The sequence below is a fragment of the Prunus persica genome, chromosome G5, assembly GCF_000346465.2.
Source record: "Prunus persica cultivar Lovell chromosome G5, Prunus_persica_NCBIv2, whole genome shotgun sequence".
In the NCBI taxonomy this organism is placed as follows: domain Eukaryota; kingdom Viridiplantae; phylum Streptophyta; class Magnoliopsida; order Rosales; family Rosaceae; genus Prunus; species Prunus persica.
In genome coordinates, this window is record NC_034013.1 from 8,912,526 (window position 1) to 8,973,271 (window position 60,746).

At 36.2% G+C, this 60,746-nt stretch overlaps 8 protein-coding genes across 8 annotated transcripts; 7 read left to right on the forward strand and 1 right to left on the reverse strand.

Annotated features, from left to right (window-relative positions):
* LOC18776565 (3-oxoacyl-[acyl-carrier-protein] synthase III, chloroplastic) lies at positions 1,191-8,025 on the forward strand. Its single transcript, XM_007209143.2, has 8 exons — positions 1,191-1,883; positions 4,063-4,211; positions 4,722-4,858; positions 6,092-6,197; positions 6,281-6,399; positions 6,657-6,721; positions 6,877-7,096; positions 7,491-8,025. The coding sequence occupies exons 1-8, from the start codon at positions 1,687-1,689 to the stop codon at positions 7,710-7,712; spliced, it is 1,215 nt and encodes a 404-aa protein (XP_007209205.1). The 5' UTR covers positions 1,191-1,686; the 3' UTR covers positions 7,713-8,025.
* Positions 8,024-9,822, reverse strand: LOC18776077 (probable xyloglucan galactosyltransferase GT19). Its single transcript, XM_007209218.2, has one exon. It carries the CDS (start codon positions 9,552-9,554, stop codon positions 8,166-8,168), a length of 1,389 nt encoding a protein of 462 aa, XP_007209280.2. The 5' UTR covers positions 9,555-9,822; the 3' UTR covers positions 8,024-8,165.
* On the forward strand, positions 10,235-12,107 carry LOC18776146 (protein INAPERTURATE POLLEN1). The gene is made up of 2 exons (XM_007210501.2): positions 10,235-10,957; positions 11,065-12,107. Exons 1-2 carry the CDS (start codon positions 10,942-10,944, stop codon positions 11,886-11,888), a joined length of 840 nt encoding a protein of 279 aa, XP_007210563.1. The 5' UTR covers positions 10,235-10,941; the 3' UTR covers positions 11,889-12,107.
* LOC109949335 (zinc finger MYM-type protein 1-like) lies at positions 21,884-22,828 on the forward strand. Its single transcript, XM_020564740.1, has one exon. It carries the CDS (start codon positions 21,884-21,886, stop codon positions 22,826-22,828), a length of 945 nt encoding a protein of 314 aa, XP_020420329.1.
* On the forward strand, positions 29,301-34,469 carry LOC18777374 (probable trehalose-phosphate phosphatase F). The gene is made up of 13 exons (XM_007210503.2): positions 29,301-29,409; positions 31,699-31,824; positions 31,924-32,024; positions 32,119-32,436; positions 32,534-32,674; positions 32,762-32,833; positions 32,963-33,088; positions 33,178-33,336; positions 33,439-33,516; positions 33,635-33,704; positions 33,837-33,907; positions 33,999-34,094; positions 34,205-34,469. Exons 4-13 carry the CDS (start codon positions 32,143-32,145, stop codon positions 34,262-34,264), a joined length of 1,167 nt encoding a protein of 388 aa, XP_007210565.1. The 5' UTR covers positions 29,301-29,409; positions 31,699-31,824; positions 31,924-32,024; positions 32,119-32,142; the 3' UTR covers positions 34,265-34,469.
* Positions 35,362-40,679, forward strand: LOC18777376 (transaldolase). Its single transcript, XM_007209169.2, has 13 exons — positions 35,362-35,526; positions 35,658-35,757; positions 35,846-35,924; positions 36,238-36,313; positions 36,438-36,521; positions 36,608-36,712; positions 37,225-37,305; positions 37,434-37,498; positions 38,118-38,187; positions 38,259-38,336; positions 38,709-38,806; positions 38,912-39,047; positions 40,352-40,679. Exons 1-13 carry the CDS (start codon positions 35,476-35,478, stop codon positions 40,496-40,498), a joined length of 1,170 nt encoding a protein of 389 aa, XP_007209231.1. The 5' UTR covers positions 35,362-35,475; the 3' UTR covers positions 40,499-40,679.
* On the forward strand, positions 42,832-46,809 carry LOC18776102 (acid beta-fructofuranosidase 2, vacuolar). The gene is made up of 6 exons (XM_007210252.2): positions 42,832-43,561; positions 44,282-44,290; positions 44,690-45,546; positions 45,717-45,878; positions 45,974-46,209; positions 46,289-46,809. The coding sequence occupies exons 1-6, from the start codon at positions 43,135-43,137 to the stop codon at positions 46,656-46,658; spliced, it is 2,061 nt and encodes a 686-aa protein (XP_007210314.1). The 5' UTR covers positions 42,832-43,134; the 3' UTR covers positions 46,659-46,809.
* On the forward strand, positions 51,556-55,972 carry LOC18777135 (monocopper oxidase-like protein SKU5). The gene is made up of 9 exons (XM_007211217.2): positions 51,556-52,049; positions 52,353-52,462; positions 52,552-52,822; positions 52,921-53,059; positions 53,752-54,118; positions 54,358-54,723; positions 54,817-54,895; positions 55,277-55,476; positions 55,573-55,972. Exons 1-9 carry the CDS (start codon positions 51,909-51,911, stop codon positions 55,673-55,675), a joined length of 1,776 nt encoding a protein of 591 aa, XP_007211279.1. The 5' UTR covers positions 51,556-51,908; the 3' UTR covers positions 55,676-55,972.

Consider the following 60,746-nt stretch of genomic DNA (forward strand, 5'->3'; position numbering starts at 1 on the left):
CTTCATCTAAATTTTTCAACAAATCTTTCCATGCTCTTTGAATAATAGTAGTTGTAGTGCTTCACTACAATCAATTAGCCTATTTAACAAGATATAATTTGACATAAATCTTGTTTTAGCTACTTTCAATAACTCTAAATGTGACACATTCTTTAAAATTGCCAAAGCATGTGTGTGGTTTAAAAAAAAATTTCACAATTGACTTTCCAATTTTATAAATATTTATAAATGAGATTTAAGGTATGAACAACAATCTACAACCGAGAGTAACATGGAAAGGAATAGGAGATGGGGCAAAAAGATGAAAACAATAGTGGGTAGGTACAAAAATCACCAACAGAGCAAACTCGCTTAATTTTTTTTTAAAAACATTGTGTGTTATATTTCAACAAAAGCAAACTCGCTTATTTTTTGACCCCCCAAAACTTAAATTTCTATGGGCGACTTGAAGTCATAACTAAAAAACCTATATTTACCAAATTGACAGTTGAAATTTGAAAACGATCAACCTACCAACACATAATCAACACATTTCGTGAAGTAATAAGTTAACCTGGTTGTCAATGGAAACAATGGTTCACCTTTCACACAGGTCTTGGTCCCCTTGGACTCTCTTGGTCTATTCAAATTAACATCCAACTAAAAGAAATCACATTTTTATATAAATCATACTGATATTTGAATGATATAATGTTATTTTTTTCACAACTGTGACATGTAAAATAACTGGTCACCAACTTTATTGCTCCTTAAACCTTATTTAGACGATTGTGTAATTCACTCGAATAATAATAATATTATTATCACTAACACCGACGGAGCTAGGATTTGAAAAACGGGGCGGGCTTGATCTCTAAACTAACTCTTTTGTTTCTTGAGTGAAAACTCTTGCAACTAATTTAATCCCCAAATTAAGCTACAAATTAAACTTGAGATTAACTCGTAATTGAACTCTCATAATATGTAATGTAGAAGTAGCTAAACAAAATGGTTTTTTGTTTTGTTTGAGAAACTAGTTTTAACTTATGTCGTGGGGGCAGAGAGAAGTTAGGTGTTGGGACTTTAGGAGTTAAATGCTTTGAAGAATCCAAAAGGTACACACACGATGATGATTTGGAGCTGTCACTCTATGCATTCCAACACGTTCAATTGTCAAAGATGGACCGATCATATTGAGCCACATAAACAATGAAAAGGGAAATAAATGCCACAGTTTCTTAGGTTGCGTCGAGGCTTTTTCCCTACTCCCCCTTCCTCCAAACAACCCACCCATTGAATTGAATTTGTTGTAGAACAACATCTCTTGGAAAGGAGCAAGCAAAGCATGGTGGCATGGCATGACTGTCTTTCTCTCTCCTCTGCACCAGCTTGTAACTTATTGAGAGAAATTGGAAGCATTGGAGTTTGCTCAAATTTGGTTTGACATAATCGCCATATTTATTATTATTTTTAATTCCTCTTTTCTATCTCACTTTGGACCCTCCGAAGAAAGAAGGGTCTTCAAAGCCCGTGTATCTCTGTCTCCGCCAAACGTATTTGATCTTTTCCTCTCATGGGTTTCGTTTACTCCATTAATTGCATGCTTCTGGTGTCATATATTAGCTGAAGCTCTTGGCTTTCAATCTCTCTGGGTTGGCATACTTTGTGGGTCTGAAGTTTTACTTGGGTTTAGAGTTGTGGGTGTAAATGGCCACCAATGCATCTGGGTTGTTTACTACTCCTACAGTTCCAAGCCTGAGGGGGAAGATTAAGCCTTCAATACGCATTTTTGGATCTGGGTTTCGCTCCCCTGATGGAATCTCCAAGAGGGTATTCTGCTCCAGTACCTTTGAAGGCGCAGAGAAGCACGTTGGAGCTTCCCCTTCTGAATCTAGAGCACCCAGGTGAGTTCAGTTCCATTTTTTCCAGTTGATTTAGCCCCTAATTGTTTCATATGTTGGATATGGTATAGCTGTATTTTCTGTAGAATATTATTGAACTGTGTTTGAAGAATACTTTATGGATTTTGATTCATGATCCTTTTTTTTGAAAGCCTTATGATGTGCATTCAATCAAAGAGTTATTTGTTTTATGGATTTACTTGTGCTGCTCGATTTGTTTTGATAATATGATTATTGTTTCATAGGCATGGATGACATAACATTGCATGTGCATATTCTGTTTGAAGGGATGGAGATTAAATTCATATATGTTAGCTTTTGGTGTACAAATCCTATAAATTTCATTTATTTCTTACTTTTAAGCTTCTCATGAGCTGGAATTTTGTGGTGCCTGCTTTCCCATATAGAGATATGCAAGTATTTTTGGGGTTGCGATTAACAAGAGGTTATGTGAACTTTGAGTTGTGAAGACATTGGATACGAGTCTCAAATTTGTTAGCAATTACAGTTCGTACTGGCTGCTGGACTTGAACTGGAAGGACGTTGTATTTAATTCAAACACAATTGTAATTGTTTGTAGAGCTAAATTTCACTAAGGAGTAGAACTGAGTTCAATGCAAAATCACTTTACCTTGTTTGCCAGTTCGTTAGACATATATAAACTGACTTTTGTATGCAAGAACAAATAGTCTAGCAGCAACCGCTTAGTATTGGTTATGGTTCTACTGAAGTAATTTTGGAGTCAGAAATGATCAAATGTGTATGATTTGTGAAATGTAAGGTGTATTAGTTCCCTGGTTAGTAAGTGAAGTTTATTTTGGATACTTCCGTTACTTAAAAGTCGAGAATTATATGATCTTATTCATCTCCATTGTAGGTATAAATAGAATTTACAAGACTTAATCAACTAAGCCAATTACAATCAATTTGAACAAACCAAGCCGACTTTCTAGTAATGACAAACAATTTAAGTGTAAGATTAGGTAAAGTATCTGTGTATATATTATGCGTGTGTGCAAGGCTTAGATTAAGGCACAACTAAGGGGATTGTCTAACAAAGCATGTTTATGACTAACTTGAGGGTAAAATTAACTTAAGAGTCTTTCTCTTATGTAAATCAGTTTGTGGGCATGAGCTTAGGTGCATCAGTATCTGGCAAAACTATTAGATCTCCCTTTGATGATACTTCTGGATGAGGTTACAAGGATCATATTGGTCATTTGAGGTTGCTTGTATCAGTGTTCTTCCAATGGCTACTTCATCTGTCCTCTCGCTCTCTCGCTCTCTCTCTTCAAGGAGGAGAATGTATGAAGGAAGGGAAACGAATGCAATAATCATGAAGAGACTAAAGGTTTAACTATCAGTTTATTCTCTTTTGTAGACTGGCTGAAGTTGAAAAAGACTTTTCTGGCCTATTGTCATCTGGTTATCTTATGAACCCCTTGTATCAGTGTTCTTCCAATGGCTACTTCATATGTCCTCTCTCTCTCTCTCTCTCTCTCTCTCTCTTCAAGTAGGAGAATGTTTTAGATGAAGGAAGGGAAACAAATGCAATAATCATGAAGAGACTATAGGTTTAACATATCAGTTTATTCTCTTTTTGTAGACTGGCTGAAGTTGAAAAAGACTTTTCTTGCCTATTGTTGTCTGGTTATCTTGTGAACCCCTTAAAACATGTTTTCTTGAAGGATTTCACATTGCCTTTAGGAATAAGTTGGTGATGCATCCATCAGTCTTCGCTTCTATCTAGTTATCAATATTGGCCTTTTATAATCGAATTAATGTTTTTTTCTTTCTTGCATTTGGATTCTCTTTGTGCTCAGTAGCCGTCTTCTTTAACGGCTTGGAAAAGGGTGCTAAATGTAGAATATAACCAAATTACTGTAACCCTTTATTAAATGCCTGGTCTGTTGGTTGAATTCTGTCCTGAATGAGTTGGTTATCTGTTTTCTTTAACTAAAGTTTGATTTTTGTAAATGGATTTTAATATTGTCTCCCACATCAAATTATAATTTTGCTAGGTAAAAATTAGACCGAGTTGGACCTTGGCTGATTCTATGTGTTTTAGTACTGAGGTTGCATTTTGGTTAAATGTAGTAAGAGTTCAAGTTGGTAAATGATTATCTGACTGATCTTAAATTTCATCTCTTGTTCCCATGCTTGAAAATATATATAATTACAGGCTTGTTAGTAAAGGCTGCAAGTTAATTGGATGTGGCTCGGCGGTACCCTCCCTTAAGATTTCAAATGATGATCTTGCAAAAGTAGTAGACACTAACGATGAATGGATATCTGTTCGCACTGGCATTCGTAATCGACGAATTCTTTCAGGTTTGTTCATACTTGCTGTGCATGATAATGTCGTAAAGTTAGTAACTGTAAACAGTTTGAGGTGGCTTAGCATGCGTTGAGCTTAACTTAAGGAATTCAGCTTCATAATTTCATATTTGCGGTGCATGTGCACTGCATGACAAGAGGAAGCTATCTGATGGGCCACTCAGCTTGATGAGTCTGAGCTTACCTGGGATTAGGTTGGTTAGCTAGCTGCTTTTATGACCCTTTTTCTCTGCCCGTACTGAACAAATCTGTTACAGAGTTTCCTTGGCTTCACCATTCTATTCGGACAGCTAAAATGATATGGATATTGGGAAATTTGACCTGGTTGATGTTGCTAAGAGGGGCTTTCTTGTGGTTGTGCTGGATATTTTTAATGTTTTTACCTTTTATCTCAGCTCATATTTTATACAACTATGTGTCTCTTTTCTGGTCCTCATATCTAGGTGTGATGGATATTTTTTTGTACCCTTTCTATATACTGACATCCTTATTGTAAAATATCAGGCAAAGAGAGCCTGACAGCGTTAGCAGTAGAGGCAGCACTTAAAGCTCTTGAGATGGCTGAAGTTGATGTTGATGATGTGGACCTAATCTTGATGTGCACATCTTCACCTGATGATCTGTTTGGCAGTGCTCCTCAGGTATATAGATCATTGGATGGTATATCCCATATCTGGATTCAGGTCAAAAAAATTAGAGGTTGAGCTTCTTAGTGGTGTATTATGTGATAGTTTTGTCAATATTGACCCCTTTTATATTTTATTATCTATGCTTTGATGGTGCATAAATCTCTAGGTAAAATGTTTTCATTTATCTAGGTTTGTATTTGGAAGTTATCTTAAGATGAACAATGAAAAGACCATTTCTTATAAGAGAGAAAAAAAAAGAGCAAACGTTCACTGCCTAGCTTTCCTTATTTTATATAGGGGTTCTATTTGGGACAAAGTAGATCCTTGCCTCCTTATGGGCATCTTTGACTAAGTGCCTGTTTGGCATTGTTTATTTAGGGTAATAAGTGATTTTTTAAAAATTTTGAGATACCCAACTCGTTTGGTAAACTGTGAGAAAATCACTTATTGTTAAAAATTGCTGTGAAAAAAAGCTATAAGGGAAAGCAGCTAATAAGGTGCTTTCATTTTCTGATTATGCTGGAATCAGTTTCGAAGAGGCGCTGGATTTAATGATTATGTGACAATCATTTTTTGATTATTCGTAAAATCAATACCTACAACACTTTTAACAAAAAATTTACCAAACGCCAAACTGCTTTGTCTCACAGCTGATTTCTCTCACAGCAAATCTGACAGCGATTATTTTCACAGCACAGCAATGCCAAACTGGGCATAAGCATTTTAGAAAAGTTCCCTTTAGTGATTCATGTTGACTGGACTGGAGTTTTGTACTAACTGTGGCATGTTTTTTTTAAATCCGATTTGTTTGGTTTCTTCCAAGTGTGGCTTAGCTTATTTTATTTCAGTTTTCTCTGTATAGATGGAATTCTTATCCATCTGCTCTTATAATTTGTTTTCTTTCTTTCTATAGAATTTTCTTTTAGTATAAAAAAATTTCCAGTAGGTTATTTTGTTGATTTAGCTTATTGTGCTTATTTAGTTTTATGCTTTTTCCGTGGAATGGGCCTTTGACCAAATACTGTACTACATTGATCACACATGATATAATGAATGAACAACTGAGTAATACCTTATTTTGCATGTTAGAAACCATTGTAGTGTAAGAACAGCTAAATATTGACTAATTGAGCTTGTCATTTTAATAAATTCACTAACAAAATTTTACTATCTGAGTGTTTATGTTGTTTTATTCAATATGGTAGCTTCTTAAGTTCTTAAATTTGTTTTATATTGTAATTTTAGGTTCAGAAAGCACTTGGCTGCAAAAGGAACCCTTTGGCTTATGATATTACAGCTGCCTGTAGCGGATTTGTTATGGGTCTAGTATCAGCTGCTTGCCACATTAGGGGTAACGACTTGGCTTACTTTGCTGTAAGGAGGCCACTGTTACTTTCATGTTTAATTGATTAAACTATAATGCGCAAACTACAGGAGGTGGATTCAAAAATGTTCTAGTTATTGGAGCTGATGCTCTTTCTCGGTTTGTTGACTGGACCGATAGAGGAACGTGTATTCTTTTTGGGGATGCTGCTGGTGCTGTATTAGTACAGGTGTGTTTATGTGTCTTATTGAAGTTTTGACATATCTAACGTGCCCTAGTTTTCTAGATAAGGGTGGTGGGTTCCCTGTCGCCTAGTGACTTTGAACTTTGCTTTATTTGGCAGCCAATTCTGTTTCCAATTTTTTAGAAACTCATATCATACTGTCTTAATTTCGCCATTTCCAAAATTGATGAGTTAAGTTGTTAGTGGAGATCTAGTTGCAAAACATTTGATCCCACTTATTTGAAATTGCCATAATTATGTAGGCCTGCGATAGTGAGGATGATTCTTTGCTTGCTTTTGATTTGCATAGTGATGGTGACGGAAACAGGTTTGTGTTTTCTCGATTTCTGTTTTTGTTTATCCTTTTGACCTTTTTAGCGAGTGCAATATCTTAAGGCGTTCATGTTGATTATGACCGGGGGCACTTATCATTTTTTCCTCTCTGATACATGACTGCTCGACTCTCTCTCCCTTTCTCTGCAGACATCTAAATGCTGCCTTCAAAGAAAGTGAAACAGATGAGTTGGGTTCTAATGGTTCAGTCTTAGGTTTCCCTCCAAGGCGCGCCTCATTTTCCTGCCTTCAAATGAATGGCAAAGAGGTCTTTCGCTTTGCTGTGCGCGTTGTGCCACAGTCAATTGAGGCTGCCCTTGCCAAGGCTGGTCTCCCGACATCTAGCATTGATTGGTTACTGCTCCATCAGGTATGAAGCATGATTTCTTTGGACAGTCCACCTGGGGCCTTGCATATAATTCATCATTTGACTATTATATTTTTCTTGCATCATGTCGAATTTGAAGAAAAAATATTTTAGGGTGGAAAATAGACATATCTAAGGCAAGTTGATCAGCCTAATAATTCTTGATTTCCAAAAATATACCAGCCTGTCATGTATGTTAAGTGAATTAAACTGGTACAATTCTGAGAATAATGCTTTGTTTTTTTCTTCATAAAAAATATAAGTTTGCAGGAAAATAGTTCTTAAAGTTAGCTTTTAATCACCTAAGGGTTTCAGAGTAAACAAGCGACATTGTATTTGTTCTGATAATGGTCAAAGGTGATGGGTAATGGGTTATGACGAAGATAAATCAATGCAGGCAAACCAGAGGATCCTTGATGGAGTTTCTTCTCGCATGCAAATCCCATCAGAACAGGTGATTTCAAATTTGGCAAACTATGGTAACACAAGCGCTGCTTCGATTCCTTTGGCATTGGATGAAGCTGTGAGAAGCGGGAAGGTGAAACCAGGCCATACAATTGCAGCTGCCGGCTTTGGAGCAGGTCTGACTTGGGGTTCTACTGTTTTCAGATGGGGTTGAAACTTCATCTCTCTTGCCAAGATAGAGAACATCCTAATCCTATGAAGCACAGTTTTGCAATTCTTGCTTCACATTCCAAATGTGTTGGATATTGGGGGGCGTTTCAGTGTCATAATCTCCATCAGCTCCCTTTTGTTTCCTTTCTTTCCTCTTTTTTTTTTTTGTTTTTTTTTTTTGTTTGTAGCTTTGGTACCCTCAATAAAAATGTATTCTTTCTTCCTCAGTCCAATAATTTTATTTATTTTTGTTTTTTGAGTCACAATTATGTATCGTTATCTCACTTGTGTAATGAACATTTTCCGAAACCAGAGTAGAGAGAACAGAGTTCAAATTTATCTTATACTGCAGAATTGGTTTATCAAGTGGCATACATAATTAACTAAGTACAAAGACAAACAAATTAATAATTACAATTACAGAATGACAAGAAGAAAAGGCAAAATCTCAGGTAGGTCACTGAGCAAAAACTTGACCTCTAGATTTAATCTTCTGCAAGACACCTTCAATTGCAATATCAAAAGCATCTTTCTTGGCTCTCAAACCGACTGAACTTCCATGCTTCCTATACATAATTCTTGGTATCATCTCCAACACTCTCTCCCTCATTCTCCTGACTTTCCCTCTTGGTATGCTCCTAAGCACATCCAAAATCCTTGTCTCCTTGAACACCACATCCTCCTTGGCTATAAACACCGAAAACTCCCCGAACTGATCCTCTGGCAGGTGCCACCGGTACTGCGCCCTAGCGGACGATTCCTCAAAAAACACGGGAATGCAGCCGGCAACAATGCTGTCGAAGGTGGACCGCCTGGTCGGGGTGTCCCCGGGAGGCTGCAAACAAAAACTTGCCTGCAACATCGGCCTCATGAACCGAATGGGATCATGCTCACAAATCCCATTAGAGCAATCTACAACGTCACAGAGCTTTGAAAACCCACCAACACCACTTCCATACATGCCCACATTGTTAACATTTTTGACATTTTTGTTCATGGTGTTATTTTCACACTCATTTCTAATGCTCCTCCTAATGGTGGGATTACGTCCAACCCCTCCACCCCCGGCAAACATCATAAGCGTGGTGCGCCGAGACCTCCTCGCCCTCTGCACCCAGCTCTCCAACAGAGACAAATTGGGCGGATGAAACGACGTCGGGTAAGGCACGGCGTGCTCCTGCCAGGGCCAGGCGCGAGCTTCGACCGTCAAAGCCGTCACATTGTAAAACTGCGGCAATTCGAGCAACGAAGTGCCCCAAAGAGGCGGGTCGTTTCCCAGCGGCTGAGAGAAATCCCAAGCGGGTCGGGCCAGAACCATGAAATGGTCATGACCCATTTTCCGATTCCACGACTCGGGCGAGTCGGTGGTCAAGAACTCGAACAGATTGAGGCCCTGCTCGGAGCTGGAGTTGTAATCTGGGCCGTACAGGTAGTGGAGGGCGTCGATGCCGGCGTAGTAAGGGACGTAGATGGCGTCGGCGGCCTGGGGATCTGCGGTGAGGCATGGGTATTCGAGCATCCGACGGTGGAAAATGAGCTCCAGCATTAACGGGTCGGTCCGGTACCAGCTGTGGGAGAGGTTGTGGGTTTTCTGGCCCAGGCCATGGTTGGCCAAGTACGGGCAGAAGTCGTCGAACAATGGGTAGCCGGAGCAGTTTGTGAGGAGATCGAGGTTGAAGGCGGGCGGCAGCCGTCTGATGTGGATCCAACGGTTGGTGCAGTCCGAGTCTGATTGCTGATGATCAGGATTGGTGGGGATTTGGGTTGAGCTTGTTTTTGTTGGGAATTGTATGGTTATGGAGATGGAGAAGAAGAGGATTAGTAAAGTGGACTTGTTGGAGGCCATGGAGAGATGCAGAGAGAGAAAGATGGGGGAGGAGAGAGAGAGAGAGATTGGAGGAAATGGGTTATTAATTTTATTTATGGTGGATATTTTAGAGTGAGATTTTTTTTTATAAATGTTGTTATGGTTGTGCTGTGTGTGTTTGGTTGTTTTATCTTTCCCTTTTGAACCTCATTTCACACCACACCATTCACAAAAACCCACAAGGAGTTGGTTTTTGTGTTTGTTGTTTTTCCCTATTTTTTCACTGTTTTTGTTTTATTTTGTTTTGACAGAGAAAATAGTTGTTGTCTTGTCTAGAGAGAGAGAGAGAGAGAGAGAGAGAGCGCTAGAGAGCAGGTTGTTTATTTTAACTGCATGACATGAGTGCATGGTACGTGGGGTTTGACCCGTCAATGTCGGTGAGGTGGATATAATACGGCGGCGTTCCTGCTTCGGCGGATTTTGGCTTGTTTTCGGCGCTTTACAATACAAGTATTTATTTGTGGATTTTAAATTGGGGGATTGATAATTAAGTGGAAGTCTTCTTGTAAGTCAAATGGGCAGCAAATAATAAGTGAAGTTCGTGAGAATAGCAAACTAGAAAGACTTGTTCTACTTTTAATGTTCCTTAAACAGAAAACTAGATCCCCAATTTTATTTCCGCCTAATCTCAAGAAACTTGAAACCCTAAGCTTAATTGTGTTTGAGCTAACTGTATTGAATCTATTAAAAATCAAATCTAATTTGTATGTTACAATTAATGTAACTCAGCAGAAGGAGTCCAAGTGCAATTGTTAAATAATTGAATTGAAATTGTCAGTGGGATATAGCTCACTTAGTTGAGCTATTCCACATCTATTTATGTGAGTAGAAATTTGAAAATCGCAGACACCTATGAATATTTGTGTAAAACTCCCTACTCAAATAATTGAATTGAAATTTGATACGGAGTGCTATCCTATGAATATTTGTTTTGGATTTTGAAAATAAACAATAAAAAATTAAAAAGACATGAAAAAAAAAATTGTGATTAATACACATGTGATTATTTAGGAAATTTATCCATTTATTAATCCCAAAAAAAAAAAATCAAAATAGAAAACTCCCTAGTTCGAATTTAATTGAGGTTGCTAACTCGCTATAAAAAAGGAAAGATTTTACTTGGGCTGATACTAGAGTTTTCTGTTTTAGCCCAATTAAGTTTTTGGTTTGTCAAATATCAAAACCCAGCCACCCTTTAAACTCCCTTTTCCCTCCACAAACTCCACCCTATCACCAAACTTCCCGAAATCAAAATCATCATCCTCTTCCTCTCTTCTTCCCCACAAGAACACCACAAGAACCCAAAAACAGAAACAAAAAAAACCCAAGAATTCCCACCAAGAATCTGAAAAACCCATCTCCAAAGATGCTCAAGGCAGTAGGTAATTTTCTCAATCTCACTCTTGCATTTCTCTAATCTTCTCAAAAACCCACCTGAATTAATCTCCTAATCTCCATTTTCAATTAACCCAATTCCTTAATCTTGCAGGTCTCTTTGGCCGGAAGAAGACAACTCGTCAATTCAAAGACTTCTACGCCGAATGGTTCAACACCCTCAAGAACACGCTCCTCCCTTCTCTCCGAAGCTCAATGTCCGAGTCAGACTCGTCCCTCACTCGGCTCTCGACTCAGATGGAAGCCCTCCACCTCCACTTCCAGTCCTACTACGACGCCCTCGACCTCGCCGCCCAGAACGACGTCGCTCAGCTCCTCTGCCCCACCTGGCGCAACCCTCTCGAGAAGCCCTTCCTCTTCCTCGGCGACTTCCATCCCTACCTCTTCACCAACCTCCTCCGCTCCTTCCTCACCCAAAACGACACCGACTCGGACAACGAAAACGACGGCGACAGCATGGTAGTTCAGTGCGACAGAGGAGACAGGGACCGCTTCGACCGGCCCTGGCACATCGCGACGGCGTGGAGGAGGCCGTCGTACAATTTGATGGAGAGGGTCGAGCAGGTGGAGCGCGGGCTGCGGCTTATGGTGCCGGCGCTGGCGGCGCGTGCTAGGGACGCGCAGGTCGGGTTCTTGGAGCGCGTGGCGAGGAATTGGGCTTTTGGGACCCACAAGGCGGCGGTGGAGGAGGCGATGGCGGAGCAGAATGAGGAGATGGTGGGGGTTTTTGTGGACGCCAATAGGCTGAGGAAGAGTGTTCTTGTGGAGATTATGGGTGCAACTAGCGTTTTCCAGGGTGCTCTGTTTCTTGAAGGGTTGGCCCAATTTCTTGTTGGGTTCAGAGATCCTGAACTGCTTGCTCAGTTTGAGCTCTGCAAGACGCCTCTCAGCAAGCAGAGTAAGTTGTTGGCGATTTGATTGGGTTTTCTGCAATGTTCTTGCATATCTTGACGCCTTTGGAGTAATTCAAGTTTTTGTTTTTTGAATGGTTTGATTTAGCAGCATTATGTGCTCTGTGTATTTTTCTGATTTGGTGCTGATTTTGTTATCTGCCATGCTTATCAGAGAAGGCTTAAAGTATGATTTGATTTGCACAAGATGTAGAGATTGGAACTTGGTGAATGTTGTTGTTTTGAACCCAGTTCTTTTTTTCTTTTCTTCTTTTTGGTCAGAGTTCTGAACCCAATTCATATATATTGGGATTGATACTAAAATCAGGCCTGTCCACACATTCATATTATAACAGTTACATACAGCCTGATTGTCTGTAATAATTATGGCCCAAAGCCCATTATAAATACCCTTCTTGGCCCTTCAATCAGTCCAGTTATAAGTTTTGTAACTTCCCACTTTCTTTCTTTCCAAATCTTATTGTTAGAGATTTTTTATGCGTGGCCTGCCACCTTGCACTTTCATAGCTCAGTTTGTCTACAGACAAAACTATGGGGTTTAATTTGATCAGATTTTCTCATATGTGGACGTTTGGACTTTATTACTGTGCGGATGTCATATATTTTCTACTAACTTTCCATGTTTACAATAGAGTCCGCACAGTAATAATGTCCGCATCGGAGAACAACTCTTAATTTGATTTCCATGTTAGTCTCTTCCATGCCCTGCTGAATTATGCAACTATGCCTTTTTTTTATTTATTAAAATGATGATGACAAGGATTACAATTGAGAATGAAAAGGACAACAACAACAACAGATTAATAATGTGATTTCTAATATTGGAAATTGTGGACCTCTGTGTATGGCAAAAGATTAAGTCTAAATAAGAAGGAATAACCTGCGAAACTGCAGCCCCCCCAGATGGCATATATTCAATAATAATATTAGTTTTTAAAACATGGAAAACAGATCAAGTGCCTTGTCTTCCGTTGGAGCATGTGGTCCTCTTAATGCCAAGGGATACAACAAAATCCACATATTTCCCCTGTTATTATATCTTATGTCTTACTCATCTCAACCTATCATCACCTGAACTGCATGGAGACTCATCTATTCTATATATATATATATATCTCCGTAGCAGAGAGAGAGAGAGAGAGAGAGAGAGAGAGAGATGAATTACAGTGTATAAAACAGAAGAGCATAGAAAACTGCATGCTCATCTGCAAAAGGAGTAAGTTAATTTTGATTGTTTGTATTAACTATTAACTAGAGAAAAGGAAATCTAGGGGAACACTGACTGACCAGTGACCGCATCGATCAGAAGCATGGATTATGAATTTATGATGTGATTTGTTGGTTGCCTTATCCATTTGATCAATTAACTGTCAGCAAAAATATGAATCAAAACTGTTCCCCAGGTTCATAAAAGAAAGTTAAAACAGTTATAATATTATGTACTAGATTAAGAAACTTAAGCGCGGTCACTTCGTAATTAGTACGTGCACATATGTAGGAAACTTATGTTTAGTTTTTAATTTAATTTTAATTGGGTTTTGTGAGAAGTTGAGGCCACGCTTCAGATTCTGCAAAACAACAGCTGTCCAGAGTCAAATTAAATTCATGAAATTGAAAACTTGATTGCACGTTGTGGTTGGTCTCATATCATATGTATTATGTAACGTGAATTCCAACTCATTAAGATATATAAAGAGAGATACCTGAGATGCTTATTGTTTCATAGGATTAGTTATATATCAATGTTTGATCCGCCCCTGCAGAATCAGGACGGTCAACTTTGGCCTTGGCAACTTCTAACCTATGCAACTTGCCTTTTTAGGTCTTTGTTTTTGCTCAATCTGGTAATTTGAAAATGTGACACAGATCTCTCTCTCTTCTGCAAATGATGAAAAGTTCAGAACTTTTGGTCTTTTTAATGTTGTTTTAAAGGTTATCTTCCACCCCAAATTGATCATATTTATTTATCATTCCTCTCTCTCTCTCTCTCTCTCTCTCTCTAGAATGTTTAACATATCCTAGCTGCTATATCTATATACACTTGTGCTGCTCTGCTGCACTAGTTATATAATCCTTATCTTCTTCCCAAATATAAATCAGAAACCTTTGCATGGATATGGAAATTCAATGACCAATAGTGCAACATGTTAATACTTAAATATATATATATATATATACCAAACACTAGTACTATAGTTTGTTTTACTAGCCAATTAGGCAATTGCTAATTAAAGATATAAATACTAATTATACTAAAGGTAAGTATTGATTGTAGGAATTAGCAAAAGCCAAAAATGTTTTGTTACTCTTAGTCAGGAATGGTGTTTGGCATCAGTAAAGCAAGGGAGGTTATCAAAGCTGTTTGTTCGGGGGACGAAAGTTATGAGGCAGACGGTGCATTGGTTGAAGAAGTGAAATTCTTAAGTTGTTTTTGCTCTTTTAATTGTTATTGGCAACATGGCCAATGCAATAGAGTAGCTCATTTTCTTGCGCGGTTTGCGTTAAGCTGCACAAATTATGTAACATGGATTGAGGAGGAGCCAACTTGCTGGCTGACCCCAATCTTCTTGCTGCTGGTGTTTCTTTTTCATGATCAATGAATATGAATGAATCTCGTTCTTTCTTTTTCTTTCTTTTTTTTATAAAAAAATAACCCAGGACCCTCACTCATTCACACATGAGCATGTGACATAATTAACATCTAGTGGCCGACACCACGATGTTCAAATAATTCAATGATTTTTGTCCATAGCAAAAGCTACAAGCAAATTGCCAATTTCCCAATATTATCTTTCTACCAGTCACTGTATGCATATATACATAATTAATTTGTGGCTGCGAAATTGAGTCTTTCAATCGAGAACTTGGCAGATGCATGCATGCATGCAATAATAATGTTGTTATAAATATATAAATTGAATCACATGACTAAGACTGAGCTTTATCTAAAACAAAATTGGCTTAGCTTAATTTCATGGTGTGGGGACCCTACACTATATAACTACCACTCCATTTATGCAAATAATAGAGCCTTTGTTGCCAATCCTAACATGACAGTTCATAAGGCTTGTTAACTATCGTAATCAAAAAAATAAAGACATATCAACTAATTTTTGACTTAGTTTGAGGAGATTTCAGGTTCGAGGATATATATTTGTGATGAATTTGATACTTGCTTGTAGTTAACCTCATTGTAATAGTATAACTTTGATGTGAATGTATTGGATCGTCGTAAAAGTATCTTATATACAAACGAAAACATTATTATTGCCATTGTTTGAAAAGGGGGACTGTCTTTCTTCACCAAACAACGCCATTAATTTTCATGAGAAATTGACAATGCACTTTGTGTCACTATATATAATGTGTCACTTTTGACTTTATTATCCTTTTAGACTTTGTCAAAAATAGCAATTACCTTCACGGGAAGCAACCCTAGTGATGTAGAAATTTCAATTATATCTAGATTTTGTCTATTTGTACATCAAGAAACCAATTATTTAGCTAAGATTAGACTAACTAAGGGGCAAGTCTTTTTCTCATATATGAAGAATCAAACTGATTTAGTTTTTGTCTTCTAATTGGAAAACTCCAATTCATCACTATGACTTGCTTCCATGTATGTACCTAACTTTACTTTGAAGTAGCAATCGGGGTCATATTTTGTTTATAATAATATTACGTGGTAAAATTAAACAAATTAAGTAGATACACTTAGTGTGCAAGACTAACCAGCTGATGAAGTCATTGATGATATCAATTGATCCCATGTCTTTACGGCAATGTTTTATTGATAGTAAGATTTAATATCGTGCACGTAGTGTTATCATCTTATATTTTTTGTTAATAAATACGGGAGGAGGCACATTGGGAACAATGTAATCCCATGCCCCCACTCAAATTTTTATTTTTTTAAAAACTACTATGATGTTATGCATTTTAGTACATTAATGGCATCATAGTATGTAATGTATTTGTCTATTTCTTGCCATTTTTCTTGCAATTGTGAACTTGTGTTGGTCAATTTTTAATTTATTTGATTCCATATATATGATTGTGTATTGAATTGATTGCCCAATTTGTTTCGATTTATAAGCTTGAGAAGATCTTCATATTTGTTTCAATTTAAATTTTGTCCATATGTTTTTTTCACTTATCGAATGATTCTTCAAAAGAAAATCAAAGCCTTGATAAGTAGTGGATGAATGATTGTTTGGTTGCCTATATTGAGAAATAGTATAGATGACAAGGCTATTATGCAATGATTGTAATAAATATACAATATGATTTTTCATATATGTGACATATATAATGTTTTGGTATGTATTGTTAGCTCAAATTTTTTATTTTTTATATTTTTTATCAGATGACCCCACATACATGAAATTCTGACTTTGCCAATAAACCACCGTTCGTAATATTTTTTTTCTCCATTTTCTTCTCCAAAATAATTAAATTATTTATCCTGATAAGAATAATGTTATTGTCAATTCTAACAATGAATTGCATGGCAGTAAACCTAATTAATCATCCCGCATATTCGCACTCAATTGATGGATCATTCGGAGTTTTAAATTTATTATTAGACCTAACTTGCTTGCTGCATTGGCATTAATTAGACCAAGAGACATGATACGTAGAATAATATTCACAGCCATCGATCCCAATCATTTTTACTTTAAAGCTCCTTGATGGGTCGGTCTTGGAATATATCAAGTTTGATTTTCTTTTTCAATAACTATCAAAAAGTTCAAACTCATCATGTATCTCAATCCTAACATTATTCTTGTTCTCATTTCTTTCTCACCCCACCTAAGGTAGCTCTATAAGCTGAATTTGTTTTCCTTAGGTATTAAGTTACGAAGGAGTGGAGTTACGTGTGAGCTTAAAGTGACCATGACGTCTATACTAATACGTGCTAGTTCCGCCATTGACGCTGTATACAACATACATTAAATGATGAAAATGAAATGCGTGACATCGATATTATTTATAGTGCATATTTACCAATCCAAAAATAAAGGGAATAGAATGAGACATTCCCATCAAGTTATTACTAATTGTCTAGGATAAAAAAAGAGAATGCTCGATTCTCATCAAAGATACTTACATGTTCTTGAGAATATTAGAACCAAAACCCAGAAAAAGATTACTAAAAATGTGTGACAAAACAATTTATATTTTAATGTTATACTTCGTAATTAATCAAACCCACCTAACCGATATTATTGGTTAATTATAATTAACGACCAACTGAAATTATAATAAACAACAAAAAATATGAAGTCAAACATCTCCGCCGATATATCAAATTTACTAATTAATTAAACATGTTTTTTCGAAAATGCTTCACTGTCCTTAGTCACTCAAATTACACATTAAATATTTAAATAATAATAATAATAAACAAATAAATAAGAAAATTAAAAAAAAGAAAGAGCTAAGCAACTTCACAGAAGCAGCTTTTGTTTTGGTTTACAGCTTCCACTCCACGTCCCAAACTGCTGGAGGTTTTGTATACTTTACTCAGAGTCTTGGGTCGGCCTAAATTTCCCGTCAGCTCCGAGTCAGCTTCTAGCCCCTGTTGCCGTGTCACCGCCACGTCACCCACTCACTTTCCTCGAAGTTCGTGCGTGGTGGTGGCCCACATACGGAACGTACCGAGAATCACCCCCCACCCATTGGATGGGCAGTCACAGTCAGCTTCCGCCCCCGCCTAAAGCATCTCGCCACGTCAGCATGTGAACTTCAAATTCAATTATTTCGATTTTCAGGGGGAGGAGAGGGGCAGCAAGGAGCAACGTAATTTGGTTGGTGGGGGCCCAGCAGGGGTTGTCGTTTACATTGAGGACAAGGTTTTGCCTAGTGTAACTGAGGTGGATCAGTTGACCCCAGGATCCTGCCCTGCGGTTCTACGTCAACTAGTTATTTGTAGTTTTGGACATTTTTTTTATAAATTTTTTCACGGTACATTCATGTCATAGACATGAACATATTTAAATACCACATTGATTGATCATCATGACTTATTGAGTGATATATTTGACCTTTTAAATGATATATCGACGATTATGACTTAAACGAGTGTGACATTTTCATATGTTTGTACTTACAATGTAGTGGTGTAAACACATTTTGTATTTGCAGCTACGTAAAATATCTACTATATGACAATGTTCTTTTATATGTAGTCCAATGACGATATTTCAATTGGTAGTTTCTTTGTGTGTCGGTTGCACAAGAAAATTCATCATTCTTATGTAAACTTTTTAACCAATTACTTGGTTGGTATTCAAACTGAGAGAGCAAAGTTTGCATCTTGTCCTGAACAATACTTACTTTTATAGAATGAATTTTATTAAAATGAGTATAAAAGCTTGATAAACATTGTTAATTCATTGTCTAACACCTTAGATTTTGTAGTATATAGTGTTCGTCTAATATTATTAGCTTTTCGGCTGGCTCAGGTTATTAGGAATTTATAGTTGTCATATTATTATTAGGGTGACTCTCTTTACATCTTTTGTTATTTTTTATACTTTTTATTAATCTAATAAAATTTTACCACCTTTTTATCAATGAAAAAAATATATTCTTCGCAAGTGATTATGAGTTCGATCCTCATTCATGACTTTCGTTGATTTGCAAAGTGCATGATGATTGTTGGGTCCTGTTAAAGTGAGTAAAGCTGGTAGTAACAAAATAGAGTTTGAAAAATATATATAAAAGGAGAGGATCCCAATCAACCAACAATCAATTCTCAGATGGAGGAGGAACACTCAAGGCAAATATTCAAAACTAACTGTACAACCAATCATTTTGCATGAACAATATATTATTTTAGGTTGCCTCACAGTCAAACAGTCCCTCCAATTACGGTTCGACTGTGGATTTCTTTTCACACCGTCCAGGTAGCCGACATATGCGCATTTACATGTGCACAGTGAACATAAAGGAAAAAAAACATTTACATGTGCACAGTGAAAATTGTAAAAGATGGTCGGTAGGAATTAAGAAGAAAAATAAAGGGTAGCACGTGTTGTGTGGTAGGTCCTTTCTTCTCTGCCAATAATTCAAGCATGCATACCGCCGCTTGATCCAATGCACTATTGGTGTCGTAGTTGCCTTTGACTTTCTGGCAGTTGAACTTGTAACCAAAGGTAACAAAAACCACTTCTGGGTGGCTGCTACAGAGACAGCTACCCATAATATATATATATATATATCGATACTTACTAAACTGCAGTTTAAAATAATCCCCACGTTTGCAATGATATATATTTTTCAAAGGTTTGAGAAAAATAAGGAAGAATTTGAAAAACGTGGGGATTAGTTCCCTTCAAGATCAAGTCTTTCGGCTTTTGATATGTCTCTTCAAGATTAAGAGAGGTTTTTTTTTATACCAAACCCTAATTTGGTCCAGCTTCCACAACATATTGGAGGGAATAAATACTTTGTCGAATTATCATTGAAGTTTTTAGCTTCAAGTTAAAAAGAGTTCATGTTCAACTATCACTCTTTATACTTAACCTTCCTATTGCTCATTTTTCACGACTTGATGTAGAAATTATCTTTATATTTAGGGGCGGAGTCATCTTAGGCCCAGGAATCACGTGACTACTAATTTAAGATGGTGCCCACAACTTTTTATTTTATTTTAATATAAATGATCAGTGGCGGATCCACGTTGGGACAAGAGGGGTCGGGCGACCCCTTGAAAGGCTGGAAATTTGGCAAGGGACTTCATGAAAGCCCCCTTAGACAGCTGCTGGAAGCCCCCTTGTATGCACACAAAGTGCTCGACGAAAGTCCCAAATGAAATGTCCTGCGCTGCTGCGCTACGCGTATTTTTTTTTTAAAACGAGCCTTGCCAAACGACGTCGTTTGGTCCAAGGCTCAGTCAAATTTTTTTTAATTGACCTGGCCTCAAAACGACGTCGTTTTGGGCCAGGTTAAAAAAAAAAAACAGATTACAGAACAGCACGCACAGCAGCACAGATTCATTTTCTCCAAACCTTTCATTCCCAATTCCACAGCCCCTCTTCCCATCCTCTCAAACCCTAACCTCCCAACGTTCGACAACCTCCATCAACTCTTCGTCGGTGGCCCAGTGCCGATCACCACCACCTTCTACCGCCGTCCGCCGCCCATTTTTTAAACTACAAGTAAGTAAGCATGGAAAATCTGATATTAATAATTATAGTGATAATATATATTGTTGATATTGATATTTTTTTTTTATGTAATGAAATTTGTGGATATGAATCATATTGATTGATTGAGTTTATGCTTGAAATTTATGGATATGAATCATATTGATATTTTTTTTTATGTAATTAAATTTATGGATATGAATCATAGTGATAATCATATTAATGTAGATTGATTGAGTTTATGCTTGATTGATAATATGAATTGATTAGGTATATTAAATATTGATTGCTATTTGATATGATAATTTGGTATATTGAATATTGATTGATATGGGTTTAGGGAGTATATTGAATATTGAGAGTGGGTTATTGAAATTTTCATATTCATATGATAGTTTGGATAAAAATTAATGATTGATTGAATTAATTGATTTGTAGATTTATGGAACGATTCTTTAAAAGAAAATTATCTACGGATAGTTCTTCTCTGTCTAATCCGGGTAGTTCAAATGCAAGACCAATTGAAGTAGATGAGATCTTAGCTAATCTTCAAGCAGACCCTGGACTAAGAACTCGAATGGCGGATTATAGTCCTAATATTCGGGATGAGATCCGAAGGGCATATCTACAAAAGGGACCTTGTCAACCTAGAAGTTATAAGTTTCCACAAACTAATCAATCAGGAATTAATAGACGCTTCATTGCTCATTGGTTTGATGATCATGATTGGTTGGAATATAGTATTGCTAAAGATGCTGCGTTTTGTCTTCATTGTTATCTCTTCAAATCTAATTTTGATCAAGTGGGTGGTGATGCATTCACTGGGGTAGGCTTCAATAATTGGAAGAAGGCGAAAGAAAGATTTAACCTTCATATTGGACCGGTTGGTAGTGTTCACAACCAAGCTAGAGAAGTTGCTTACAATTTAATGCATCAAACTACACACATTGAAACAATTGTGATCAAGCAAACAAGCCAAGCTCGCACGGCTTATCGCACTTGCTTGAATGCATCACTTAAGTGCACTAGGTATTTGTTGCGGCAAGGGCTTTCTTTTCGTGGTCATGATGAAAGTGCACAATCAAGTAATAAAGGGAATTATTTAGAGCTCTTGCAATTTCTTGCGGATCATGATGAAAAAGTTAAGGCCGTTGTGTTGGAAAATGCTCCGGAAAATTTAAAGTTAATAGCTCATTCAATTCAAAAAGATCTTGTCAATTCTTGTGCCAAAGAAACCATTAATCTTATCTTGAGTGATGTAAAAGATAGATATTTTTCAATAATGGTGGATGAAGCACGTGATGTTTCAATAAAGGAGCAAATGGCGATGGTGTTGCGTTATGTGAATGACAAAGGACAAATAATTGAAAGGTTTGTGGGGGTTCAACATGTAACTGACACTACTTCAAGTGCACTAAAGGAAGCAATTGATGAATTCTTTTCTTCCGCGAATTTGAGCTTTTCCAAGCTACGAGGACAAGGTTATGATGGAGCTAGCAATATGATAGGTGAGTTCAATGGCCTTAAGACAAAGATTTTGAGAGAACAACCTTGTGCATTTTATGTTCATTGCTTTGCTCATCAACTTCAACTAGCTCTTGTTGCGGTAGCAAAGAAAAACATTGATGTCAACTCTTTTTTCACAACGGCTAATAGTTTGGTTAATGTTGTTGGAGCATCTTGTAAGCGTCGCGATGCACTTAGAGCACAATACCAAGAAGAGCTTGTGAGAGCTTTTGAAGATGATTGTCTTATAACGGGGCGTGGCTTAAATCAAGAAAGGACTCTCAAACGTGCCGGCGATACACGATGAAACTCACATTATGGTACGTTGATTAGTATCATTTCTATGTTCCCATATGTGGTGAATGTGCTTCAAATGATTGTTGATGATAATCCTAATGATAGTTCGGGTGAAGCCTATAAGTTATGGAGAGAAATACAATCTTTTGAGTTTGTGTTTCACTTATTTGTAATGAAAGCTATATTGGGAATGACAAACACTTTGTCTCTAGCATTGCAAAAGAAAGATCAAGACATTGTGAGTGCAATGAATTTAGTGAAAACATGCAAGGAAAACCTGCAGTTGATGAGGGATAATGAGTTTGAAGAATTGGTTGAGCAAGCATCCTCGTTTTGTTACAAACATGATATTATAGTTCCTACCATGGATGAGGAATATGTAATTCCAGGGAGATCACGGCGTAATGCTCCAATGAAGACAAATTATCATCGTTATCGTGTGGAGATCTTTATTCATGTAATTGATGGGCAACTTGCGGAATTAAATGATCGCTTCAATGAGGTAAGTACTGAGTTACTTACTTGTTTGGCATGCTTGAGTCCAAAAAATAACTTTGTGGCTTTTGACAAACGAAAGCTAGTTCGTCTTGCTCAATTTTATCCTTATGATTTTTCGGATAGAGACTTATTGATGCTTGAAGATCAACTTGGTGTTTATGTTCATCATATGCGTTCGAGTAGTGATTTTTCTCAATCGGAAGGGATTAGTAGTCTTGCGAAAAAAATGGTGGAGAAAGGAATGCATGAAATATTTCCTTTTGTGTATTTGCTTCTTACATTGGCTTTGGTTTTACCGGTTGCAACTGCATCAGTGGAGAGGGCATTTTCCGCTATGAATATTATTAAAAATCCACTTCGCAACAGAATGGGAGATCAATGGTTGAATGATAGCTTGATTGTTTACATTGAGAGAGATGTTTTTGCTTGTATTGATAACGAAATTATAATGCAACGTTTTCAGAATATGAAAACTCGTCGTGGACAATTGTAACTTGTATTATTGGTTTTGTTATGAATTATGAATGGAAGTACTATCTTTGTATCTTTTTAGCATTATTTTCTTTGTAGAAAAATTTCAGAACTTTTACACTAAGCCCCCTTGCCTACATAATCTTGGATCCGCCACTGCAAATGATATTATGTTTCAATCGTTTTGAGTGACTCTGCTTAGTAATTCTCTAAAACGTTCAGAGTACTACCATACCGTAACGACCTTTTTTGAACTTTAGTTCTATATACAATGTATCAACCATACCTAGTCTATATCCAATGTATCAAGCACCTATAGAAACTATAACAACTCATAACTCTGTATTGAACAAATCTCTTTAGCTTTTTCAAAGATATCTTTTTGTCTACTTACTTTTTATAGTTAATTAGATATATGTATTAACAATTTTCTACTTTGATTATGCTGCATCACGATGATGTGTATTTGTTAAATTTCAGATTTGTATAGAAATAATTATATGAAGAAAAAAAAAAACATGAGTTATTTCATCAAATACTTGCCCTAGAAAATTCAAAAGTATTATACTGCTTTTTGCATTTGCCTTCTCAACATGTTGAAAGGTTAACTTCTTAGAGGAACTCATGTCACATATTTAGCAACGTGTACTTGCTTGGCCATGCAAGCATAAGTATATATTAAGGACTTTTATTTAATTTATTGCCATTGACCATAAAGGATGTGAAATGTTGCTCTTAAAGAATATCCATCATATATGTTTGGTTCTTTCTCACCATTCCTCCAGAGAAATACCATTAGACCACAAACTAGTTGGTATCTAACATATATATATATGTATGTTAAAGAAACCGTATATGGCCAAATTATTTTTAACTTTGTTGCTTATTTTATTGAGATATTTAATGATATACCCATTTTTAGCACTAATATTATAAATAAACCATACACCATTGAATTTCTATAAACAAATTAAAAAAAAAACTCCAAAAAAAATAGCTGGCTTTATTGAATTTAATATTAATTATTAAATTACTTTGATGCCCAATTGAGTGTTTTGGGTATTTTTATGAGATTTTGGGATTGGACTTGTTTTAAGAAATTGATGGCAGTTTTGTAATTTATAAGAAGTTAAAAGCCTCTTTGTTATGTTGTAAATGAGCTTTGGGTGTGTTTCTAAAGTCCATTTCATATGAGGTATTTTTATAATTTGGGCCCCTATATTGAGTATAATAGTGAATCTCTCTATTTTATTTCCTTACCGACCTTGTATTTCTACTTTAACAAAACACTCTCTTCCCACCTACTATTATTCCTAAGATAACTCAACTTTTTTGTTTAATATTGTGGATAAAAAATTGTAAAAGTACGATGAAAGATAACAAGATCTTGCTAGGAAAGTCCATTTTGTTATATATTGCCCAAAAACACGCAATCAAAGGATTGAATGATATGAGAAACGTTAGACAATAATTATAGGGTCTAGTGAGTTTAGATGGATATGTAGATAAGTGGGTGGAGAAAGAAGGATAACTTTTATAAATAAATAAAATCTAGGTCCTTAGATGTCTATTTGCAAAGTGGTAAATTTGTCATCAACAATTTCATTAAAAAATAATGGAAAAATACAAATAATCTTGAAGGAGGAATGGAAAAATAAGAAAGGAAGATGAAAAAAGCATCATTTTTTTTAAATAAATAAAAATATAAACGATAATCTAAATTATTTTAATATTCAAAAAGAATATTTAAACTCGATGCAAGCGTGACCGGCTAACCTAAAACTATATATGCAGGATCACTCTTCTTTACCAGATGAGTTTATGGTCCAACCCAATTCAATTAACACAAATTCAAAGACAGTAATTGGACCGCCGAGAAAAAGCAACCATTGGACCGCATCTGCCTTTCTTTTCATAAAACACAGAATTCCAGCTTTACCCCCATCCTCCACATCCCTCACTTTAATTTCCTTTTTGTGTTTCTGCCATTTTCCATTTTCAGCTTTTACCTTTAAAAGTTGAAAAAAGAGCACATACGGGAAAAAAAAAGAGGAAGCAGCTTTTAAAAAAATTATTATTATTCAAGGGTCCCAACCCAAGGGCGATTTTGACAGGTGGGATGGTGGGCCACGTGACGAGTCACAGGAGCTTCGTGCGGCTCCAGCTGTGAAAAAACAAAAACAAAAAAGCGGGCTCGCTTTACACGCGAGTACCGAGAGAGAGAGGGCCTCTCGCGCGTTGGTTTGTCACCACAATTTTGCAGCCTTGTGACGCCACACACTGGCCTCATCAGAATGCAGCCACTTTCTCACGTGACACTCTCCCACCTCCACCTCTCCACACGTGTATATATATATGGCAAATTCGTGGCACTATATTTTTGATATAAATTTTAATATAATTTTTGAGTTATTAAATTACTCTACTTTTAAAGGATCAGATTAAATATTACATAACTTTTTAATATGAAAAATAAATTAAAATATTTTTCTCTCTCCTCTCTCTATTTTCTCAAAAAGGTAAAATTCTATCAAAAAATATTTTTTTTTTCTCTCTCCACTAACCATTCTCTGCTTATTATCATCACTAGACGAGGCAGCCGTCGCCATGGTGAATGCTCCCAAGCACACCTTACACAAGGTCACCAATAGAAGAAAGGAAATGATAGCCTTACTGCCCAGCACCCAATCAAGAGGTGGTGGAGAAAAGAAGGTGAAGGGGACCTCTCTTTTCTAAGTTCATTGGTTAGGTTTGTAGTTTGTGTTGCTTTGTATCTTGTGTGGAGCTTTAAAGCAAATGTGGTAGACAAGTCCTTATTCTTAGTTGTTCTGTTAAACATCGAATTGTTCTGGACAATCTTTCTCAAATCAATTGAGATTAGAATTTTAATTCAAAAAAAGAAAAATAAATATCTATCTTGATGCTTTGGTTCTTTCGCTTCATTCAGAATAGACATTCATTCATTCTCTCTACACGAGGGATTTCAAATTTTTTGGAAATGAATGAGAGAGATCAAGAAGTTTTTTTGGTCTGATAAAAGAAAGAGTTTAGCATAGAGTGTTGATGAAGAGAAATAGGAGAGAGAAAAAAAAAATTTGTGATAGAAATTTACATTTTCGAGAAAATAGAGAGAGGAGAGGGAAAAACATTTTAATTTATTTTTCATGTCAAAAAGTCATGTCATATTTAATCTCATTCATTAAAAGTGGAGTAATCTAATGGCTCAAAAATTTTGTCAAAACTTGTGTCAAAAATATGGTGCCACAGATCTGCCCCCTATATATATTTCCGCATACTAAATGTTAAACACCATTTTAGTGACTAAATTTTACACGAAAATTCAATTTGATTACTAAAACAAAAAATAGCCAAATTGATCACTGTATTTCTCAAAGTTTACAATTTGTAGGCATTCCATTATCTTTCATTAAGTGCAGTTTTTATTTTTAGTTTTTGAATTTTTGTAGAAATGTTACCTGAACTTATACCAAAGTTTCAATTTGTCACCTTAAAGAAAAATTTAAGAGAAATGTCATCCTAAACTCACGATTTGTCATCCAACTTTAACACAATTCAAATTTCCATCCATTTTAAGGGTATTTTAGTCTTTCCATTTTCAAGGAAAAAAAAAGACATCTCTCTCCCTTTCTCCCCCATCCGCCTCGAAAATACATTGCACATGCCCCCACTCCCCCTGTTCTCTCTCTCTCTCTCTCTCTATGAACATGTATATATATTTTTTATGGTGTTCATGGAGCATGTCTAAAATTTTCAGATACTACTTAAGCTTCCCACCTAAAATCCAACCCTTTCTTGTCTTCATAGTTTCATTAACTTACGTCATTGTGTTTCTGTTGAAGGATCTAAAGTTTGGTCACCATCTGCTATGTAAGCTACCGAGTTATTGGTTTCCTTCCACAAATTTTCAATATGCAAATGGAAAAATACCAAAATGAAAAAAGAAGAAGATAAAGGTGGACTCGGTTTAGGTAGGTTGAGGGAATTTGTGTGTGGAAGGTAGGTGTTCCATGGTAGAGAGAGAATGAGGAAGAGGAAGGGGGAAGGGTTAATGGAGGTGGGTAGGGCTGGTTGGAGCCGTCGGTGATGCACACGGAATGGAGGCATGTGAGATTTTTTTTTTCAATTTTAATTGTTTAAAAGATATACAATTTTTTATATATTGATTTTTCCATTTTTAAAATACCGTTGAAAATGAAAAAACTAGAATACCCTTAAAAATGGATGGAAAATTGGATGTTGTTAAAGTCAGATGATAAATCATGAATTTTGAAAAATTAAGGTGACATTTCTCTTAAATTTTTCTTTAAGGTGACAAACTGAAACTCATGTATAAGTTCATGTGATCTTTGTACAAAAATCTCTTTAGTTTTCTAGGAAGCACGTTCAATCTTGTTCCTCTATTATATTTTGGTGCTCTATCTTGAAGCCTGAATAGATTAAGTGAGAACCCTATAGCGACTTTAGATGACAATGAGATGTAATAAAGGTGATAGAGCACCAAACTATATATTGGTAAGCTATTGATTTCATTTTAATTTGGTTTAGATTTTTGATTTTCTTTATACCTCACAATTTTGATTCCAACCAAAAATCGCCCTCAATTTGTTCAACAATAATAGCACAATGTACCCTAACTAGTTGAGTTAGAGGAAGAAGACTGAAGGTACTTCCTACAAAAAATTAAAAATAAACACTGCACTAGTAACGGTAGTAACGGCAGATAACAGAATGTCAATAAATTATAAATTTTAGGAAACACAGTGACCAATTTAACTAAATTTTTTTTTCATAGTGGCCAAATTGAATTTTCGTATAAACCTAGTGACAAAAAAGTATTTAACCTTTATTATTGTATGAAAGTATAAATAATTTGCTGGCAACATAAATTTGTATTGATGACAAGACCGAAGGATTTTACCTCAGTGGTTAGGTACCTCCCCCTTCCTCCCTTGGTCATCAGGTCAAATCCCAGGAAAAGTAATCCCCTCCCCAATAAAAAACAAAATTTGTATTGATGACTTAAAATTTTGACATTAACAAACTTTTTATGAATCAAAATGATGCATCAAGTAATTAAACTACTACCCATGTCGATTTTTTTGTTATTGTTGTAAATATATATAAATTAAAGCAGTTATTAACTGGATAGTTAGCTTTAGGTGCAAACCTGCCTATACGATTTTTTACATAGCCGATTGATTGGCATTCACAACCCATAGTTTTTAGATAACTGACTTCTTGTTTAGCAATTGACAATGTTCTTAGGAATTTTAGATAATAAATTCGTACAACAAATACTATAATATGTACCATACAACATAATATACTTGTAGGGAACTTTTATTTCGAGAAAGATCGGTGTGCATGAAAACGTCTCGTTGGCAAAATTTGTTTTTTTTGTCGCTCTCAAAACAGTTATACTGACACATAATTATGTCACATATAAACATTCACAAAAAAAGAATATTTTGATAACACAACTTTATTTGTTCCGCCGTTAGAGTGATAGTTAACATAGGTAAATAGTTATGAGAGGTATACATTTACTTTACATTTCATTAACTTAAATTTGTCTCTTCCACAATTTGAGTGACGATTACAATAACACATAATTATGTCACATATATACATTTACAAAAACTAATGCTTGAGTGATGATTACACTGACATAGTCATGCCACATGTATACATTCATAGAAAACAACACTTCAATAACTCACAAGTATATCTTGTATCTACGTAACAAGTAACGACATTTCGGTTAATGCTAAAGTCAGATGTACACATTACATCTTTTTAACGTTGACACATAACAAGTGTTTCTCTGTTAAAGATGTCTTTATTTTCATAAAAGTACACACATCTTTTATAGGACTACCCCACAATGCAATCCTCATTCAAGAATCATCCTAGACTAAAAGGTGTTGGTCATTTAAAATGGGAAAAAAAATACTGTTCGATAAATTAAACGGAAACAAAAATGTGGATAATCAAATAACTAAACCGTTATAATTCAGTTGATTTTTTTCATGAATAATACTTATTTTAAGGAATCTACGGACATTGTACCGAAAAAAGCCTCGAAACATAACTATATCACACGTACACGTTGGATTACTTCAAATGAAATACAAGTGGTAATCAAAACACACAGGCCGCACACATGTTTAGCGGACTTTTTTATTGCTAATTGCTTAAATTAAAGTACCTAATACGGTAAATTATATGGTGTGGTGTTTCCTAATTCAACAACCAAATAGGTTTCCTTGTTAAACACGTCTACTAATTGTTAATTGGCCTCTCAGAACTCTATAAATACCCAAACTTTCGGCCTTGAGATCCTTCCTTCCCTTTCTCTCTGATTTTTCTCTCTTTCTGTTGCATTTCGTATCTTTGCCTCCCTCTCTCTTCTCCCCTCGCCATTTTTAGGGTTTCCAGCTACTTTCTCTCCCAGGCGGGTGATCATTCCTCTCTCTCTCTCCCCCCTTCCAATTATTTGGCCGCCTGTGAATGCTTGTTTATGTGAGGTTCTTTCGTTTCCAGGTTAATTCAGTCTCTTCTTCATCGACTATTAAAGATCAGGTTATACAATTCTCCTTCTCTTTAATTTTTCTTTTCTGTTTTCGTTGATATCATATATAAGCAAATGCTGTTTGGATCCATATAACATGACCAAAACCAATCATTTTACCTTTCTTCTGAGTTTTTCTTCTCAGATCTTTACCCAAAGTCGCTCGATTTAGCTTTTTTACATATTAGAAAGCAAACCCTTTTGTTTTTGTCTCCCAATTATGGCAAAGATGAAGCCTTTTTCATGGATTATGGCGGAGCTTTTGGTGTCATGACCATGAGCCCCTAGGCCATTTACTTTTGGATAGCATCATCAGTTTTGTTGCTGTTAAATCCATGACATATATGGTTGGCTTCTGGACCATATGAATCATGATATATTAATTAATGGATGTGTGTTGCTGTCAACATTTATATATATATGCTGCAAGTTTTTGTTTATGGATCAATCATCTTTCATATAATTTTTTTGCCAAATCTTGGTGTTTTGAATAATGGGATTTGTTGATGGGTGGAAATCTGATATGATTTGTATTAAAGAAAATGACTTGACAGCCAATATGTTCATTTTACCTTATTTTAGTACGGATTTCAATTTTGTCGGTTGCTGTGAACTGAGGAAAATATGTTGAAATTTTCACAACGTGCCTAAATCACCTCCCTTGATGTAGCTTACAAAACAAAAAGCCTCATGGACTTTGAACGAGAAGCTTTATTTGCTTTTCTGGGTGCAATTTTTCAAACGAAAGTTCTTTTATTTATTTATTTATTTATTATCTATTCATAACAAACTTAATAATTTTTTCACGTGACAGTCTATGTGATTAGTTTATTTTTCCACTTGTGATGTCTTCAGAAAGTGTTTACGTTTTGAATACTTTGTATTTTTTTTTCTGGTGGGGATTAAATATTACGTTCGTTGTGGTAGTTGTGATGTCTTGTCACAGCACGGGGAATTGTTTTGTTTTGAACTTTATATATATATAATAATTTATATTATTTTAAATTTAATCAATTCGGAAGGTGATGTATTCTTTAGATCTATGGCTCCTTCCGATTCAGCTTCAGCTTTGTGCATTAAGTCTTGGTATGGTTGAATTTTTATTTAATGAGCCCAATTTATATTTTGCTTCTATAAAGTAACTAGATGATGATGTATAGCATTATATGCATACATAAAATACAAATATAGTTAGATTATTATACTCTATACAGGTTGTGAACATTTAAATTCAAGTGTATATTTTAATGGTTTATATCTTGTGTGTATATTTTATTATCTGATTGCATATATGATTCATTTTTAATGCTATTTCTTATTTTATCAATAGCTGTTTGGGTTGATTTTTTTTCTTTCTCCATTGTTATTTTATCTTTGTTTACTAGAGCTATGTAGTCAATGATCTTGGTTGTTTGAAGCTTAATTTTGGGAAAGAATACTAATGCTATCTTTTTGGGAAATTAAATTGAACAATACTCCCATCGGTTTACACCTGCGTATTGTTTTAATTTTGGTTTTAATTATTAGCAAACCGAGGCCATTGATTCGGTATCTTGGTTGAACCCAAAACCGAACTAACCCAAATTGAACCGACCCTAATACTTTGTAGATAGCAACTTATATAATTTCTGCTGAATTTCAATCACAACATAAGTTGATATAATGCCAAGAAAACTTGTATTTGTGGTATAGTTTATTGCCAGCATTCAATGGTGGGGTCTTTGAGAAATGGCCTAATATATACTACACCTCACCATCCCTTTGCCCCGCATGCAGTAATTATTGTCTTTTGTTTAAACTCAAAAATTAGGTAGCCTCTATGTCCAAATCTTTGGTAAGAATATATTTAACTATGACTAATTATGTTAATCAAAGGAATCTATGTATTAATTGACTTGTGCATTGTGCCCCTTTTTTAATGCATCAATAAATTATCAAATTAGTTTGACTTTGTTTTTGTTTGGGGTGGTTGTAAAGAGTCACATGTGTTTTCTGTCAATTTATATGGATCTCATGAGTCCTATAGAGTTGGTGTTTTTTTACCACATGGCATATAAATTACCTTCCCTTCAAAGTCTTTTGTTCCTGCAACTCTTAAGCACCATAGATTTTCATTTGCTTCTGGATTGTTTTGAGTGCCAACCCTATTTTAACTGCCCTTTGATATGCTTTAAATTCACCCTGGTAAAAGTGATTGCAATTTGCAAGTGTTGTAGTTGAAACTTGAAGCAAATGTTCATTTACAAGTGCATATACTGTTATACACCAATACTTAAGCCACTTATTTTATGGTTCTGCAGGAAGAGGCTTAGGACAACTTGCTGCAATTTGAAACCATACACCTATATTCTTTCCTCCCGAAGACCCTTGTACGAAGAATGTTTGACCGCCTTTTATGAATGCAGTGTTGTTCTGGGGATGAGAAGGTGTGACTCTGAACACTTGGTGTGAATTTGGTTTGGACATTGGTATTCTGAAGCTGGTTGTTTTTTATCTTTCCATTTGACGCTTTAATGTCATGACAGTTTTGAGGAACTCTGTGCTTAATGGACTGCTCACCCAACAGCAGTGACAAGAAAACGTTGAAGAGGTGGTTTTTCATTGACAAAAGGGTCGGCTAAAACAAGTATATTTCTTGAACTTAGGAGCATACTCTGTGTTGTTGACAGAGCCATTCCTTTTAAACACTACAAACTACAAAACTTTGTCACTTTGATTAGCACTTGGCAACGAAACTGGATCCGATGGAGTTGAAGACAAATCATGCTGCTTCGGTCCTCACTGACCCTCCACCGATAAGTAAGTCAAGACTAGGCCTCCATTCTAGTTTGTTGCCATACTCACAGCAAGGAGCATCATTCTCCTCTGGCAAGTACATTAACATCCCAAGGAAAAAGCCAGGAAAGCTCGATGATGTTCGGTCCAATGGTTGGCTTGATGCCATGAAATCCTCTTCACCTCCCCGGAAGAAGCTCATTAAGGATTTCAATTTTGAGGTTGCTTCAGATGATGTTGATAATGCTTACTGCTCTTGGATGGTATATTTGCTTCTCTTCTAATAACTTCGCAGTTTATATCCATTTGTTCTTGTATGACTTCAAACTTATTCGTCTTGTGCTCTCTGTGATGATGCAGCTTAAGCATCCATCAGCACTGAATTCGTTCGAGCGGATTACAAATTTTGCAAGGAACAAGAAGATAGCAATATTTCTAGATTATGATGGGACTCTTTCCCCGATAGTTGATGACCCTGACCGTGCAATAATGTCTAATGCTGTAAGAATTGTGTTTTGTTGTTTTATGCTTATAAATTTCGACTTTTATTTCTCTTCTGTGTCTGAAACCAAAAGAAACTGTTGCCAGATGCGTTCTGCTGTAAGAAACGTTGCGAAGCATTTTCCAACTGCTATTATTAGTGGAAGAAGCCGCGATAAGGTAGCTGCAGCATTCCCCCCCCCCTTTTTTCCGACTCATAGTTTAATTTCATCTTGTCTATTTGGTCCTTGTGTGGATGCCATTCGAATGCCGGTCATTAGGGCAGTCTGATGAGCGGATTTGTTTCAGGTATATGATTTGGTAGGACTAACAGAACTTTACTATGCTGGTAGTCATGGAATGGACATAATGGGTCCTGTCACTAATACAGACTCCAATGACCATCCAAACTGTGTGAAATCTACTGACCAACAGGTAACATGACAATAAAATTCTACAAGTCCTTTGCACTTTTGTATAATTTTTTTCAATTGAGTTCTCATTATCTGTCTTTGATCTGGCAGGGTAAGGAGGTAAACCTCTTCCAGCCTGCTAGGGAGTTTATACCTATGATCGACGAGGTTTTTAGAACCCTCGTCGAGAATACTAAAGGGATCAAAGGTGCAAAAGTTGAAAATCACAAGTTTTGCGCCTCTGTACATTACCGTAATGTAGATGAGAAAGTAAGCATTTACTTTAAGAAGAATAGAAGAAAGCTTACAATTGCATCTGCAAGAGTTTGTCTGACTTGTTTTGGTTATTTTTGGCATGTGTTCTGACTTCAGAATTGGTCTACAATTGCACAAAGTGTTCATGATATTCTCAAAGACTACCCTCGTTTACGATTAACTCATGGGCGGAAGGTGATTAATCTCACTGGTTTGCCTTAATTTTGTTGCTTTTCATCTTATTATCATTTGCATTAATAAGCCAAATTCTTTCCATCTAACATATAAATTTGGACATTGTTTTTTCTTGCAGGTTTTAGAGGTCCGCCCTGTTATTGACTGGAACAAGGGAAAAGCAGTTGAATTTCTGCTTGAATCTCTTGGTACTGAACCAAACCTCTCTCTCTCTCTCTCTCTCTCTCTCTCTCTCTCTCTCTCTCTCTCTCTCTCTCTCTCTCTCTCTCTCTCTTAAATGATACATATTCACACTATGAGAACCTGGACAAATGGTGCAGGGCTAAATGGTAGGGATGATGTGCTCCCAATTTATATTGGTGATGATAGGACCGATGAAGATGCATTCAAGGTGACACTACCATCACTGCATTTTTACTAATCTTACCCACAAGAGTTCGTAACATTGACACTAAATATAAAATCTTCATACATTGTTTCAGTTCTTGAAGAAGAATAAGAAGCGTGGTTATGGAATTCTGGTGTCGCCGGTTCCAAAAGAAACCAGTGCCTTCTACTCTCTCAAGGACCCATCAGAGGTTTTACTCTCATCCTTAATATGTATAATGTATTATGTGTGAATTTGCAGGCATGTTGGCTGTGTTATTTTTAATTTCATCTCAAAAAATCCATTGAAATTTTTATGCAGGTCATGGAATTTCTCAAGTCCTTGGTGAGATGGAAGGAGGAGGAGGAAGAAGCCAATTAAATGCTAAGGGAGCACTTAGTTGATCTGAAATATAGTATAATAGGCATTTAGTTTTTTTTTTTTTTTAATTTTGTACTCCACAAGAACTCAAGGCTGCTAAAAGCAGCTGCTGTTATGTTACAACCTCAGTTGTCAGTTCAGAGCTTCTCAGTTATTTTGTTATTTCATGTCTTTGGCTTATAAAAAAATAAGTATTTTCTCCCCATTTTCATCTCTCAAAGCTTTCCTTACCAAGATGGTTCCTTCTAATCTTGTAGACTTTGTGGAATGTCACAAACTGTTTCAGTGTACTGCACAAAAACTTCTCAAATTTTTATTTCACTTTGGATCCTGCACTTTTGGGATTGAAATTTCGACAACTTACACGTTAAACCCGTATGTCGAAAAGATATTATTGGGGTTAACTTAAGTATAACTGCATCGAAACCAATCAATTTTCAACCATGCAAAGTGAATAGCAGAAGAAGAACAATTTTGTTTGTTAGAAAGATCAGCAAGGCTGGCATTTTGGACTTTATCACTTAACCCAGTACTGAAATAACTTGGAAGCTTTGCAAGGCCCATTGTACTTCATAAAAAAAAATCAAATGGGGTCACAAAACAAAACACAATCTCCCAATATTTGCCCAGCGGAGAATACAAAGGACTTCTCTCTCAACTCAAAAAATCCTCAAATGATCGTCCTTGTTATTATCATCTATATCCATTATCCGACTTCTTATGAAGCACCTTTTTTTATATATTATCTTCAAAACTATTTATTAAAGCATAGTTCTAGACATCATTTACCCCAATTCAAAGTTTGATTTTGAAATTGTACAAGGAGTAACGCTATTTACACAACGTAACATACAATATGTATATATTACATCACATAGCATATCGATAATAACATGACGCGTGTTTTTAATAGATTTCACAATAATTTTTTTTTTCTTTCCCTAAATCAATAGAGATGGATACTTCCAACTTAGGACAGTCTTCTTTCTAAAAAGACAAGGTTGCAAAACATTTTCCTTGCTTGTAACATGTTTTTACATAGACAAAGTGAAAATGTCCATAACAAAAAAGCATCATTAAAATTCAGAGGATGAGGTGTTTTTTTTTTGTTTTTTTGGAAACAGAGGATGAGGTGTGTACATATAAAAACATGCCTCACTGATCCGCCCAAATAACTTCCAACTGCTACCGATTTCGAGCGAAGCCCAAAAATGTCAGTCTCTTTGCAATCTCCGCCCTCTTCAGCTGTCTCGTCTTTCCAGGTGCACTCAATACTCTCTATCTCTCTCTCCTCTCTCCCTGCTCTGCGTCGTTAACTATTGCTGTACGAGCGTAAACCTTGAATTTTTATTTTTTATTTTGTTTGTTTTACATTCAAAATTAATCATAGCAGGGAACAAGGCTGAGGTTTTCCAATGGATCTCCAGCTTCCAATCTGCTCTTCAACTTCCAGCGATCATTTCCTGTCATTCGGGCCTCCGCTCTCGACACCGGTCAGTGAGCTTTCTGTCTCAGTGTCTCAATACTCAGCTTTGCTTCTTTTTTTATTTTTTTTCATTTTTGGTTGAATTGGATTTTCAGGTTCAACCACAGAATTGGACCTCGTCTCTAGCTTCAGTGAGATCGTTCCAGACACCGTCATTTTCGATGACTTCGAGAGGTATCCAAATATATATTCTTTTTCTTTTGCTTGTTTTTGTAGAAGTGGAATTTGAAATTTTCATGATCATGCTGTAAATTATGAATCAGAATTTCTTATGAACTGATAATAATGTCTTTACTTAATGATCAGAATAGCTCTAATATTCATTTACTTTTTTAGATTTTAGTTTGGTAGCAACAGAAACTCGGAGTAATAAAGTAGCATATCCATATTGTTTAAAATTTCATTTATTTCATATTTTTGCATGGTTTCATGAAGGATTATTTCTAAATTTTGAACTTTTGGCTGTTTACTGATTATTTATGAAAAGGTTTCCTCCAACCGCTGCTACAGTGAGCTCTTCCCTACTCTTGGGTATATGTAGCCTCCCTGACACCATATTTAGAGTAAGCCTTCAATCTTCCATTGGGGAAGAAATCTTTCGAAAAATAAATAAGAAATTACATGTGCTTACCAATTTCGATATGGGACTACATGTTGTGTTTTCTGATTAATTTTTCTTTGGTGTAGAATGCTGTGGATATGGCATTGGCGGATTCAGAGTGTAATAAGCATGAAAACTCCGAATTGAGATTGTCATGTTTCAGTAACAAGGTTGGTTTTCTTGTATCTTGTCATTAGAAATAGCTATGCCTTGTTAGATTGATCATATTGTTCAAAATTTAGCTATGCGCGTGTAGGCTTTAGTGAATGTTGGTGGTTATTTGGCGAAACTAGTTCCTGGCCGAGTGTCTACTGAGGTGGATGCACGTCTTGCTTATGACACGCATGGCATTATCAGAAAGGTATTCGTTTCTTCCTGGAAATCTTGTCTTATATTTTCTAGTTAAAGAAAATGCTAATACATTACACAAAAATTAAACATACTGTAAATGCTGATGTTCAACAACAATTTGTTGGTTTCTATTTTAACTGTGTATGCATTCATCTTATTCTTGATTGTTTTTCAAGCAACTATATGATTTTTAATGATAATCTTGATAAGTTTTGTCATGTTGTTTATTTTATTGAGCTATACTTGTCATGGCTGGTGTAATAGTTTGGCATTAAAGTTCTAAAACGCCTATAATATGACTAGATTTAATAGTCTTGCAGAAAATGTGTGAGAAAAAAATGATACTGAAATTTTGTTACATTTTCTTACGGTTGTGTACTTTGTTAATTTTAGTGCCCAGAAATTTTAAGTGCAGTATTTTTATGTTCATTTTCCTAAGGTATATCGTTTTCTCCCTGTCACTTAGATTATTTGCTCTCTCTTTCATTGCAGTCTGATACAATTGGTTTATCTAATATGCAGGTGCATGACTTGCTGAAGTTGTACAATGAAGTTAATGTTCCTCCTGAGCGTTTGTTGTTCAAAATTCCTTCAACTTGGCAAGTAAGTGTCAGAGATAATTAGGCCTGTTGTGAATATTCTGAGTGGACTTGATGACAATTGCTCAGGCCTGTTGTGAGGCGATTGTTTTGCATCATTTGTTGCTCATCGATTGTTGGTTTTCTGTTCAGGGAATTGAAGCTTCAAGATTACTAGAATCTGAGGGCATACAGACGCATTTGACATTTGTGTACAGGTAAATCTCTTGTAATTAACTTGTGTAAGCTTGACAAACCTGTTTGAAATCTTAGACTTGATGTTGTACTACTAACTTCTATAAGGGCATAGTTTTATACAGTTGTAATAGAGGATAAAGTTTTATGATACCCCCTCCCTCCCTCCCTCTCTCCCTCGCCCTCTCCTTTTCCCATTCCCCCTTCCTTGTTGGTTGGGCAACAAGATTGCTTTTCATGAATTGTAAAAATTTGTTGATTTAGCTTGCTATTGTTTTGAAAGTTCAAATCCATGATCCCGGCAATGTCTAAAGGAGCCTTTGTAGTTAGAATTACATGTTTTCTTATTGTGGAATTGAAAATTGCTTGTATATCAATCTAAAATGCTGAGGCAGAAGCTATTAGGTTCTGATTATATAAACAACAAATCAGAATGCTGCTTTGTGATTTTTTTTCATCTGTGATTTATGAACATTCCTTTGCCATTATATCTGCTGTTCAAGTTCAACTTTGTACTTCTCATGACTCTCTCTCTTTTTTCTCTCTATATGTGTTTCCACACACACACACACACAATGCTGTTCTAAGATGAATTCATTTTAATTTTTTAGTTGTGTTTGGTGATGGTACATTTTTCTTCAGCTTTGCTCAAGCTGCAGCTGCAGCCCAAGCTGGCGCTTCTGTTATTCAGATTTTTGTTGGCCGTCTTAGGGTAATAATGGAATTTTTATTTAGTTCAACTTCAGTTTATTGTAACCGCTAATGGTCAAATTTATCATTCAGGATTGGTCTCGCAACCATTCTGGTGACCCTGAGATAGAAGCTGCTCTCAAGAGAGGGGAGGATCCTGGGTTAGCCTTGGTAAGTTGGAAAGTTCTCATCTTGTGGTTTTGTGATTATGTACTGTTGTTTGTCGTGGTCCTTGAACGGGATTACTCTGTTTTGAGTTTTGATTTTTGACCTCTAGATGCATCTCAGTTGTAAGCAATTACCAAATATAAACTGGTTTGTACTTTTTGTTTTTCCAGTATTGTTTTTATCCTAAAATCTGACAACCATTAGGAATGAGCCTAAATAATTTATACTAACATTCTTTCCCCATCACTGTCTAGAGTCTGTTAGATGCTTTAACTTCTGGCTATGCCTTGAATTTCTCAGGTGACACTAGAGCTTTCGTAAAGGATAGTAATGAATATAAACTGTTCCCATATGAGATGCTTTTTGACATTACAGGTGACGAAGGCGTATAACTACATCCACAAATATGGACATAAATCAAAGTTAATGGCAGCAGCAGTTCGGAATAAGCAGGATTTGTTCAGTCTCTTGGGGTAAATTCGTATGACTCACCTTTTAATCTTATGTATCTGGGAATTTCCAACAAAACTCAACTCAGGGAACGATCTTCCTGCTTATGTTGTCTGGTACATGTTCAGGGTTGACTACATCATTGCACCACTGAAGGTATTGCAGTCACTCAAAGAATCAATCACTACCCCCGAAGAGAAGTATTCTTTCGTCAGGAGGCTATCTCCACAATCTGCTGCCATCTACAAGTTCAGTGAAGAAGAGGTCTGCTTTCCATCCTGTGTGCTCAATATTTTTTATTCTACATCAGCAATGAAAAAATAAAATGAAATTTCAAATAAAATGAAAAAATAATACATGAAGCAAAATGATGACTCGCGTTAACAGGTTCACCTGCATGTTGTGTGTAGTGCTGTTGGTACTTCAATTTTAATCTCTTATTTCATGTGGCAAAGACAAAAGGTTGCCAGTTTTGATAGAGCTATGTGAAAAGCCAAATAGTTGTAAAATAATGAGTGCCTCTATTTTTTGAGAAGTAGACATGTTGAGTGCCAAAAGAAAAAAAGAAAAGAAAAAGGAAGAATGCCAAAAGGACTAAATATTTTAGTATTAACCCTTTTTTTTCTCAGCTATTAGTATTAATAAAACCCGCCAACTTGTGATAAGCGTGCTTAGCTACTCATGACAGTATCTTAAAGTTTGAAAGTCTTTCATTTTGGAAGCAAAGCTTAATAGTTTAGGCGTCATCATTATTACTAGAACTTCAATGAACGTGGAGATGGAATTTCTTCAAACCTCTAGAATCACCAATATGGCTGCACCATCATTGTCTATCCCGTTGATAGGAATGTCACTACCCCATTAGAAAATAAAAATCATATCCATGTTTGGCACCAGGCACTTCGCTACTTCCATCATCTGCCTTGTCATGCATTAGTATACAACCACTACAACAGAGGTCTTGTTTTCTATGCCTTGGTTTCCAAGTCACCACCCAATACCATTGGCCTTTTAGTATAATCACCATACTTTTCCTGCTAAAGACCATGTGTGTGCATGCTTTCTGATTTCATGTAGGAGGAAATGCTCTTCGATGCATTGTTAGGCCTAGACCCTCTATAGATGTACAGTCTGCATGGGACTGATATTGGACTCATGCCCCACACACTCGCTCGTGCACGCACGCACTATGTAGGTGGTCCATTTCGTAATCACAATCACCAAAATCGGAGACTCTGCTCACTAGTATGAGAAATATCGTGTTTCTTTTTTTCACAGTTTTGTTATAGCCTTTCTGAAAAAGTAAAATTGGTGAATAAGAAAGCCTCTTTTGCTGTGTGTCAAGAGTAATTTCTCATTGCTCAACCAAACAGGGTTGCTATGATTGGAATTGAAGTTGTAGAATGATTGGGTTTAAGACTAATTTAAATCAGTTATATGCATATATGCCTGTCCAAAATAGTTATTGGTTCAAATTGATAGACCTCTCTGGTGTAAATCTATTCTGAAAAGATTATCAAAATGTTTTTGGTTTTAGATTTGTTAACCAATCTTCACCTTGTGTCCAGCTTGTCAAGTGGGACCAATTAAGCTTTGCATCAGCTGTGGGACCTGCAGCCGTGGAGCTTCTGGCCAGTGGACTAGATGGTTATGCTAATCAAGCAAATCGAGTTGAGGAATTATTTGAGAAAATTTGGCCACCTCCAAATGTATGAAGTGCTATCTTCTGTTGCTAAGCTGATCTTGCCTTGCCTTTCATGGAATAAGAGGGAAATACTGGTTTGGCTTTCGTTTTTCCTTCTCTCTTGTAATGTTTATCTCCAGCAACACTTGATCTCAGCAAAGAACTTTATGTTATCATAAAAACGTGCAGCTAATGTGAATTTTGTTAATACACACGTGAGATGAGAATGCCTATGCCGTGATCAGAAAGGAAAAAAAAAACTAATAATTTCTAAAACAATTAATAAAAGCCGTATACAAAAATTTAATCAGATATAAACACCAAAGTTCTTCCGCTTGGTTAAATAATAATTTCATTAAAAAAAAAATTAGCTGCTCCTCCATGTTTCTCAATTAAATTCGCATTCCAATCTAATGGGATATAATTTAGTTGGTTGAGGGCTTTCATCTATTCCGAGGCACCTAATCAATATTTATGTAAATTCCGGTTCAAAATTCCAAGTACCCAATCAATATTTGTATAAACTCCTCTTCTTTAGTTGCTTGTGCTAAAAATAAAATAAAAATCGCATTCCAAAACCGTGTTATTCATGTCCTCCATGTTTCTCGCCTATTTTGGTTGCTTCTGTCTGAATGAAAAGTTGCCTTTGACGAAAAAGAAAATCATGTTATTCATGTGGTCACCCGTACTGTCCATTTATGCTACCAGCAAAGAAATTTGAACGCAATCATGTTGATGAATATTTAAGAAAATATGCTACCAACCTGTAAAGCTTTTTCTTTGTATTCAACTGCTCTCACGGGGCGTGACAATATATATATATATATATATATATATATATATTATTGACATTGGCAAGAATGTAGAAATTCATACTTACAAAGAAATGAGAGAAGTATTTTCCTTAGTGTAATAAGTTAATGTCTAAATTTGACCAAAAATTCAATGTGTAAAAATAGTTATATGTATTTGTACTCAAACTACTAAATCGAGATATGTTACGGTGAATTGAGTGAACGGTTCCTTCTAATACGTGTAGAACTCACAACCTTTTAACGATCAAATTTTGCACGTGGACGATTTCGCCTAGACACGTGTGTACGATTCACGCAAGTAAAATTCAACTGCTTGTGGTTTTCAAAGCTTCATGGGCAAATGGTAGGTGTGCTTTCGTTACAAAAGGAATTTTAGTAGCAGTCCTCTGGTTATTGAGAGCTGAAATCAAGTGTTAGAAGAAGAAAAAAGAGCAAAAGAACGAAAGTGGGAGGTCGGTCGGACGTTCCAACTCCGATTTGACAACAAAACTGACTCAAATACTGTGACGCATCATGAATGGTCCAATCAATCTTCCAATCTAACCCTACATAGTGATTCTGTCGATTGCATTATTGCATGTGGATGTGGTGGAGGCTGCAAGATAGCATATGGGGGGTTAAGCTGCAGTCTGCAGGCATGTGGAAACATGCAGAATCAACTGGATTAATCATCAATCTCACAAAATTAAGTGTTAGAAAACAAAAGAGTCCTGATCTGGTTTGGGTGGTTGTCTTGTTCATTTTGGTTTTTTCCACAATAATGCTAATTATTAGTGGAAGACAAAACATTAAAATGGGCTTCTTCCCTGACAATGGCCAAGGAAAACGAGGATCTTAGGCAAGCTGAGTCATCATTTGCTGTCCAATAATTTATTGGATAGGTTCGAATTATTAAGGCCACGCCAGGTAGCTGTCACCTTCTAAATCTGAATCTACAAGACTTATATATATATATATATATATATATATATATATATCCGTGTTAACATAAAACTGCTCAACCAGGTCTTTGGAGCTACCATTATAACCAACCAATGGTAAGCCTTAATTAGGCCTTCTAGAACCATTGTCCTTTCTGTGTCTCAATAGTTAATTACCCCCACCCAAAAACCACCCGACTCATTGATACTCTCTCAAAACTTAATAATAACCCAGAATTTGATCGAAGAATTATGTCTATCAACGGCTCACAGTAACTCACATAGATGCATGATTTAAAAATAGAGTTATACTATCATCATATACACCAGAAAGAAAAAGGGATTTTAGTTCATTGATTCTCGATTAAACATCTGATTTATGTGATATGTACTTGACAAGGAATGGGGAAGTAAGTCGTGAAATTTTTCCTGAAAAATCACATTGATGAGAGAAATAAAAACTAGCTAGGGTAAACTCTAATTGGTTGAAAACACTGTGCCACAACAGATTTACCACGTGGGTTACTGCTACTTCACGTTTATCATCCCTAATTAAACATCCCAGAAACGCCATTTGCATTGTGAAACAAAGTAACAAAATGAATCATTATTATTATTAAATAAATAAGAAAAGTAGCAATTAGAACAAACACCACGAGACTCGCTTCAAACTCTGTTGTCCACTTCTTCAGCAGAAAAACAACTCTTTTGTCCACTTGTCCTCTCATGCTCTCCCTTCATGCACATACGCATATAAATAATTAACACAAAACACACATTATTCACTTGTCCGAAAACTCATTACCCAAATTTCAATCTCTCTGTTTTTTTTTTCTTTTCTGCCAAACGACCCAATTCGAAATGAACAAAACCCATTCCAGTTTGTAGCCAATAATACATCAAGAGCTCAAGCTTAACCCATTCAATCTTATATGGCAGACCCAAGACCTTTTCTTCCATCAGATCTCAATACCCTGCCCTGCACCTACACCCCTCTGCCAAATGGAGCCAACCCGGATGGAGGAGCCCCGGAGACCCGGAAGAGGCACTTGAAGGAGCTCCTAGCAATCTTTTCTGGGTTGCTTATGGTTTCTCTCTTGGTGGTCATTATAAGTGGCAAGGAACCAAATTCCCATAATGCAAGCAACAAACATGAACCCTTGTTTTTGGCTAAACAGCCTCATACAGCACGCCCCGAGAAATTGAGGCCAGTTTCTAGGGGCGTGCCGGCCGGAGTGTCCGAGAAGATGAACCGGTTAGCCGGGGACGTGGACGGGCCGGTGTTTCCATGGAACAATAGCATGTTGTCATGGCAGAGAACTGCCTTCCATTTTCAGCCTGAAAAGAATTGGATGAATGGTACGTGGATTTTTTTTTTTTTCTTTCTTTTTTTCTGTTGAATGGACAAAATGATTGCTTGGTTTTTTGTTTTTTATTTTATTTGTGGTTTTAACTTTTGGTCCATAAATGAAATGAAATGGACCATCAAAACACGTGGGTTTGATTGATAAAGGAGAACCTTTCTGGTTGACCCAAAAAAAAAAACGGAGAACATTAGTTATTATTTTATTTATTTTTTCTATTCATTTGGTTGCAAAAAGTGATTTTCCACTTTTGTTTAAAATTTTATTTTTGAATAAAGTGATTGTACTTTATTGAAGTACAATTGAAATGAACTTCACGCAAATATCTATACTAATTAATATGATTTTTCCAGTCAATTTTCAGAATTAGACAAAATAGTTATTATGTTACTTTTTTTGAGTGGTTATTATGTTACTTTTTAATAATTTAATAACAACTGATAACTTACTGACACTTTAATTTTATTTTTTTTAAAATACAAACAATAATTTAAACTATAAGAAGAAGAGATTTCTCTGATTTAACTCAACAAGCTTCAAATTTAATAAAATGAACTTGATAGAAGTTTTTCTTTGCAAGTAATTGTTGCGTGGGTCTATCTAACACTTCATCTTCTTATTTATTAGAATTAAATTGCATGTTAATATTTTATTGATTCATTTTTCTTTCTTTATGGTTGGCTTTGACTGGTGACTCTTCTTCGGGCTGCTTCAGATCCCAACGGTAAGCAATCTCTAAGTTTCTGTTTATTGACCTGTCAAACTTGTATTCTTCCGACCTTTTGGATTATAATTGCATGATTTAGCCAAATAGTTTGAAGTTTCCATTTTAAAAAAATATACAAAAAAAGTTGCAACCCAACTTTGTAGGAAGTATCTGACATTTCAAGAGGCCATGTCAACGAAAGATGCGTGACACTTTTGCAATCAAACTTTGCCAACTCCATGATGCTGCCGTGTACATGAACTTCACATGAAAAACAAGAAAATCAAATTAATCAATCCTTGACTTTTTCAATACCAACAACTAAAATAAAATAAAATAAAATTATAAACAGTAATTGAAGTAACACAGTAATTTGTAACATCTAATTTTGTGATTTTTTTGTTGTTGTTTATACAGGTCCATTATTTTACAAGGGCTGGTACCATTTCTTCTACCAGTACAATCCCAACAAAGCAGTATGGGGAGACATAGTTTGGGGACATGCTGTGTCCAAGGACTTGATCCACTGGCTTCACCTTCCTCTGGCCATGGTGGCTGATCAGTGGTATGACATCAATGGCGTTTGGACTGGCTCAGCCACCATTCTCCCTGATGGTAAAATTGTCATGCTCTACACTGGTTCAACCAATGAGTCTGTCCAGGTCCAAAACCTTGCATATCCTGCTGACCACTCTGACCCTCTCCTCCTCAACTGGGTCAAGTACTCCGGCAACCCGGTCCTAGTCCCGCCCCCGGGCATCGGGTACAAGGACTTCCGGGACCCTACGACGGCATGGTTCACGTCAGAGGGCAAATGGCGGATCACCATTGGGTCCAAGCTTAACAAAACTGGGATATCTTTGGTTTATGACACCAAGGACTTCAAAACCTATGAGCTTCTGAATGGGGTGCTTCATGCTGTCCCTGGGACTGGAATGTGGGAGTGTGTGGATTTTTATCCGGTGTCGAAAACCAGTGACAAGGGATTGGATACTTCTGCGAACGGGCCTGATGTGAAGCATGTGGTAAAGGCTAGCCTTGATGATGACAGGAATGATTACTATGCGTTCGGGACTTATGATGAGAAGACTGGCAAATGGGTTCCCGATAACCAAAAGATTGATGTTGGTATTGGAATTAGGTATGATTATGGCAAATTCTATGCCTCCAAGACTTTCTATGACCAAAACAAGGGGAGGAGAGTGTTGTGGGGTTGGATTGGAGAGTCTGATAGTGAAAGTGCTGATGTACAAAAGGGATGGGCCTCTCTTCAGGTAGATTTGGTCAATTATACGAATTTACAGTATCTGATACATTGTTGATATTGCGAACACCATATTGAACAATTGTTGTGATAGATTGGTACTCGGTACCAAACACTCTTTTCTCTTTGCACATGTATCTTTAGTTGGAGTTACAATGTTTGTGGAATAACTATATGCAGGGAATTCCTAGAACAGTTTTGTTTGACCAGAAGACTGGAAGCAACCTACTTCAATGGCCGGTGGAGGAGATTGAGAAGTTGAGATTGAGCAGCAAGGATTTCAACAAGGTAGAGGTGAAGGCAGGGTCGGTGGAGCCACTTCAAGTTGGCACAGCCACACAGGTTTGTGCATTCTCTGTTCTTATTTATATTTTATGCTAATATTGGCACATTTTGGAGGGCATTTCTCAGCAGAACAATGCATGTCAATGTAACAGTTGGACATTGTTGCCGAGTTTGAATTGGACAAGAAGGTTTTAGAGAGCGTAGCTGAATCCAATGAGGCCTTCAGTTGCAATACCAGCGGTGGGGCTGCCAAACGCGGCGCTTTGGGACCCTTCGGTCTTCTTGTTCTTGCAGATGAGAGCCTCTCAGAGCAGACTCCTGTCTACTTCTATGTTGCCAAAGGACCTGGTGGCATTGTCGACACTTTCTTCTGTGCTGATCAAACAAGGTAAGCTTTTCATCAGAAACATTCTTGTGTAAATGCGGAGTTCAAATTCACAGTCTAACACCGTAAGCATATGTTACAGGTCTTCCGTGGCAAATGACGTTCGTAAAGAAATTACTGGTAGCTATATTCCGGTTCTAAAGGATGAGAAATTATCAGTGAGGATACTGGTTGACCATTCGATTGTGGAAAGCTTTGCTCAAGGTGGAAGAACAACGATCACAAATCGGATTTACCCAACCAAGGCAATTTATGGGGCTGCTAGGCTATTTGTGTTCAACAATGCCACAGAGATCAGTGTTACAGCATCCATCAAAGTATGGCAGTTGAACTCTGCTTTCATACGCCCATACCACCAGGACGAAAGCAGCCTCGCAAGCTTCAACCATGTTACATTTATCAAATTAATTGCACCGTTCTTCATTTTTTTAACTTTATTTTTTGTTAGATAGGGAAGCTATTCGATTTCGATTTCGTTCATGGAATCACATTTATTTTTATTCTTTTCCAGAGTTCAATTTCAATACCAGTTTCGTGCAATTGAATTGCTGATAACTTGATGTCAACAAGTTCAGAACTCTATTGGTTTGTTTTTGGTGAGAATGGAGGCCTAAATCTCTGTTCAACAAGCGCAAGAGTAAACCATGAAAAGTCAGTAGCCAAAAAGGAAAAGCGCCCAACGGCTGAGAACTATGCCAAATCAATCCACCACATTAGGAGTTAATTATGTGGAAAATGTAATGATATAGTGGGGCTACACAATATTATTTAATTTATCTAATCAAATGTTCTCTTGTTAGACAATTTCGTTAGAACTTGCAGACTGACAACATAACACTTTGTGTAAACTTTAACTCAAATGACATGAGATTCAAATTCGGAGACAACATAACACTCCGTACATTTTAACTCAAGTGACATAAAGAAGAAATAGGTAATGAGGGTGGTGTTGGGCTCCAATATAATTACAAAGGAGGACTCTGAGGCTTGAAAGCCCAATTTGAAAACTGGGTATATTCCTGATTGATGGCCCCATGGTCCCAAAGAAAGAACAGGAATATGATCTTCTCGTCAACATTAGCAACATTGAAAATCGTGGCTGCAAACAAGGTCATATCATGTCCACAGCACAGATTTCTTCTCTGCAAAATGAGGGACCAGAAGGATAAAATTTCCTTTGTGGTCCAAGAACTCCCTTGAATTTTTTTTTTGGCGTGAAAGAGGTCAACGGTATAATCCATGATGATAAATATAAAGCCTAAATAAAAGGTATAATCCAACTGCATATGATGTTGTCTGACCAATTTACTGTAATCCTAAATGGTTCTTTATATGAACATCCATGATGAAAAAAAACACACTTACGACTTTCTCTTTACATTTTCTTTGTATATCACACCCTCTATTATATTTTGAACTATAATTTTTCAGTCCTTATTAGAGTATTTTCACCTATTTACCATGGTAAAAGAGAAGAGGAGGCAAGAGTTGTTACTATTCACATGAATGGTGCATGTCCTAGCAATTTTTTTTGTTGATTTTCCACCCATTGTCATGGCAATCACTATTCACATGAGACATGAGGAGATGAATTTGTATAGAGTTTTGGTGTGGGAAATGAAGAATATGGCTAGGTATTTATAAATTTTTGGTTTTTATTTTTTCAATTTTTTTAAAAATTTTTAATTTGTTGTTGACATCAGCATGCATATGCAGCAGCCTAGGCAAACTTGGGCGCTGGAAACACATTTGGGGGCCTAGAAGGCCTCTAACTCGGACTAGAGCCTCCCAGTGAAAATGCTCTTAGGTTGTAAATACCCATGTTGGATAAATAGTATTGATTTTTACATACCAAATCTTTAATTTTGACGCTTTGGGCAAGTTTGGCATTGTTGTACTGTGAAAATAATCGCTGTTAGATTTACTGTGGGAGAAATCAGCTGTGAGATAAAGCAATTTGGAGTTTGGTAAACTTTTTGTTAAAAGTGTTGTTGGTACTAATTCCTGCATAATCAAAAAATGATTGCTGCATAATCATTAAACTCATCACCTCTTTTAAATTGATTCCTGCATAATCATAAAATGAAAGCACCTCATTAGCTGCTTTCCCTTATAGTTTTCTCTCACAACAATTTTTAACAATAAGTCAATTTACCAAACAGACTGGGCTTCCCAAAATTTTTGAAAAATCACTAATCACCCCAAATAAATAATGTCAAATAGACACTTCTAGTCAACATAGAAAACCCAAAAAAATTGAATTTTCACCAATTTTCTTTTGAGTAAACATCTTGACTTGCTATGCAATTTATGTTTAATAAATTTTTAGTGGCTTACTGTACGTTATGGGTTGTTTATTGGTGGCTCTTTTTATGTACGTGTTGTAGTTTATAAGTTCTACTTGTGAATTAACATCTTAATTAGAATATGAACTCATGAATACCTTGTTTTCAAGACGAGTTATATTCATGAGTTTCTAACAATGTATACGTTGCTTTGAATTAAGGAGACCGCATTATTGTACGACATGCCATTTATATTAAAAAGATGAGACATAATATGGTACGATAACGTGATCTCCTATAATTTTCCTTTCACATTTTGCCTAGCTTATGCATACTCTTGTTCTTTTCATAGTTGATCATAACTTAATACTGAAGAAACTGGTCTAATTATTGATGGGGGGGCCTGTTAGAATCAAATCCAGCTGGATTTCACATTGTGCCTAGCCGATCATAATAATTCATTACCCAAATCACCGCGTCTCTTTAATTAGTATATCTTTCTAAAACAATATATATTCCATCATTCTGGTTGGACCGTTGCCTTTCAAACTGTCCCTTCATTTCAACATATCCTTATTTTCTTTTTGTGATACACAAACCAACTCACTTTTATATAAATATATATATTATAGCGTGCATGCATGAACAGCTTTCAAAGCAAAACTTCCTCCTCCAAGTCCAAGAAGAAGAGAAAGTTTTCTTGTCTAATATAATTATATACATATAAACAAAGCTTCATATAAATATAATTTGCTTGATCTTGTTTTCTCTTTTAAAAAGAAATGTTGGTGGTGGATATTGTTTGGTCCCTACCTGCCAGAATGCGTTTCGCCCTCTATTCATTGCTTTGAGCATGAGGAGGGAGATCCCACACAGCTCATGCCCATTAACAAAGTATATCTTTCGGGTTGGAATTTTGCTGCAGCATTATTTTTCCATTGTTTATAATTGGTATTTTTCGAGTATGTAGGGTTTTTCATTTGTCGTCGTCTTGATTCTTAAAAAACTTAAGACCGGTTATAACACTAGATTGGAGCAAGAATTTTCAAATGACATAAATAGGAGTTCTTGATGAAAGTTACTTATGTAGATATGCATTATTATTTGTTAGATCAAACACTACCTAACTCGTAATTAATATAATACGACTAGCACTTATTTTGCAATTACATTGCCTACATAATTAGGTGATGCTATGCTTATACAATTTAGCAGTTATACTTATTTGGCATAACCCTACTGGTTCTATTTTTAGAAGAAAAAGAAGCCCTTATTAGGTTGGGTCCCATCGCACGTGGCAATCCAAGTGGGTGATAAAAGTACCCTTAACCTAAGGCCACTGCCCTAACCGCAACTTCAAGGACCAGAACCACTTTTTTTTATATATTTTATTTTATATATTTATGCTTATGCTCACTCTGTTGCAGGGCCCAGTTTTTATTTTTTCTTTTCCACGCTCAAAAAGCCCAAAACGAATTTGGCATCTCGAGGTAAATCCACTGGACAAATTTCAGGTTTCAGTTCAAATTTAAAAGCGTATACAATATTATTATTTTTGGGTAGACAGTTAAGAAGTTGACTCTATTTGTACAACTTCAATGTTTTTGGTTTGATATACTGATAATTTTGTATAAAAAAATATTGATAATTAAACTACAAGGGGTGGTGTGGTTGACAAATTATAAACTACAACTTCCAATTGGTGAATTATTTGGTACCTCAATGATAGGAATTCGAAATTTATTGGAAGCACTTTGTGGTCAGGGACAATCTCAACTATAAACAGGAATTAATCACAGCCTTCAGATGTGGGGACATCTCATAGTATTTACCCAAAAAAAAAATACTGATAATTTAATTTTAATTGCATTATTGTGAATTGTATCCTTTGTTTGTTTGTTTTGTTTTTTATTTATTTTAAGAAACAAGTATCTTTTGAAATGATGATGTTAAATAACACTATTAAAAGGTGACACGCATATTATTAAGAGAAATTTCTTTGTAATTAGTCTCAATCAAAATAAGAGAATTAGTCCCATATTATTTTGATTGAGCCTAATTTTAATTGTTTAAGCCAATTATTTTATTTTGCCATCAATCAGAACGCCAATTAGAATTTGCGCTTCCAAACAAAAGAAAAAACCCAAATTAGAATTAAATGAGTATTGTGAAGATATCTCAAATTCAAATAAAAGGTGCAGTCAAACCATATGAAGAATCTCTTTGAGCTGGTAACAAAAGTCATTTGAGTTCAGATAGCCCATATTAGATCAAGAGCTCTGATATCAAATGATAGAACCCTAAAGCAGCTAAGAAAAAAAAAATTGAAATCAAAGGAAATTAACTCAATTCATTTCATCCATAATTCCTCCAATAAAGATTCATAGCTAGATGAAAACAAAAAGTAACAAGAAGCTTCTCAGAAACTCACAACAATTAACCTACATGCTTATCCATATGTTTCTTGTCAAGAGATGTGCATGGCCTCCATAATTACCTGTCACCACCCATATAAATAGAAACACTTCTCCTCATAAACATTTTTAATAATATCATTTTTATTAAAAATGTTGAAATTTTCATAAGAAATTTAAGTGCTTTTACTTCTAGCACGTGATTCTATGACCCAAAAACCTTTGTAAATTTTTCAGTCATGCTCAGTCAGAAATGTTTTTGGTTATCAAAAATCACTTTTAACCCCTCTTAAAGCACTCTCAATCAAGCCCCAAGTAGAAGTTGCTATTCTTGAAAATGTATAGAATCAAACGGTCATCAGCTGTTGTAATCCAATCAGCACTACCCCACCCTACATTGAAAGGGGTCCCTATTTGAGGGCAGTGGCTCACGGCTGGCAATCATGTGGCGCTTTCACAGAGAGATCTAAACGTTGTAACCATCTCTGATTTTTTATTTGTTTAAGAGAGACAAGAGTCAAAAATGAATGTGGGTGTTAGTTATGGGGTGAGAGAGCGTGAGAAGTTCAAACTGTGAACTGGCTACTGGCTGTCACTCCCTCTTTCCTCGCATACTTTCTGTCTCTAAAAATGCTTACTTTTATCTCTCTTGCTCGCGTGGATGATGACTGGTTACCGACAAAAGCTTAGCTTGGGATCAGACCTCAAAACCAATCAATCTTCTCTCTCTCCTCTGTCTCTCTCTCTCGGTGTCTCTGTCTTACTCTTTTATTTTAACCAAACCCAAAAACCAGCACACACACAAAGTAAAGAAAAAAGAGCCGTTCTCTCTGTTTCTCCTCTGTCACACACTCTCTCTACTCTCTACCGTTTTTCTCTCTAGAGGCTCGGCTTTGTCCTTGTTCCTGTTCTTTCTTTCTCTTTGTGATAATGTAAATCAAACAAAAGCTAAGGAAAAAAATTGGCTTTTGATTTGTGAAAAAAACAGTCTAAAGTCCTGGAAATGGCTTCTTTGAGCTTCTTAGCTGTGTTTCTCGTCCACATTTGCTTATTTGCGAGCTTTTCTTCCGCTGAGGATCCAAATATTTACCACGAGTTTGAGGTCTCTTACATCACTGCTTCTCCTCTGGGTGTCCCTCAACAGGTATGTTGCTCTTAATTCTTATATCTCTCTCTTTCTATTTCTGTAGCTGCATTCTGTCTCTAGATTATGCACTTTCTCTTGCTACTTTTAGCTCATCTTTTTGTTGTGGATGTGGGTCTGCTCGTTTTTCATGAATGCCAAATGGGTTTGCTTTAGATTTCATAAAGTTGGAATCTTTATCTTCAGATCTGTTAAATCTGAGCTTAGTGTATTAGTTGCAAACTCACAGTGATATCAAGTGCTGAGGTTAGACTGAGAATTAGGGGTTTTAGTAATTCTTTCTAAATTTGCATTGCCTTGCAGGTTATTGCCATTAATGGAAATTTTCCAGGTCCTACTATCAATGTAACTACTAACAACAATGTCATTGTCAATGTTCGGAACAAATTGGACGAGAATCTGCTCATTACTTGGTAGGATTTACTGTAATGTGCACATGAATTTCATGCAGATAACTTATTACACATGGATTCCGTTATCTGAATTTGGATTTGTTCAACAGGGCTGGAATCCAGCAACGCCGTAGTTCATGGCAAGATGGGGTTCCTGGAACCAATTGTCCAATTCCGCCAAAGTGGAATTGGACTTACAATTTTCAGGTTAAGGATCAGATTGGGAGCTTCTTTTACTTTCCTTCTCTTAATCTTCAGAGAGCATCTGGAGGATTTGGTGGCTTTATTATAAATAACCGGGCTATAATTCCCATTCCTTTTGCAACCCCAGATGGGGATATAACCATTTTGATTGGTGACTGGTACACAAGAAACCATACGGTTAGTGCTTAGTGAAATTTTGTACTTCCTTCTTAAGTACAGGTTTTAGATTAGTGTGTAACATGTTTAATGATGATAGTTCCTTTTCTGGAATGTAGGCTTTGAGAAAGGCCCTTGATGCCGGGAAAGACCTTGGGATACCAGATGGTGTTCTTATCAATGGGAAAGGTCCTTACCAATACAACAGTACACTTGTTCCAGATGGCATCGATTATGCAACATTTGAAGTAAAACCAGGTAAAACAATTTTAGCAAACTATATATTTAAAATCACGTGCTAAAAAATGTTCAATTTTTGAATGTTGTAAGTCAGAATTTGGAATTGATCTGCGCATGTGAATATGTCGTGAGCTGCCAGACACGGATAAATATGTTAATTATACCATGCTATGCAGGCTGTTTGATTTTATTTTGGAGTAGTAATAAACTTCGGTTGTGGTTGTCTTATCCACCTCCGTGTTCTTTTGCTTAATAAACTTCGTTTCTTCTCAAAATATTTTTTTTTTGGAGTAGTAATCATACTCATACTAGCATTTAAAACCGTATCTGGAAAATTAGTCACAATAGATAATGTTCGTTCCATACACATGAAACGATTGCTTTTGCACTGCAGTTTGCTTCATTTACTGATTGGTGTGAGATCGTTGCCAATTAGTGTCAGATGTGAAAGCGTAATGCTTGCCCGTCAATAATAATTAGGTTATTAGTGGGAAAGGATTCATGACTTTATATATGTTTATTTTTTGGAGTTACATAGCATTTCACCGAATATAACATGATGGGGCTTTATAATTCACATCCAAGAATAAAGAGTTGGCAAGTCATTTCTTATGTCAATAAGTAATTTCGATAATGTTGTTTCTGTGAACTTGTGGACTTTTAGCTGAATTCCTCCATACTTCCAATGACCATGACGTAATATTGGACAGGTAAAACCTACCGTCTTCGTGTCCACAATGTTGGGGTGTCAGCTACTCTAAATTTCAGGATCCAGAACCATAATCTTCTTCTAGCAGAGTCAGAGGGATCATATACAGTGCAACAGAATTATACAAGCTTAGATATACACGTCGGGCAATCTTTTTCTTTTCTGGTAACCATGGATCAGAATGCAAGTTCTGATTATTATGTTGTGGCAAGTGCTAGATTTGTGAATGAGACACACTGGAAAAAAGTTACTGGAGTTGCAATCCTGCACTATACTAATTCTAAAGGAAAAGCAGCTGGGCCCCTTCCAGAGGCACCAAATGATGAATTTGACAAAACCTACTCAATGAACCAGGCAAGATCAATCAGGTTTGTTCTCTGTTCATCTTTTTGTATTAAAATTCAGTGCCACCTTTTTTAAGCTCAAGAGATTTCCTGGGTTGGGATGTTTTTGTATCCTTAAATTTTGTGTTCACAAATGGGGAAAAAACATTGGACCTATGTGTATGAGTTTTTAGCGGACACAATATGATAGAAATTGAAGAATTTCCTGACTGGTTTATCCATATAAAATCTCTTTCTGAAACATTTCTGGAAATTTTTTGCAGATGGAATGTATCAGCTAGTGGTGCACGCCCTAATCCACAGGGGTCTTTTAGATACGGCTCAATCAATGTAACTGATGTTTATGTGTTGAAAAACAAGCCACCTGTAGTGATCAATGGGAGACGCCGGACAACGCTCAGCGGAATCTCATTTGTAAATCCTTCTACACCAATCAGGCTTGCTGACTGGAAAAAATTGAAGGGTGTTTATAAGCTTGACTTCCCAACTAGGCCACTTACGGGAGCACCCAGACTGGAAACATCTGTGATTAATGGAACATTTAGAGGATTTATAGAAATCATACTACAGAACAATGACACCAAGATGCAGAGCTACCATGTAGATGGATATGCATTTTTTGTTGTCGGGTAGGAATTTTTGTACTTTATTGCGTCAAGCATGTCTAAGTAAGAATTTATTTTCCCCCTCAGTGGTTTTAACAGGCATTGATTTAATTGCAGGATGGACTATGGTGACTGGACAGAGAATAGCAGGGGCACATATAATAAATGGGATGGGATAGCCCGTTCCACAGTACAGGTATATTTCTGCTTTAATCTTACTTCGGTCCTCCTAAACTTTTCCTAGTTTGCCTGTCAACTTGTTCTTTCTGATTCGTAATAATTCCTTGTAAATATGTCAGTTGGACTTACTTACTATCACAGAATTGGTAGGCATGTTTTTGTGTTAATAAGCATGTTCTTGTTCATGTTGCTCACCTCATCAAGGGTGCTGACTGGCTGTCAACCTTTTAAGCTGTTTTGCTTTATTTGTTCCAATGGAAATAGGCATGCTTATCTAATAAACATGCAATAGCTGCTGATGCCCAACACTTATATAGATGTAAATATTTGTAATGTAGTAAAGTCTTGACTCTCTCTCTCTCTCTCTCTCTCTCTCTCTCTCTCTCTCTCTCGTTAGGTTTATCCTGGGGCATGGACAGCAATCTTGATATCTCTGGACAATGTTGGAGTCTGGAACATTAGAGCTGAAAACCTCGACTCATGGTATCTTGGCCAAGAAACTTATATCAGAGTTGTCAATCCAGAAGCGACTAACAAAACTGAGTTGCCTGCACCAGACAATGCCCTATTTTGTGGCGCCCTCAGCAAATTGCAGAAGTATGTTCTGTGGTCCATATGTACTAAACATCTCAACTTGCTAATGAGTAGCACAAAATATAAATTCTGATTATACGTTTCACTTTTGCTTTTCAGGCCGGAAGATATCTCTTCAGCAACATCAATCATTATCAATGAATCAAAGTTGTTCTTCACGCTGCTGATGATCATCTGCACTTTGATCCCCATTTTCTACTAGAGGTTTTGGTTTTCCAGAGCCAGTGTCCCCTCTATGTTTGTCGGAGCCTGGTTTCTTAGTGAGAGGTTTGTGGATGAGTGCTTAGGTTTGTAAGTTTAGTCTTGTTGATATAAATCTTTAGTAAGTTTGACATTCTTTTCTTCTTTTTTTCATTTCGTTTTCGAACGTTCTCAATGCTCCACGGCTTCCTCGTTTATTTTTATCTGGATTTATGATTCTTTTATTACCTATTTAAATTATGTACTATTGACAATTAATTCATCAATTCAATACAATGCAACTTCCTACTTTACATCACTGCTGCATTTCAAATTGCTGAAGAGAAGATATGATAATGTTTGTACATTTTTGGCCTCTCCTATATGAGGTATTTGAAATGTACTAGACCTTGAAGATCCCCCCAAATGTCTCTGAGTTAGGAGGAAGTGGGGTCTTTGGCTTTGGCTTTGGCTTGGTCACGGATCTGTTTCTGATATTTTGTTGTGGCTTGAGTTTTGTGGTCCTGGGATGTTTGAATGTCTTTTCATTTTGTGTACCGTTGAAGTGCATTTTTGTTGGCCAAAACAACGCGTGCTGTGATTTTTTCTTGTCTTTTAAATGCGGTAGATGGGCTACATTATTTTCATAAATCCACTGCATTTATAAAAAAAAAAACAGAGAACCGACCACCCAAAAACATGGCATGAACAATCAGAAGCATATGTATTTTGTTTCAGAAAAAAGGAAAAAAACAGGAAAAAAATTATTTGTATTTTAAGCAGCATAATTGACAACTCCAAATGGGAGGAATGAGGATAGCGTGGATTCAGAACATTCCAATGCTGTCATTGAGGGCAACTTGCCTGTAAGCAAGATGGATTGTCTGGCGCATAAAAATGGAGTGCTGGGGAATTTGCTGTCACTCGTGTGACGGTCCACCATCATGTCATATATTTACCGCTTCACTTATTATAACACATACTTAGTAAGGGACCGTGTAAAAGCGGTTAAGAGCATTTATCTTGTAGATGAGGTCTTATGTTCGATTTTTCCCTCTTCTAATATCACTTGTATCTATAAAAAAAAAAAAAAAAAAAACATGTATCTATTAATTAATTTATTACAAAATTAAAGTTTACAACATATCAACTTTAATTTCGTAATAACAAAATAGCAAGTTAGCAACCACTGTAATTGTATATTGCATTATAGTTAAACTCACTGTCATCATTATATCCTTAGTAAAAGTTCTAACCATAAAGCCGCCAGTTATCACGGGAAAAAGAAAAAAGAAAAACCCCAAAAACCAAATAAACCTTGCCAAAGAAACACGGATAGATCTGCGTGACTCTAGCTCAATTTACATTGGAGTGGGTTGGAGATGTGGTAGATTTTAGGGTTAGGTTTGTTTTTCTGGTAAGAGAAAAAAGAGAGTTAAATTTAGCTCAAACTAATACAAGAACCAATTGTGGGAATGGCCTAGAAACCGTTTGGGGGCGCATGAAAGGGGTTAATGGGCCAACACCTCCAAGGCTAAGCAGAATATTATACGGACTTTTGAGCCATTAATTCTTGAAGTAGACTATGGGCCAGTAAAAGCATCAAGAGCTATTGGTGATAGAAATGCTCAATAAGCAGAAATATAATATAGAAATTCTCCAATGCGGACGTTCGAAGGTGATTATCGTGCAGACGTCATGTATTTTCTACTATTCTTTTTATTTTATTTTTTTCTATTTACAATGGCATCCGCATGATAATAATTTGCGGACATCCTTCCATTGAGGGATCCCTCAAATTAACTTATTTGAGGGACACCCTTGTAGAATCCACTCCGCATTATATTTCACTAATCCAAACTGTCTATATTTTAAATAATCATTCAAAGATCATCTCTACAAAATCACTTAAATCCGATATTGTTTGACCACTTAATTGTGTTATTGAAATTTAAGTACTTTCTTGAAGCACTATGTTCATTGATTTTGTAGGGATACAATTGGATGTCGAAACAGTTTCCGATTGGTCTAATTTTTTGCAAGGATGATATATGAATGTAGAATTTAAAAATAGATAGTTTGGATCGTTGGAAAAAAATTCGTAAGATATCCTAAAGGATGTCCTTCAAATAAAATTATTTAAAAAATCTCTCAATAGATGGGAACTAATATATATATATATATAGTGGTAATATGTGGTTTGACAGGTCATACCCCGAATCCCACGTCAGAAATGCCCTAGAAAGATCTCATATATTGAATTGAAGTAAGACCTAAGAATCCAAAAGTCAACTTCAGTTGGCAGTTTTAGATGAGTCTTTGGGTCATTACAAATGGTCTCAGAGCACAACCTAATTTAATGCCTATGCGGGACCAATAGATCATTATTGCAACGAACGACGGCTGTCTGTGGATGAGGGAAGGGCACACCTTCTATCAAAAAAAAATTTATTTGTAACGGGAATAATACTGTTTTACTATTCTTCATTAATAACACAATGACACGTGGAAAAATCTTATGTGTTATTGTGTTATTGGCTGGAAATAGCAAAATGTATTATCCCCATTACATAATTGTTGCTCTCCACCTTCAACCGGGTAAAATAACAGTCATGGACACAAATATATAATTAAAAACGTGATCCTATTTTTCATGTAGTTTAAACCAATAATATCTTGTTGGCAATAGCTAACATTTAGGGTTTACACTAGAAGAAATGCAAGCTTTATTAACATTACATTACAACAATTTTTTAGTGAGTAGTCATTATTAATCACAGCATTCACATAATGACATGCATCTTACCACGTTGTAACTTGTATTTGTGTATTAGGTTTTTCATGATTTACTTTACAACTCATCTCTCGCGTTACAAAAAGTTTTCCTCTCACCGCGAATGTCAAACGTTGTTAACCCAAATTAGGGAAAGAGAAGTAAAGTCATTTGGTTTTTTTACCAGTGTCTTTGGTACTCTTTGTATATATATGTGCCTTGGCATATAGGAAAGAAGCAATATCTTAGTTGGATGAAATAACACCTCATCTTTTGATATGTGTACATAGAGAGGGAGGACAGGCTAGGGTCCAAATGGATCGATAATCAATCCAAAGCAGTGTCCTTTGTCTGTTTCCGAGTTGAATCAGAGTGCATAGTAGGGGACTGATTGATAAAAGAAGGGCAATTACCCCTGTGCATCCTCTAAGCACCCCCAGGCCATCCCTTTTGTTTCTTTGCAGGGCATGTCCTTTGTGTGGTTCAAAAAGAACAAGAAATTGCTCATGCCCATGCAACATGGGTCTGGGAGTGCATGTGGGGTTAAGTTAGGTTGTGGTGTATCTAAAATTAAAGGCTCCATGATCAGCACTTAGCAGAGCTAAAGGCCTCACCACCGCCCTCCCTTTAAATTCGTACGTACTTGCTTGCACTGATCAGCAGCACTCACACACAGAGACAGGAGAGAGAGAGAGAGAGAGAGAGAGATTGATTTAGAGGAGGCAAAGCCAAAGCCAAAATATATCAGACACCAGAGCAACTCTGGATTTCAACTTTATCGATTTTTACCCAACCCCACCGTCCCCCCCCATCCCGAAAGACATAGAGAGAGATTCAAAGATCCTCATATCCCCACAAACAGCAACAAATAGCTCCTAGCAGGCTTTTTACAGTGATAGCTTTTCCTCATTCGTACATATATATGTATGCAGACATGCATGCATGTGTGCATGGAACCATGAATGCATCCAGCTGCTGCCATCATCATCAATGAAAGTTACAACGTGATATGGGTCATGAATGATATACCCAATTGAATGGAACTAACATGTGTGTGGCCCATTTCCAACGGGATTCAATAATCTAAACCTTTGTTTTTTAGATTTTCGTTTTGGGGAACCTTCTTTAAAAATCATCCGAACAAGTAATTATTTTTACAGAAGATCATCCAAGTCAAAATCAATTGAGAATAGATTAAGAGGTCATTCTCCTTTTTCAATGTGGGATATGAAGGAAGTTGAGGTTCCACTTTAAAACCAATTGGTAATAGGGGGAGTAACTCAACTCCTTATAAGCCCTTACTAAGTTTCTCAACTTTCCAATGTGGGATATTTTTCACCTTCACATTCTCACACACCCCCATTTTACTATATAAACGATTATGCAGAATTTCTATAAAGAACCAGTGTAGAGAAAGAGATAATAGAGAGAGACTGAGAATGAATATCAAATTGTATTTCACTTAATGAATGTTCAGTACAGTAATTCGTGTTTTATACAATTGGAGATTGCTTTCAGCTTAAGCAATCTTACTTAACAGCCTAACTGTGTATTGAGCTAACTAACAATTTCCTAACAACTCACGTGACATACACATGGCTTGCTAACAGTTTGCTAATAGCTCATAGTTCAATCTGTTTACACTTGGCAGCATCACCACCCTTGATACTCTTACACCCCATACATGTAACGAATTTTCAAGCCTTACACTTTGGCCAACTCATATTGAGTGACGTGGAGCATGTGTGGTTGTTGGGCTTGCACATGTGGGCAAACTCACTCTGATATCATGAAGGAAGTTGAGGTTTCACCTCAAAACCAATTGACAATAGAGGGGAGTAGCTCAACTCCTTATAAGCCCTTACTAGATTTCTCAACTTTTCAATGTGGAACATTTTTCACATTCTCACATGATAGACTCTCAACAATTTTGGCATATAATAAAAAGCTCATATTATTTTGATTTGACTATTTTTTCCAAGGATAATCATTGGAAAGAGACCTAATATATGTTGGCGTGAGTCAACGTTCCTATTAGGAATATAATTTATATTTTATTGTAATTATCTAATTTGAGTAGAATTAGGAGATTTTGTACATATTTCCTATTTGTAACCGCTTTGTATGTAGTATATATATTCCTTATTGAGAGAAGAATAAACATATCAGTTTAAACCCTAATTATTTTGAGTAGGTATCAGAGCGGGTTCCAATCCGTCTCTACAACGTCAAAACCCTAATCCTAAAAATACCTATTTCCGCTGCACCTAGCCTATACACCTAAGCATGTGCCGTCTTATATCTCTTACTATCGTCGTCG

Coding starts and splice junctions, on each gene's coding strand:
- LOC18776565 (XM_007209143.2), top strand. CDS start 1,687: ATGGCCACCAATGCATCTGGGTTGTTTACTACTCCTACAGTTCCAAGC. Junction 4,212..4,721: donor TAATCGACGAATTCTTTCAG/GTTTGTTCATAC, acceptor GTAAAATATCAG/GCAAAGAGAGCCTGACAGCG. Junction 6,722..6,876: donor AGTGATGGTGACGGAAACAG/GTTTGTGTTTTC, acceptor CTTTCTCTGCAG/ACATCTAAATGCTGCCTTCA.
- LOC109949335 (XM_020564740.1), top strand. CDS start 21,884: ATGTTCCCATATGTGGTGAATGTGCTTCAAATGATTGTTGATGATAAT.
- LOC18777374 (XM_007210503.2), top strand. CDS start 32,143: ATGGAGTTGAAGACAAATCATGCTGCTTCGGTCCTCACTGACCCTCCA. Junction 32,675..32,761: donor GTGCAATAATGTCTAATGCT/GTAAGAATTGTG, acceptor AACTGTTGCCAG/ATGCGTTCTGCTGTAAGAAA. Junction 33,705..33,836: donor ATTTCTGCTTGAATCTCTTG/GTACTGAACCAA, acceptor CAAATGGTGCAG/GGCTAAATGGTAGGGATGAT.
- LOC18777135 (XM_007211217.2), top strand. CDS start 51,909: ATGGCTTCTTTGAGCTTCTTAGCTGTGTTTCTCGTCCACATTTGCTTA. Junction 52,050..52,352: donor CTCTGGGTGTCCCTCAACAG/GTATGTTGCTCT, acceptor ATTGCCTTGCAG/GTTATTGCCATTAATGGAAA. Junction 54,896..55,276: donor TAGCCCGTTCCACAGTACAG/GTATATTTCTGC, acceptor CTCTCTCGTTAG/GTTTATCCTGGGGCATGGAC.
- LOC18777376 (XM_007209169.2), top strand. CDS start 35,476: ATGTCAGTCTCTTTGCAATCTCCGCCCTCTTCAGCTGTCTCGTCTTTC. Junction 38,188..38,258: donor TTTTTGTTGGCCGTCTTAGG/GTAATAATGGAA, acceptor TTTATCATTCAG/GATTGGTCTCGCAACCATTC. Junction 39,048..40,351: donor ACAAGTTCAGTGAAGAAGAG/GTCTGCTTTCCA, acceptor CCTTGTGTCCAG/CTTGTCAAGTGGGACCAATT.
- LOC18776077 (XM_007209218.2), bottom strand. CDS start 9,554: ATGGCCTCCAACAAGTCCACTTTACTAATCCTCTTCTTCTCCATCTCC.
- LOC18776102 (XM_007210252.2), top strand. CDS start 43,135: ATGGCAGACCCAAGACCTTTTCTTCCATCAGATCTCAATACCCTGCCC. Junction 45,879..45,973: donor AAGTTGGCACAGCCACACAG/GTTTGTGCATTC, acceptor TCAATGTAACAG/TTGGACATTGTTGCCGAGTT. Junction 46,210..46,288: donor TTCTGTGCTGATCAAACAAG/GTAAGCTTTTCA, acceptor CATATGTTACAG/GTCTTCCGTGGCAAATGACG.